Source organism: Siphateles boraxobius, unplaced genomic scaffold (genome assembly GCF_051911475.1).
Source record: "Siphateles boraxobius isolate OS27281-9 unplaced genomic scaffold, OSU_SipBor_1 46, whole genome shotgun sequence".
Lineage (NCBI taxonomy): Eukaryota > Metazoa > Chordata > Actinopteri > Cypriniformes > Leuciscidae > Siphateles > Siphateles boraxobius.
This window is the reverse complement of record NW_027509097.1, coordinates 151239-223327: the sequence shown is the minus strand read 5'-3', so window position 1 is coordinate 223327 and position 72089 is coordinate 151239. Positions and strand designations below refer to the sequence as shown.

Sequence of the window (72089 nt, the reverse complement as noted above, 5' to 3'; positions counted from 1 at the left end):
CGCCGCCCACACCGTTCGTTCCTCCCACACCACCAGAGAGACCTTCCCAGTCAGAGCCCCGTCTTCCAGTTCCAGAACATTATTCTGGTGAGCCAGCCTTTTGCAGAGCGTTTTTGACCCGCTGTACTATGCATTTCGCTTTACAGCCCCGCACGTTCGACACGGAACAGGCTAAAGTGGCGTTCGTCCTCACCCTGCTGACTGGGAAGGCTGCGCTTTGGGGAACGGCGGTGTGGGAGAATCAAGACCCATGCTGCGCCTCGTTCCAGACCCTCGCCGCCGAGATGAGGAAGGTCTTCGACAGGGCTGTCTCTGGGAGAGAGGCAGCCCGAAGACTGGCGGAACTGCAGCAGGGAGAGAGATCAGTTTCCGACTACTCAATTGAATTTCGGACCTTGGCGGCGGAGTGCGGCTGGAACGAGGAGGCGCAGTGGGATATGTTCCTGCATGGGCTGGCTGACCACGTCCAGAGGGAGATCTACGCCCTGGATCTACCCACTACTCTCAACGGGTTGGTCGACTTGGCTCTGCGGGTGGACGCTCGGCTGTCTAGGGTCGAGCGCCGAGTCCCGTCCACCCGTACCTTCGCAGGGACCGACCCTCCACGATCCAGCGGCAGGGACGTGGTCAGCCCCGTCTACGATCTCGAGCCCATGCAGGTGGGTCGAGCTCGGCTTTCCCGGGAGGAGAGGGAGAGGCGGAGATCCCAGGGCCTTTGCCTGTATTGTGGAGGAGCGGGACATTACGCATACAGTTGCCCGGTAAAAGGCCAAGCCCGATAGTAAGATTGAGGCTACTATCGGGTGGGATCTCCGCTAGGAAGACCTCATCATCGATTACATCTACCTCCACACTCCTTCCGGTAAGACTAAGGTGGTCAGTCCAACAGCACGACTGTCAGGCACTTCTGGACTCTGGGGCTGAAGGTAATTTTATGGACCACACTTTTGCACAGAAAATTCAGATTCCCCTCAGACCCCTCACTCACAGAATTGCAGTTCACGCACTCAACGGACAAGAACTCCCCACCATTTCCCTTTGCACTGAAGACATTACCCTCACCACTTCCGGCAACCATTCTGAGACTATTTCATTCTACATCATGGACTCACCTCTTGCACCCGTCGTCCTCTGACATCCCTGGCTCATCCGTCACAACCCCCGAGTGGACTGGCACCATAGATCAGTACTGGAGTGGAGCAAGGAATGTCATAAGTCTTGTCTCGTGTCTGCCTGTTCGTCTGTGCCTGTTTCTGTGTTTCAGGAGGAAGCAGGGGATCTGTCTAACGTGCCCGCGGAGTACTTGGACCTGAAGGACGTGTTCAGTAAGTCTCGTGCTGCTTCTCTCCCTCCGCATCGTCCCTATGACTGTGCTATAGATTTACTGCCAGGTAAGTCTCCGCCTAAAGGCAAGTTATATTCTCTTTCTATTCCAGAAAGGAAGGCTATGGAGAAATATATTTCTGATTCTCTAGCAACCAAGTTCATTCGCCCTTCCTCTTCTCCAGCGGGGGCGGGATTCTTTTTTGTGGGGAAGAAGGACGGTTCTCTGCGACCTTGTATTGATTACCGAGGGCTGAATAACATCACGGTAAAGAATACTTATCCTTTGCCGTTGATGTCTTCAGCCTTCGAGAGGTTGCAGGGAGCGTCCATCCTCACAAAATTGGATTTACGTAACACTTATCATTTGGTTCGCATCAGGGAGGGGGATGAATGGAAAACTGCGTTTAACACCCCCAGGGGCACTTTGAATATTTGGTCATGCCTTTCGGGCTGTCCAACTCCCCGGCAGTTTTCCAGGCACTGGTCAACGACGTGTTGCGAGATATGATCGATCAGTTCATATATGTCTACCTGGATGACATATTGATTTTTTCTTCTTCTCTCCAGGAACACGTGCAACACGTCAGACGAGTGCTTCAGAGGTTGCTAGAGAATGGGCTTTTTGTCAAGGCGGAGAAATGCGATTTTCATGCACAGTCGGTCCCGTTTCTAGGGTACATCGTCTCGTCTGAGGGAGTGCGGATGGACCCTGAGAAGATCAAGGCTGTGGTAGATTGGCCAAGCCCAGATTCCCGCAAGGCCCTGCAGAGGTTTCTGGGATTCGCCAATTTCTACCGGCGTTTTATTCGCAATTTCAGCCAACTAGTCGCACCTCTGACTGCCTTGACCTCCCCCAGAACTACGTTCAGGTGGTCAGACACAGCCGAAGCTGTGTTCTCCAAACTGAAGGGCCGCTTTGTTTCAGCCCCCATCCTTGTCGCCCCTGATTCGTCACGTCAGTTCGTGGTGGAGGTCGACGCACCAGAGGTGGGAGTAGGCGCAGTGTTGTCCCAACGCTCTTCCACAGACGACAGGATGCATCCCTGCGCGTTTTTGTCTCATCGTTTATCTCCAGCCGAACGCAATTACGACATTGGTAACAGAGAGTTGTTGGCAGTTAAGTTAGCGTTGGAGGAATGGCGCCACTGGTTAGAAGGGTCGGGGGTACCTATTATTGTCTGGACTGATCACAAGAACCTAGAATACATCAGAACCGCCAAAAGAGTGAACTCCAGGCAGGCTCGGTGGGCATTGTTTTTCGGTCGTTTCGATTTTTCTCTTTCATACCGTCCGGGTTCCAAAAACATCAAACCCGATTCATTATCCCGCATATTTGATTTTTCTGAACGCCCGTCTACTCCCGAGTACATTTTGCCCGAGACTCTATTCGTTTCCACACTCACATGGGAGGTCGAATCGAGGGTCAAGAAGGCCTTAGAAGGGGTAACGCCTCCGCCCGGTTGCCCACCGAATCGATTGTTTGTGCCGGAGGGATTACGGTCCGACGTTATCCAGTGGGGTCATAACTCCAACGTGGCTTGCCATCCTGGAGTTAATCGCACTAGTTTTTTAGTCAAGCAACGATTCTGGTGGCCACTTATGGCTCGCGACATTCACGATTTTGTTTTGGCTTGCTCGGTCTGTGCCACTGGTAAGACTTCCAATCGACCTCCAGACGGGTTACTTCAGCCGCTGTCGGTTCCTTCGAGACCCTGGTCCCACATCGCGCTAGATTTTATTACCGCCCTCCCGCCCTCTCAGGGTTACACAGTCGTTTTGACTGTAGTGGACCGATTCTCGAAGGCAGCCCATTTTGTTCCCTTACCCAAATTACCCTCAGCTAAGGAGACAGCGGTTACAGTCGTAGATCACGTTTTTCGTTTACATGGCCTTCCGATTGACGTGGTTTCCGACAGGGGACCCCAGTTCGTGTCCAAATTTTGGCGAGAGTTTTGCAAATTACTGGGGCGACTGTCAGTTTGTCCTCAGGGTTTCATCCCCAGAGCAATGGTCAGACCGAGAGAGCCAACCAGGATTTGGAGAGAGTGTTGCGATGTCTGGTTTCCAAGAAACCTTCCTCTTGGAGTCAACAACTCTCCATGGTGGAGTACGCCCACAACACGTTGCCAGTGTCGGGTACGGGCCTATCTCCGTTTGAGTGTAGTGTAGGTTACCAGCCACCAATTTTTCCCAGTCTGGAATCCGAGGTCGCGGTCCCCTCCGTTCACGCCTTTGTTCAGAGGTGTCACCGCACCTGGACTAGAGCCCGTGAGACTCTACTCCAGGTGGGGGCGCGCACTAAGGCTAAGGCCGATCGCCACAGGTCGAAGCCTCCCGTATACGTCGTTGGTCAAAAAGTGTGGCTTTCAACCAAGAACATTCCTCTTCGCTCCGTATCTAATAAACTTGCTCCCAAATTTATTGGACCGTTTACTGTCACCAAGATCATTAGTCCGGTGGCAGTCCGCCTCAAATTGCCTCCCGCGTACAGGAGGATCCATTCCGCCTTCCATGTATCTAAGATTAAACCCGTGTTTCATTCTCATATTAATCCGCCTGTCTCGGTTCATCCCCCACCGCGACTCGTAGATGGGGAGACCACGTATTCGGTTAATCGTATACTGGACTCTAGGCGGAGGGGACGCGGATTTAAACTTGGTGGACTGGGAGGGTTACGGCCCGGAGGAGAGAAGTTGGGTGCCTGCTAGAGACATACTGGATCACTCCCTCATCGATGATTACAATCGACAGGGTAAGGAGTCTGGGAACGCCAGGAGGCGTTCTTAGGAGGAGGGGTACTGTCACGGTAGACACATTCTCTGTTCCTTCTCGTCTCGTGTTTATGTTGTGGTATGAATGCACGTGTGTAGTGGGCGTGAGTCTATGACATCACCTGATCCACTTCAGCTGATCCTCATCCACTTCACCAGCTGCAATCAATCTCACCACTCTACTTATACTTACCGCTGTTCTATCATCCTTGTCAGATCGTTGTTTGATGTCGTTCGTGTTGGTGTTCCGGTGTCCAGTTCCTGCCTTGTGTTCCTGTTCCTGTTCTTCGTTTTCGTCACTGGGTTTCGTCTGCCGTCTCACCGTCACCGCACCATCTTCACTATATCATCGGATCCTGACCACCGAAGTCCCTGTGTCACCTTTTTCCACATCTGCCTGTACTGCTTCACCACCATTCCAATAAACATCTGTTACTTGCATTTGCTTCCCGTCGTTCGTTACACACCATGACACCGGAGGGATGATGAAGCTGGAGAAATTCGTTCATTTAAGCCAGTACAAAAGAGGGAAATCAGTTCACTGTGTGGTATGGGAATGGAAAGTCTGCTGGCAGATCCATTAGGTCTTGTTTTCTGTCACATGCAGGACAGGCAAGAAAGATTGCAGCCAAAAACCAACAGGTCATCCTATAACCAGAAACGTATGCGAATTACAGGGCCAAACCGACACAACAGCAAGGCAACAGCATAAACCATACAGAAAAATAAACTGAACTGAGGACTTTGGAGCTGAGGAAACTAAACTAAAAGTCTATAAAACAGAATGAACACCTATGTTACAAAAATAGATTGAAGATACAGAAAATAAAAAAGATGATAATAAAGTACTGTACTCTGAACAAATAGAACAATAACATTCATTGTTACACGGCTCTGAGTACTTGATTATGATTGGTCGATCGCACCATCCAGCGGTACACTGTAAAAAAAAGTTTCTGCCTTAAAGCAGCACCAAGTGACTTTCCCTCCGCGGTCGCCCTACAGCTTGGAAGCGGAATTGTCCATTACCGCTGTCATAAATAATGTAGCCGCAGCCTACTGTCACACACGCACACGCTCTCTGTTTCCCAGCACCGGCTTTGGAATCAACAATGGCCACAGACAAGGTAGAGTATGATGCATGATTTTATGAAAGTATGATGTATTGCGACATCACAAACGAGCAATTGTAGCAATTGTAACGCTTGCCGTAAAGCAAGCCAAATTAGTATTTTTTCTTATGTCTCATTAGAACTACAGAGACGCGACCCGATCTGGCAATCTTACATAGCGTGGATATATCAGATAAAGGACTGCGAAGCTGTGGCATAAGTGCATTTCACCATGTCACGACTTGAACCACTGAAACGATTTTGGAAACATTATTTTAAGGTAAAACATCTTACTTAGTGCTGCTTTAAATAAAGAACAATCAACTTGACTGAGTCATTTCAACTTAAATTACTTTAAACCGACTTAAAAAATTAGTTGAATCTTGTATAACGTAAAAAATTAGAAAATTGCTTTAATTATTTTGATGAGTTAAAGCAAGGTAAAAACGTATGTTGTCATAACTTATTGATTATATTGTTTTACAGTGTATGTTATTCCCCAGTAAAAACTGATAACACAGGCTCATCCGGGTAACTGCAGTCGGGGATTTATGTCATATGTCGTTGCAACATGTAATTTTTCTCCAACCAGAAACAAGCTAGAGTAATGACACTCACACTGTCATAAAAATAAAACAAGTCATAAAAATAAAGGAGATTCTTGAGCTTCTCCAGGATTTATTGAAGAAAAACTATTTTTTAGAGTATGAAAGTATTTATTTTCTTGAGCTTTGTTTTTGTTAAAGTGTTGTCACTGTTTTTGTGATTCAGCTCAAACTTATATGGTTGAAATGAGTGATATGTTAACATATGCAACAATTGTGATAATATAAATGATAATATAAAATATAGTTTAAAATTTTATTTTTACATGACAATAGGCTAAATAAAAGGTAATTGCCTCACAAATTGTTCCATTCTTCCTATGTCACTAAAAGTCTACTGTATTTTATATAAATTTGAATATTTGACATCTGCACATAAGGCCTACTCATCTAGACAAATCTATAATTGTCATCTAATCAAAGCTGATGAATAAATAACACTGTAATATTATTATAACTTACATTTTTGATAATAATCATTTTGCTAACACTGACATTTATTGTAATATGTTGTATTTTTAACATGTTGCAACCATCCCCAAACAATCTTGCAAGTGTCCCCGGGCCCGAGGTCAGTTGCAACATCTGAGTCCTTACATTCAAATGCAAATTGTCAAGTCAAGTCACCTTTATTTATATAGCGCTTTTACAATACAAATTGTTTTAAAGCAGCTTTACAGAGATAACAGAAAAGTAAAGTTGAAATAGTATTGTTAAATTCAAAATTAAATGTTAAATGTCCCCAACTAAGCAAGCCAAAAGCCAATGGCGAATGAAGGCAAAAAAAAATTGGTTCCTTGCCGACAGTGGCAAGGAACCAAAACTCCATCAGTGACAGAATGGAGAAAAAAACCTTGGGAGAATATATTTATATATTTATCCAATATTTATCCAGTTCATCTGGTTAGGGGTCGGAGACATCACGCCGGTATGGAGATGAGTTTGTTGAGGTGTCCATGAGGCCTTCACAGTGTTGATGAGGCTGGCACTTCAGGACTGCGTTGTCGTCGTGTCCATGTGATGGTCCTTCATCAGATCCGGATACGGCCTGGATCCGGCGGACTGCGGTAAACCTCGGGATAAACAGAGAGACTAATATTAGCGTAGACGCCATCCTTCTTATGATGTACAAAGTACATCAGGATTTATGGGAAGTGTTCCCGGCTGATCTAAACTATGCAGCCTAACATTGAATTATAGACGTCTATAATGTGTTATGTGTATGCTAAGCCAAAGAGATGTGTTTTTAGTCTAGATTTGAACTGACAGACTGTGTCTGCTTCCTGGACAATGTTAGGAAGAAATTTCCAAAGTTTTGGTGCCAAGTAGGAAAAGGAAATTGTGAAAAATGTAGATTCTGTAATTATCTTTAAACGGTTTAAACTATACAATTGGTTTGTCTAATCCAAACGGTTTCTGAGAAACAGAGCCAAATGCACAAAGTGTTATAACTGTCCCCGGTCTCCCCCTACAGTGTGACTGAACTGTATCTCTTAAATGCTTTGTGTTTAAAGAGTTTATAAGATTTCTACTCAGATCAATATTTCATGTCTAATTATTTACTTATGTGGCAAGTAGCCGTTTAATAAGCAGATTAATGTACATCCATATTAATAAACCCTTGATGCAAGACCTGATCACGCTGTCAGGGTTTATTCTGAGATAAAAACCGGCTGGATGTACATTATCCCTTACATGTAAAGCTTAGAACTGGTATTAGTATACTAAATAGTATTAGTAAGCCCTGTATCATATGGTTGCATATATTTCCTCTGCACAAGCTTTTATTCACATTGAGTTTATTGTTGACTGCTGAGACAAACTGCTCCTGATCCTGCATGTGATTCACTGGATGTGAAACACAATTACCCACACTAGGCATGTTTTTGAGAAGCTCTTTCTGACTATTTACTGTTGTCATCATTATCCTTGTCTGAATCAGCTGTTTTATAATCCATCTGCAATCCACAAGGGTTTGTGCAATTGCATTTCTTTTAAATGACTAACATTATGACGATAAAGCAGATTACGCCACCAACAATGCCAGTGATTTCAGATTCAGTCAGCTTTGCTTTACCTTTCTGACAACAAAATACATTTAAAAAAAAATCTGTAATCTTTAAAAGTGAATTCAAACTCTGTTATGACATGGATGAAATCATGATCAGATGCATATTCACTTTATACTGAAGTTCTGCTAATGATTAGATAGAATATGTCTATAAATTATGGACTTTGACTCCTGGAAACATTTACTATTCATGATACACTGTAAAAAAAATCTGTAGAAATTACAGTATTACTCGCAGCTGCTTGCCAGTAACTTACTGTAGATTTAAATTGATGTATATTTACTGGCAACAGTTTGTTCAAAGTTAAATGAACTTAAACATTAACAAGTCTTTATCTTTACAGAATAAAACTAAAATAACAGCCTCATGCAAAGCATTCTGGGAACCAAAATCTGAAGGGAAAAAAAACAGAAAAAGGTTGATGAAAATTTCTGGTTCCCAGAATGCTTTGCATTAGATTGTTATTTTTTTTATTCTGTAAAGACAAAGACTTGTTAATGTTTAATGTTCATTTAACTTTGAACAAACTGTTGCCAGTAAATATACATCAATTTAAATCTACAGTAAGTTACTGGCAAACAGCTGCATAACTACAGCAATTTTTTTACATTGTACATGTTAGGGTTAGGCCAAAAGGCTGAACAAAATGTGCAGTGTTTTTATCTCCAACAGCAGACTGTTCTCTGTAAATTTTATTTTTTTCATGCATAAAGTAGGCACACAATTTATATTTACATTTATATATACAGAGTACGACAGCTGCCTTCTAACAATCCTCAGTAATGCTTTGAACGTCAATGGAGAAAGTAGTTCATCATAACACCAAGTTCACTGCAGTCTTAAGGAGAAAATACTCAGCAATGGTGTTGACTTGTGAATTTGCACATTGTTTGTCCTCTATTGTACGCAATATTACATCAATGAGGAAAAAATGATGTGTGGTGTTTTTCCTGCTTAAAATTGGACACTATAAAAAATATCAATAAATGTTTTCATTAATTTTCTAATTTATTTAATTTTTAGAAGTTTGTTGCCTCAAGGCAACATTGTACCACAACGGACAAATTGAAAGATTTGACATTTTCACATAGAAAAAAGAAATCTATTTATTGAAAACATCAATGTCTTTAACAAGACACTTGAACAAACACATGTATCCAGATTTTTAATGTATTACAAATTTCATATTTAATAAAAAGTACAATTTAATATCCAGCTGTTGCTCTCAGGCAACATGTCACTATGATCTCATCTTCCTCATCACAATATGACCCCTCATCCTCATCAACTGACAGCTGTGTATTATACCTTTTTTAGGTGATATAGAAAATGTGCAGATCATAATTTGTGCAGATAAATTGTGAATTACTAGTCTTATGGAACTCTTTTCCTTACAAATATTCTATATTTGTATTCCAACCTATGCGGTACAACTTTGTGGTACAATGTTGCCTTGAGGCAACACATGTTTTTTTGTTATGTCCCCTAAAACATTTGATGACATATAATGTTCTTGAAAGTACTTCTTTACTTACCAGTGAAGGTGACTCATTTTTTTTTGTGGGGGATTAACTGGACGCAAATTAGTGATGTTCTTTTTATTGGGGAAAATATGGGGCCATGTGACCTGTGCACATGTTCTGAAACAAGACACAAAATGGACTCCTGTGGGTCATGTGACCTCTTTTTTGCACTTTAATTTATTAGTATTTAAGTTATTCTCCCCTGAGATAGGTTTGACCTATAAGTTGATGTCTCATTTTATTTAAAATAAATTAAAATAGACTATGTTGCCTGGAGGCAACAACGTAGCCTACCATAGAGGGTAAAAGCATATTCAAAATTACACATAGACATATAAATATTCAAAACTTGATTTTCACCGCAAGGAGACATTGACATTCCTGACTGTTGAAATAATGTTAAAATAAACTCAAAATGCGGTGCCCGTCTCATTGCGATGCCTCTGGGTACATTAAACATAAAGTTAAGTTCAGTTCAGTTCAGTTCTCTTTATTGTCATTCAAACATGAAGGAAGGAAATTCGATTCCCAGATCCAGCAGCGTAAAGATCAAGACACATTTGTGAAGGGGACACAGCCAAAATTGTACTTGTAAGGATGTTTACCCAGAGTACTTACTACTATTAGTGTAGCATGGAGACCATGCCATTCTTCATTCTTTCTTCTCAATGTTTCTTTCTGGTTCAATGAAAAAGCTGACAAAATTGACTAAAATATTCTTCTTCAAAACCATTAATTTATTGCAATGTTTTTAAAGTTGTTATCGCCGTGTTAATTGCAGTGGGTGACTTACTTTTTTTGTCATGACAAATTTATTAATGATATGGCATTGTCTGTATTAAAGAGAAAATGATCACTTCACACAATGTTTAAAGTGAATAAAATATTCTTGACAGCCGTCTACTGTAGTTCCACAACTGAAGAACTTTGTTCTCTCCCACCAGACTTGTGTTTCTCAGTGACATAATGGAGAAAAGCAGTCAGTGGACCAAAGCACATGTGAGGAAAGGGAGGGGGGACTCAAAATGTTTCTAAACTTAAAGGTCCCACACCTTCCTGAAGTTTTATTTTAGGTTTTGATTTCCTTAAGAATATATATTTGTGGTAGTACCAAAAACCATCTCAATATATTTTTACAGCTCCTTTCTCATGAGCTCTGCCAAGAACAGGTCGATTTTGGTCTTTCTAACTAATATTCATGAACCACAGGTAACTAGGGTCATGTATGCTGTAGCCTGCTGTGGCTCGGTGATACTCACAAGTAAGGTTAAAAAAAAAAACACCTGTAATGATGGTGATAAATTATTTGTTATTGAAGCATACACATTCATAAACCACTGTTAATTTAACACAAAAGCAAGCATAGGCCACTGCGTGCTTGGTTTGGCATGATAGAAATAGCGCAAAGTGCACTCTCTTAATAATTCCCAAAAGGCTGATATCTCAGTTCATCGCCGCCTATGCAAGCATCCAAATATCACAGAGCAACATTGTGCGAAAAACAAAACAAAACAAAAAAACAGAAGAAATGAGAACAAAGCAGCTTAGATAAAATACTTCATGCTGTTTATCCAAGGAAACACACCACAGCTCAGCAAACTGACCCTCTTCATAAACATCCCAAGATATTGAAGATTTGAAACATTTCCAAGAATAATTTTCTTGCCATCATTGATTTCTCAGGTAGAGGTGAAGGTCCAAACCAGTAGGCCTATGATCTTTACAGCATTTACAACATCCATGGTTTTTCGTCTGCAATAAAAGAATGACATTAACTCTTAAACATCTACATTTAAAATAAAAAGCACTGCACTGAATATAATTGAAGTCTAATATTCATTAGAACAGATTACAGAGCATCACAAAACAGCAAAAGTTGCTGAGCTCCTGTTTCTTCCTTGTTTGGTTGAGATGGTTATGTTTTTATTCTTCAAGTTATTTCCGGGGTGTTCTTCTTTGTGCAGTTATTAAAGAGTTATTTGTTTAAGTTCTCCTTCAACCTGGGCTTGACTTCGTCCAGTCTGTGTCCGAATACCAGACCAATATTAATGGATTAAGCATCGATCTCCTCCACCAAGGGAGCAATTCTGTGAGTAGGCCGAATTCTCAAATCTGGTGATAAGTATCTATTGGATCGGTGCACAGGGCCACCAATTAATGGACTTACCAGTGATGAGACCAGTGGAGGGAATAGGTTTATTTATATTTGGAGTCATTCCAACACCCCACTCTTCGCTATATTTCTGTCAGGACCACTATCGTCAAATACGATTGACAGTTAGCATACAGAAGTATTGTTCCGTTCTGGGCATGAACTCCCAGCGCATTCATGCAGCCTAGCATGTATAAGAGCAGCAATAACTCACCTTAGAGTAAACAGAACCGAACCAACATGAATGTATGCAGATATAATTAATTCAAGATTTTAAAGTACAACATAATTCGAGAATTTATACTGATTCAAGGGGAATCATTCATGTGTAGCGGCACGCTCCCGCTGTTGTTTCGTTCAAACATTATTGACCATGGCAAGCAGACTTTGGGCAAAAGGAGAAACAAAATGAGGATCAATATCAGCGTGGCGTTTTCGAGATGCCGAGCTCCACGTCCGCAAGTAACTTCGACTTGACAGAGTTGTTATATTTTTTGCCACTGTTTTTGCCATTTTGCCACTGTTGCATATATTTTATTAGACAGGTGAGCAAATGTACATAAAACAAATTAATGTTATATAGCTCCACATGATGAAATGTTAGAATATGATCAGTATGTTATTCTAATGTTGATCTAGCTTATTGCTATAGCCTCATACAGCCAACAAACTTAACACATAGAATAACATTATAAGTTTCAACACACTCAAATGCAGTTTAGTGTGATCGTGTAGCGTTAGACCAAGTGAAACAGCGCTGCGTTACCTCACAAGTTTCATTCGTCTAATAAACTGACCTGTGTGAGTATTAATTCAGTAGTTCGGTAGACAAAATATTGATTTGACTGAGGTTTAATATTTTAATAGCTCACCAAATGCAAAATTTCCATGAAGAAAAACTGCTCCTAGCAAGAGTATATAGTGCTGTCTTCAATAACCCGGATGAGCCTGTGCTATCTGTTTTCAGCGGTTGTTATCAGCAATTGACCAATCAGAATAAAGTATTCCGCAGAGCCATGTAATCTGAGATAACAATCGGCTGGATGTACATTATCCCTACATAACATTGTTATTTCACAGAAATCAATATGAAAGAGAACATAAAGCTTAGTATTAGTATACTAACTACTATTAGTAGGCCCTGTACCATACAGTTGCATATGTTTCCTCTGTACAAGCTTTAATTCACATTGAGTTTATTGTTGACTGCTGAGACTAACTGCTCCTCAGGCCTAGCTGTTTCAGAAAGGAGGATATGTGAAAACTTAGAGTTTCACATCTCAGTGTAAATCAACTCAGAGTTCAAGTTTTAACTCAGAGTTGGTTGAACCTTATTGAAACACAATTACCACAATCGTCATGTTGTTGAGAGGCTCTTTCTGACTATTTACTGTTGTCATCATTATCCTTGTCTGAATCAGCTGTTTTATAACCCATCTGGAATCCACAAGGGTTTGTGCATTCAGACTCTGTTATTACATGGTTGAAATCACGAAAGCAACATCAGATTCATATATTCACGTTATACTGTTCTGCTAAAGATTAAATGTAACATGTATATGATCTATGGACTTTGATTCCTAAAATCCTTTCTTCAAAGTTACAAATATGCTGCCAAGAGGTTTAAGAGCAGCTTCCTTTGTTTTTGCAAGTAATCTGGAACAGTAAACTAAAGTAAAATGCTGGAATATGTTAAACAATATCTTGCTGAACAAAATCTGCAGTTATTTTATCTCCAACAGCAGGCTGTCTCTGTAAACAGATTTTAAAACTTCATGAGGCCCTGTATAAAGTAGGCATACAATTTATATTTTCATCCAAAACTGTGTCTGATATTTATTGAAATCCTTTGATGCATAGTAAATAAAAAAGTACCTGTTATGATGACAGTGAAGTTTGTTCCACAACTTAAAAAAGAATATAAATGTTGTTGTCATGTTTGGCTTTTAAACACATGTGATGTTGGTTTCTCGTTTACAGGGCTTGTCAAGGAACTCGTTTTTATAGACTGTTGTGCATTTTCATCCTCAGCAGCCTCAAACGTGTTCAATTTAATGCAGCATTGATCAGCTTTTTTAATGCAGTTCCATGCGAAACTGCAAGCGAGAGTTAATTCTTCATGTGTAGTTCTAGTCACTTCAGCAGAGCTTATAATGAAAGCAGGCCCACATTTAATGCAGCACATGTTCCACATGTTCCTGGATCAACATCTTTGTTGATCCTGGAACAACTTTCAGATCAACCAATCAGATTTGAGGGACACTTTTACAGTTTATAGCCCTATTCGCACAGGATTATTGTTATCTGGGGACCTCGTGTGAATTAGAAATTACCCACACACATCTGAATTTCGTGTGGCGCATTCGCACAGGATAAGCAAAGCCTGTGATTTTACTCGAATTACTGACTTATCTCTCGGATGTGATGTCAATAGGCTATTGCTTGGAAATGTCTTGTCGTTATTATAGGTCTAGCTGTATGATATATCATAAACAGAAGAATGTGCCTTACCACATGCTGCTAGCCTACATGTCACCCATCTCTATCTAAACAGTCTTTTGTTTTTGCTCTTCTGATGGCTTTCAGCTTTCTCTTTCTGCAAATTGTATAGTTGTATGTGTATAGCGATATGATCCAGCACACAAAATACTATCAAAACACTCCATTCTTCGCGAAAGATGGATAAAAAAGTGTGGTGGCAATTTTAATGATATTCATTGATCTTTAGTAAAATATAGATGATTCAAATAATGTCACATGTGTGTCTCTCACTTGTAGTGAGAGAAGATTCTGTTTATGTACCTGGGGAGGCAGAAGGGGGAGACACTCCAGAGAACAGACGAACAAGGACCTCTGACCTAGATGTCAGAAGGCCATTTGGTGCAGGGGAGCTTAGTGGGCCAACTAGTGACGTCTATGGAAAACTACTGGGAGGAAGGCTCTGGGGGGAAGAAGGCCTTGAAACTAAGATAAAAGCTAGTTCAGTCTGTCTGGGGGTGTGTCATTCTTCTGCACAGGGTAACAACTGTGTATTAGACTGCTCCTATTCTTGCAAGAATAAATACTTCTATTTTATATAATTTGACTCTGAGTGTCTCTTACGCAGTGATGTTTGTTTAAGATGAATTTTTGCCACAACAATTTTGGTGTCAGAGTGGGATTCCTTGGAAGTGCCTTCTGGACCTGAGAGCGGACGGTGTTTGGCCACCACAACTAAATTGTTGTGGCAAAAATTCATCTTAAACAAACATCACTGCGTAAGAGACACTCAGAGTCAAATTATATAAAATAGAAGTATTTATTCTTGCAAGAATAGGAGCAGTCTAATACACAGTTGTTACCCTGTGCAGAAGAATGACACACCCCCAGACAGACTGAACTAGCTTTTATCTTAGTTTCAAGGCCTTCTTCCCCCCAGAGCCTTCCTCCCAGTAGTTTTCCATAGACGTCACTAGTTGGCCCACTAAGCTCCCCTGCACCAAATGGCCTTCTGACATCTAGGTCAGAGGTCCTTGTTCGTCTGTTCTCTGGAGTGTCTCCCCCTTCTGCCTCCCCAGGTACATAAACAGAATCTTCTCTCACTACAAGTGAGAGACACACATGTGACATTATTTGAATCATCTATATTTTACTAAAGATCAATGAATATCATTAAAATTGCCACCACAACTCCTCACTTTTTATCATTATGATTACCCATAATCACAATAATAAACAATAAGACAAATTTTAAGTCATATCATCACACTTATACTCTTCATCTCTGGTTTTCACTGACCACTCTCTTAAACATTTGTGAAATAACATTTGAAAAAACAAAAAGGTGGTGTGTGAGACATGTGTGTGTGGGGATTGTGCAAACAATCATGTACTGGTTAGATAATGAAGGAACTGGCATGTTTGAGAAAAGAAAGGAGAAGATAATGAAGGAACTGGCATGTTTGAGAAAAGAAAGGAGAAGATAATGAAGGAACTGGCATGTTTGAGAAAAGAAAGGAGAGGATAATGAAGGAACTGGCATGTAGGGAAAAGAAAGGAGAAATATAGTAGAAAACTATATGTGATGAAAATAGACATGGTCTGACAGAATTTATGGAAGTCAAATTAACTGTTTAAATGATATGAAAAGTTTTAGAATAAAATAAGGCATTGTATGATTGACAGGGATTAACATGATATGAAGAATGTTTTAAGCAGAATGGGGAACAATTCTAGATTTTGATAAAATAATGATTGAAATGATGATATATCTGCTTTATTTTATTAATGTTAAGAAAATAAGGGTTGAAGCAAGTAGCTATAATGGTTGTCTGTGTAATTTACGGACTGAGTAATATAATCTGTTTTGGAGAAAAAGTAGAGATAAGACTGAGACAATAATGATAATATTAAGTTGAATCTGCAGACTGACCATGTGATGGAAGGGAAAAGGCTTCAAACCAGTTGTAATGAAAATAATGATGTACAAATTGTTACACTTTATGAAGAGTAACTGAACAAAGGGGGAGAAATGATTGACTGACATTGACCAAGTCTGCACAGCACGACCTCACCTGATAGGGAAAATTGATGACTTTGGAAATGTTTGTAGATGACTGACTTGAGAGACCAAACAACAGGCCTGAAAAGCAGAATACGCTGTGAAACTGAGGGCCGTTGCCTTTCAAATACTTCGATAAGAAGATGAGATTGTGGCTTTAAGTGAAGAATGTAATATTTTTGTTTCAGAGGCAGAGAAAGATGTCTGGAGGAAATTTGTCTGAAGGACAACGTTTGGGTTAGTGTTGATGGCAAACTTTATAAAAAACACTATGTTAAATGTTATGTTAAATTGATGCTCGAGTTGTGTCGTGCATCAAGAGGGAGATGGTATAACAATTGCCAAATATGGTTTATTAAGGGGTTCACATTTGCTGAATAAATGTTGGGAGAACACTAGGGGTAATTTGATAAAAGCCCTGAAAGAAGCCATTTTTTCACTTCCCTCTTCCACCAAGTCTCACTTACAGTTCCCTCTATTTCACACAGACAGCCTTATTGCTTCTTCCTACTTCAATATCTAAAACATACATTTCCCCCCATACTTTCCTAGTTCTACAGAAAACCGGTGTATCAAATTTGGCATGCTTACTCTGAGATTTTCCCATACTGGCTGTTTTCTGTTCCCTGTGGATTTCTCTTCAACGCGCGTTTTCTCTAATCTGTTTAGGCGTCCCCAACAGACCCGATTCTTTCTTTTAACCCAAATCGGTCGGGTTGCACTATTAGTGCCCTCCTAATTAAGGTTTACCAAAAACTGTTCTGGTTCCCCCTAATTAGCCTCAGTACCTAAAAACAATTTGCTCCGTCGTGGAACAACTAATTTTCAGGGTACCTATCTGTTTGAAATCTCTTGATCTGTTACAGTTCTCACTTAATCCCAGATTATTTATCTGCTTGAAATTTCTTGTTCTGTTACAGACCTCAATTAATCTCAGATCATTTTCCCTTGTATCTGTTTGAAATTTCTTGATCTATATAGATCTCAATTAATCTCAGATTACGTACCACAGAAACAGCCTTCAGCCAATATGGTTCAATTTCACTCTTCTCCCCAATTAAACTGAATTTAATTAACTTACCCAAAAGAAAATAAATTGAACTGTCTCTTACCAGAGATGCTTCTGTTGCCACCGGGTTCTTTCAATTGATTCCAGTGGAGTTTCTCCTGGCCCTGATAGCGGTCGGCCCCTCTCTCTGAAATTTACGAGGTAGAGCTGGAACTGCTCAGTCCAGGTGGCCAAACACCGTCCGCTCTCAGGTCCAGAAGGCACTTCCAAGGAATCCCACTTCTGACACCAAAAATTGTTGTGGCAAAAATTCATCTTAAACAAACATCACTGCGTAAGAGACACTCAAAGTCAAATTATATAAAATAGAAGTATTTATTCTTGCAAGAATAGGAGCAGTCTAATACACAGTTGTTACCCTGTGCAGAAGAATGACACACCCCCAGACAGACTGAACTAGCTTTTATCTTAGTTTCAAGGCCTTCTTCCCCCCAGAGCCTTCCTCCCAGTAGTTTTCCATAGACGTCACTAGTTGGCCCACTAAGCTCCCCTGCATCCAATGGCCTTCTGACATCTAGGTCAGAGGTCCTTGTTCGTCTGTTCTCTGGAGTGTCTCCCCCTTCTGCCTCCCCAGGTACATAAACAGAATCTTCTCTCACTACAAGTGAGAGACACACATGTGACATTATTTGAATCATCTATATTTTACTAAAGATCAATGAATATCATTAAAATTGCCACCACAAAAGCGCACAGGAAACAAAAACCTTGAAAAAATTATAAACGACCTCACCAAATCACAGAGATGCCGATTCCCACGAGACTGATATTATCACAGGACCTCGGTGTTCGGCGAAATATGGTAGGTCATTTGCGGGGGAATTTTTACTTTACAAATTACAGACATGGCCGATTCTCACGGGATTAAGATCACAGACAACCTACGCAATTATTACAGATGACTAGAGGTCACCAGGTAAGTGGTGTATTTAAGCTCAATCTTACTGTACCACCCCAGAGAAACATAAAGGCATGATGGAGTGAGGGAGGAGAAACACAAAGAAACCATTTACAGCTGGCATGATGGCGTGAAGGGATAGAGAAATGGGGAACAGAGAAATGTGGAATGAAGACCTCCTCACATGTAGCCTTATTCTTCTATGCCTGTTTCTCTCTGTCTGATATGAAAAAAAAAAGTCTCTTGCCGAAATATTTGGTGTAGTTTCCGTGATTCAACAATTATGGGTAAAAGCATGATTTTCACATCTACAAGCTCCAAGATTCAAACATAACTGACAAGATGACATAACGTATCCAACCTGATCTCACGGCAATTCGTACGAATTTTACGAGGTGGATAATTCGTAGGAATTCATATGATTTTTGTTAATTCATACATTTTTTACGAGTTGCCAAATTCGTATGAATTCATACGAATGACCTACCCCTGACCCGCCCCTAAACCTACCCATCACGTGGGTTTGGACAAATTGTATGAATTCATATAAGTGAGGTCTTGCCATAGACAGTAAAAGAAATGGACACAGCGACCCCCTTGATTTCAACGGAGAAAACTGAAGCCCATTAGAAGCACTCACTTCCTGATGGCTGAGCGACTGCGCAGGCTCAAACTGAGCTTGACGACGTAGATGTGACGTCTGACAGTTGTAAGTCTTCTAGTAGCTGTGCCAAGACAAATCTGAATCACCTAAATATTTCCAATTCCTCAAAAACGTTGTTGAAATATTTTGTCCCATTGCTTTTATGGACTCTCTATCTATGGGCTTCTCCCTTGACTTTATGCCTCCATGTCCCCCCGACTGCCTCATAGACAGTAAAAGATTGCCTGAGAGCATCTCCTCCTGTCTATATGGTAATTTCTCTACGGTGCGACAGAGAGTTGCGTGGTTATGACACAATCGTTAGCCTATTTTTACAAAAACGGCTTCTACGGGGCCATAACGTAAGATACAAAGTAATGGAGTATTTTATCAGTGTTGTGTTTCTTTAGAAATAAATGATTGACAAATGAAGTCTTTGGATGCCTCAGATGTAAAGTTATTCGCTGTCAAAGTGACGTCAAAATGAATGGGAGTCAATGGAATGCTAACAGCAGGTGAAGTTCTGCTACAATGGCGGCTCCCGCGAGGCTTCAGTTTCCGGCTGATGGATTACCCCCTTGGGTCTTGTGAATTTGTATGAATTAGCCACCTTTTAATCACTTTTACAAATTCGTACGAATTGGTCGTGAGATAGCGTTGAATGTATCATATTCTGTTAACCACATTATTACATTGTTACACATTATTATTACAATAAATAAAAACTCCATAAGGCATTGCAACCAGTTCAGTGACAAAATCAAAGTGAGAAAAATTCTTATATATTATAAATACAGTTAATTCAATAATGAAAATAATCGAATAGTGTTTTTTCAAAAGGCAAATAGTATTGAAAAGTACATTTATTTTTATTAGAGTATATTATATCTTGTTTGCTAGGCAAAACCGATAACAATCAATTGACGTGTGAAGTATCTGCAGGGAAGCTCTAACAGTGCCAGAGTTTGTTGAACTAGCAAGTTCATTTTCTTGTCAGAAAGAAACAGCTGACAGAAAGTGCTGATGACAAATATGACAAGAGACCAAAAGAAAACCAAACACATAATGAAAGCAGTGTTTTAAGATAATAATCAGATTTAATTAGAACTACTCTACCCATAAATATAAATTATGAATAACAAATGATGAATTCAGCTGGTTTAATATACTGCATAAAACTAGGTTTTAGCTGTGTGAAGGTTTAACATATGCTCAAAAAATTATAAAACAGTTGTCCTTATTTCACCTCTGTGTATAAAATGACTTGTGACGACATGCCAAAAATTACACAAAACACACTTTGTCTCATATGGAAATGCTGAACTGTGCAAGTCTCCACACATGGTTTTAGTTTATCTGCCTCCTTTTGCTTTACCTGGATAAAATTATTAAACTACAACAGAATACTGCTCTTTTAAATAGTTTTGTTTAAGAAATTCCACATGTCACAATATATTGTGGTTCTACTAATGCTGTCGATTTATAAGTACATAAAAATAAGTTTTTATCCCTTAAGGCATTTTAAATCAAAAGTGTTGAAATCATAGATTAAAAACAAGTTTTTATTTTAAGTGGTTAAAAATTAATGCATTTTAAAGATTATCGTCCTGCCTGTGGTTAATGTTAATATAAGTTATTGTGCGTCTGATTCTTGCATGTTACACAAGGAAATAAACCTCAAAATTATAGAGATATACAAATGAATAAAATGTCATGCCTTACAGGACCACAGTGCTACATAGCCTGTAAACATATCTGAACAAATATAAAACTTATAAAGAAATATAACCTATAACTTTAGACATATGCTTTGATTTACAAAGGTTGGTGGTTCAATCCCCGGTTCCACCTGACCAAGTGTCGAGGTGTCCATGAGCAAGACACCTAACCCCAACTGCTCCCGACGAGCTGGGTGGCGCCTTGCATGGCTGACACCGCCGTCGGTGTATGAATGTGTGTATGAATGGGTGAATGTGAGGCAAATATGTAAAGCGCTTTGGTGGCCATTAGGTCTGTGAAAGCGCTATATAAATGCAGTCCATTTACCATTTACCATTTACACACAAAACAACACATCGTGTGGAAGATAATTCTCTCTTGCCATCTTTGGGTAGAGAGAGCAGATACACACTGCTTTGGGACATGTTTATGCAGCTCTAGCTTGCCTGCCAGGACAAACAGATTAAACAAACTGCATAATACTTCATGCTGTTTATCCATGCCGCAAATGATGGAAACACACACCAGCTCATCAAACTGACCCTCCTTACGAACATTCCCAGATATTAGAGAATTGAAAACATTTCCGAGCATAATTTTCTTGCAACCATTGACTTCTCAGGTGAAAGTCCAATTTGGGTATGAGAGAGCAGAGACACACTGCTGTGGGTTTATGCAGCTCTAGCTTGCCAGGACAAACAGGAAAAACAGACTTCTGCTTTACAAAAAGCTTTTCATGGAAGATGGGCATACAGAAGTGCAAAACTCAAGATCCTGGAAACATTAAATAAACAATTCACTATAAAATATAAAATGCAGTCTAATAATTCTGCTGTTATTACGCTAAAAAGGCTAAAATACAGTTTTGAAGAATCTTAATACAACTACAACTGTACAATAGTGAGTAAAAAATACACAAAGAAAGCACCATAAAGGTCTATCAGATTATGCGATCACCTTCTCAGTTGCCTGAATAAAAAAAATATATATATATATAATACATTTGTACATTATTTCATCTGACTTGGAAAAAAGGTTCAATGGGGCTCTAAAAGGTTTTTGACTCGGTTGTAAAGAACCCTTTATGCCATAAAGGTTCTAGATGAGGAGAAATGTCTAGTGAAAATGATTCCAAAATACTTTTCAAAATGTGATTATGTTTATGAGCTGTTTAATTCATATAGTTTAATTAAAATTAATTAAAAATAAATAAAAAAATATAAAAAATAATCCATAAAATGATCCCCTGATGGGAACATCTAAATGGTTCTATATTTGAAGCACTTGACAGAAACTTTATTCTTAAGAGTGCAATTCAAAAACTTTGTGTATTAATACATGTGATTAATTTGATTCACATATTGTCACGTTTTGAGTTCTGTTCATGTTTGAGTTTCTCAGTTTATCTTCTAATCACTTAATTACTCCAGTTCTCATTTGTTCGCTCCCTGTTAGTTTCTATGGTTACTGATTGTGTTAGTTGAGTTCAGGTGTGACATAGTAAAAAAAAAAAATTTAATTTAATAATTCAATTTTATTTGTCTTATTTCAGTTTCTCTGAAATGTAAACCTCTAAAACTATTTGATATACTGGGATGGAGATGGATCTTTTTTTAGAAAGAAGACCATCTAGTCACAAATTTGGGAGAATTACCTATAAGACGGTTAAGCTAGAAAAATTTTGCTTGGTTATGACTGTGAGGTGGTTGGAATATGGCGAGACTGTAAAAATTATGGCAGAGTAATCTCTAAAATATCCAACACACTGAAGAATCGTTCTCAGGAGACGAGGAAGTGTGACACAAGCGATACTTGATTGACCAGAGCGGTTAAATGTGGCGAGTCTGGAGAGAGAAAAAGGGCAGAATAAACTCTAAAACATTTTAACACGCTGAAGTAATACAAGTATAAAAGGCACGGTTGTAACTAGCTAGGATTGCGGGCATTCTGATTTTGACCGTAAAGCTGTTAAAATATGTGAGGATACTGATCTGAGTAAGCTTAAAGGGGTCATATAATGGTACATGCACTTTTACAAGTTGATTGTACTGAAATGTGTGTTGGCAGTGCCTGTACACAACCATCATAGAATGATAAAAATCCATCCAGTGATTTTGTTTTAATCTCCTTATATGTTTTCCCCTGCCTCAAATTGAGCCGTTCGATCTTGTGACGTCACTAAATCGGACGCCCCTCCCACGATTGATAATTGACAGCAGCGTTTCAACACAGACCCACCCTGAGCGAGCTGTCATTGTAGTCCACCTTTGTTGATACGCTGGAGCAGAATGGCGTCTAAGCGATTGTGGTGTTCAGTTCTTGGGTGTAATAAGGAACACAGCAGTCATTTTAATGTTCCTAAATTCGAACCGCTGAAGACACAGTGGCTGAGTTTTATTTTTGAAGGGAATATTCCCAACGTAATGCTTTTATGTTTGCGCTAATCATTTCTCACCAGACTGCTTTCTAAACGAGAGTCAGTGTAAATCTGGTTTTGCTAAGAAGCTGCTCCTGAAAACAGAATCAGTACCAACTATTCGTGTTCCTGCTGCACCTCCAGAAGAAGTGAGTGTGACGTTTTATTAACCTTTAAATATAAATTTTGGAAAATCGCTTGCACGCTTTATGATGAATGTGGCTAATATTTACACTCAGGGTATATTACGGCATGTTTTCTATGTAACGTTACGACGTTCTCAATATAATTCATAATCCCACGTTTATAATGAACAGCGCGTTATGGTTAATGTGTTATTAAAAACCCTGCCAGTACATACAAAAATAGATCAAAGTGAAATTATGTTAACCAACCATTCAGAAACGTCCTGTTCGAGCCTTAATTGTCGAACTTCTTCAGGGCCGTCATCTTGTTCCGGGTCCGACTCCGGATCAAATTGATATGGTTGCACAGATGTGTCCTCAGAGACTCCCGCTGACATTCTTTCTCCAAAATATATCCTCAACTGTTGTCAAAGCAACACGTGCGTTGTGTCAAAACACCCCACAGAACAGAGGGGCAGAGTGAGCAAAGCTCATTATCATTTAAAGACACATGCACTGAAACGGCGTGCTGAAAACAGAGCTCTTTTTGACCAGGTAAAATTGGTGTTTTCTTACAATACTAATGAGAATTTTTAATAAAAGTATATTACAAAGTTTTCATTTAGACCCTAAAGATTCATATTAACTTGTACAAACATAGCATTGTATGACCCCTTTAAAGAAAAAAAAGAAAAAACAAATAAATTAACCTGAGATAAACTAGGAAAAAAAGAAAAAAAATTATTTGAGTTAAATTAAATAAATCAAAAAGAAAAGAAAAGATAACTGAAGATATTAGGAATAACTTTGTTTAACTTTTCTTTAAAATTTCTTCTCCCTGAGTTCTTATAGTGTTTTGAGAAGAGAGAGAGAGAGAGAGCGAGAGAGAGAGAGAAGCAGTTCATCCCTTTGGAATTCACTCTATAAACACACATATACGCCTACACACATAGCCCTGCTATTCTGAGCGCACAGACTCAGAGCGACAAATACTTTGCAAGATGGGAGAAGATGGGAGAAATCTTGTGAAATCTCAAGATGGGAGAAAGTGACTGTAACAGCAGAACAATATCTGCTTGGTACCTGGAAAGGAAGAGCAATAAACATGCTAAACTTTTGAAAAAAGGACTGGATATCAATGCATCTATGGATGAGCAGTTAAGCTGGTTCGAGTCCCAAAAAGACAAGATAAAATCGAAAGCATTCCCAATACTGACAGCTCATTGATTTGTGAAACAAGGTGGAATTTTTTGCGATATAAATGGTGGTCCAGTTCCACTTGCTGAAGCATTGAAGCCTCAAATTAAAGCAAATAACAAGTTGAACAAAATCATATCTATTAAATGTTCAGATGAAGAAAATATAACCAGTGATGATTTATTTGATCCAGATTGGACACATATAATAGCTGAGGCTGAAAGAAAATATTTACAACCACCAGTGAAATCCGCAACAACTGTAACACCTCCACCTTACAACCCAATTTATCCAACTTTGCCTGGACAATGTACAAGTTCATCTAAACTCTGACACAGCCTCAAGCTTTGAGATCAAATGGAGGTCCAATTGACAAAATGTATATTGCATCTGCACAAGCATCTCCAATAATAACAAGCTCTAAATCAGCCCAGCCAAACAGAGACATGCCGTGATGTGGTGATGAGACAAGAGATGATGACATGATCACAGTTGATAAGATCAGTCCTGAATTTTCTTCACCAGCAATTAAAGGGGAAGAATCTGAAATGATGACAGAAGTGAGACCATTCACACCAGGATAACGTCAAGCCATTCTCACAGCCTTGCCTCCTCTGAATAGACAAGATCCAATCACAGAGTTTTGGCGAGAATTGGACTCATTAGTTGAAGCACATCAAATGACATTAAGAGACATACACACTATTGTGAAAGCTAAAATCCCAAGAGACCGATGGGAACGCTTGCCAGCGTCGATAACAACAGCCCAATGGGTAGACTTGTGGGTTGATGGCCAGGGACCCCTGGGTCTTTGGCAAGCATTAGATGAGTTACGAAAAGTAATGCAAGAAATCTTGGGAAGCGGTAAAATTCTATTCACATTAGGGACATTAATTAAGCAAAATAATGATGAATCTCCAGACAAATATGCCCTGCGTAAGTGGAATGCTTATGAGAGATGGGCCCTCTGTACTAAGATACAACCTGACAGACTTGATGTACAGTTTACTGACACACTTGGATGGCTTTACCTCAAAATTCCAACAAGCCTTATCACTTGGAGTCAATCCAGACGAGACCTTTGACCAAATTATGCAATGGGTTGGCCGTCTAGAGATGGCTACAAGATTAAACAAGGAAGAAGGAAACAAGCCATATCGAAGAAGAGTGGCGACAGCTCAATACAACATGGACACAAAGAATAGGATGATTTTCTGCAGCAACTGTGGAAAGCGTGGCCACTCAAGAAGAGATTGTTGGGCTAAAGGGGGTGGAGAAGAAGGTCAAATTCCATCATTTAGACAGGTCATGATGAAACCTCTCAAGGGAAGACGTGGACTGAAGCACAAGTCCGTCAGCTCATTGAGGGAATTTTGCGTCTGCAATAGGAATCAGCGGCCCCCTGTATTAGTAAGAAAAAAGATAATCGCCTTTTCATCAATGCATTAATAGGGGGCCACCCATGTGACTTTTTGGTTGACACAGGAGCAGCGATTTCGATAACAAATCTGAACCTACCTACAACAGATGAAACTATGGAAGTTGAAGGAGTTGGAGGAGGTATCATTAATTTCGCAGAAGTATACAAGCCACAAGGATTTGAAAGTGGAAATCATCAGAGACACTTCTCTTAACCCTGCAACAATGATGCTGGAACCACATGAGGGAATACCACACGATTGTGAAAAACAAGTTGAAGAGGAAAGTCTTGGTCCTGTTAATCCAATCTCTCTTGAAAAACCAGACATGGAGTTATGGGTCGATGGATCCAGTTACTGGAAAACGTCATACTGGGTGGGCTGTAGTGGAAGCTGACGGAACTGTTGTGAAGAAAGGAGCTCTTTCTGGGCAATTTTCAGCACAAGTAGCTGAACTCCAAGCACTTACGGAAGCTTTTGAACTATCGGAAGGAGATTGAGTCAACATCTATACAGATAGTCGTTATGCTTTTGGTGTGGTCCATGACTACCTTGCCCTGTGGAAAAGACATATCACTATCAGTGGGAGCGAAATACAATATGCTTCCATAATTCGTCGTTTGATTACAGCATGTCACTTACCCAGAGAAGCAGCCGTGATCAAAGTAAAATCACATCAATCTGACAAGTCCAAAGAAAGTCCATGCTGGAGCTAAAGCAATGAAAGCTCAAATCAGCGAGACATGGTGGTGGCCACGAATGATGAGAGACATTGATATTTACTGTTGGAGATGCTTAATTTGCATTAAAGCAAATGTGGGAAAATCTGTAAAAGTGCGAATGTCACATGCACCCAGACCAACAGGTCCATGGACACATCTCCAAATCGATTTCACAGGACCTTTATTTCCCGGTGGAGGGTACCAATACATTCTAGTAATCATGGACAGATTTACTAGGTGGGTGGAAGCATTCCCTACAAAAACTTGCACTGCTGAAGTTTTTCCTCGCTGGGGTCTTCCAAATGAAATTGATTCTGCCAATGGAACTCACTTCACTGGAAAACTGATGAAGGAAGCAATGAAATTGACGGGGATCAAACAGAAATTCCACATTCCATACCATCAAGATGGTTGAGATGAACCGATTGTTGAAAACCGCTCTTACCAAAGCCATTCTGCTAACTGGCAAAGGTTGGCATAAGTTATTACCTGCTATTCTGTGGAACTTGAGAGCAACTCCAAACAGAGTTACAGGACTAACCCCTTTTGAACTGATGACTGGAAGAGCAGTGGTTCTACCTCCTGATGCTCCGCCACCCGCGGGAACAGGAGAAGACTCTATTTTGTTCCAAGAGAACTTACGATGCTATCTCACAATGCTGGACAAAGCTACTAAAGACAATAATAAGAAAGTGCGAGAAGCTCAACAGCAATGGGATGAAAAACATACCACTACTGATATTCCACACATTCCCGAGTAAGGCAGTTTTGCTATGGTCAAACGTATTGCTAGGAAAGGTTTAGAGCCTAGATGGGTATCCATAACATGGGTTGGGGTTAGAGTGCGGATCGGGCCGAATTTTTTTGTCCGAGCCCGGCCCGCGTCCGACATAGCAGTAACCGAACCCGACCCGAGCCCGACAGGCATAAAGATATTTATGTCCGAGACCGACAGTTAAAATACCATTTTTTTTCTCATACTAATGACACATGTGCGTTTGTTTGTGTGGAAAGCCTGCTTTTATTAAGCAACTGTAGGAAGACATTCGGAAATGTCAGCAGGATGAGTGCATCAGCGCGCACGGAGAAACAAGCGCACTTAACGCAGGCGCACATGCACGTGTTTCGTTGTCACGGCTACATAAACAAATTTCCGCACACAGGAAGACAGATGTTATGGTAATATTTTACATGTATTTTAATCACAAAAACGAACGTTTGCATCACGTGAAAGCATCAGGCACATTGTCTACCAACATAATAAGCTGTTTTAAATTTAAAATGTTCAATGCCATATCGCCTGATGTGACCGAGCCCGACCCGAACCCGAACATAATTTCTAAATATCTGTCCGAACCCGGCCCGGCCTGTCGGGTACCGACGGGTCCCGTCGGGCTCGGGTCGGGTATACATCCTCTAGTTGGGGTTCTTTGTTTTGTTTTTGTTTTCCTAATGTTTCCATTGTATCTTTATTTGGTTTATTTTGTTTTTCTATTGTATCTTTCTTTGGTCTGGTTTTCCTTTTCCTCACTATCGTTTCAATAGGGTCACAACCTGGGAATGATGGTGTGGAACTGACTGTCGTAGTTCCAGTGGAGGGATTGAAGACTAAAAATGTACTGTTTTATGCTATTTTTTTAGTTTTATTTTTCTTTATTCATTTTCATAATAATTTCATAATGTATTTTGTGAAGTCAGACTATGTTTGTGTATGTGTACTGAGCAGAGAGTTGGTAGTGTTATAGTTTGCTTAACTGGTAAGTTATGTTGCTTGTGGTTCTCCTCCTCACAAAACTTTTCACATGATCAACACAAAAGACACAACCAATGGATACATTGGCATATTTTTATTTATTCATATACTACACAGTACAACACACAAAAAGTAAAGAGAAAAAGAAAGTACTTATTTTTTCTTTTTTTTTACTGTCTCCTCTAAAAATTGTTTTATATTTCTTACGTAAGATGTGTGTGACCATCATATGACAGTAAAAGACCACACATAAACCTTATTCAAATATGGAATTGTATTGGAATGGTAAAGAGTGTTGGTACGTTACAGGAGGGCCTCCACTCAAGGATACAATATAATTAAGCCTAAGAATGTTCCACGTTGAAATAGCATCATTGGCCTAGAAAGATAACATTCTGGGAGTCAAGTCTATAAAGGAGGAAGGATGCCCTCCATACTGTCACACTCTGGAGCCACTCTGTGACTGTATGACTGCTGACCTTTTCTTGCAAGAAAATAAACTCTTATTCAGTATGTCCTGATGATGGAGGTGACGGTGAAACAACTCAAATTTGTCTGTACTTTGAATGCTAACATAGCCTATATCATAAAACCTGTCATAACTTTTTTTAAATCTAAAATATTGATGCTCTATGGCATTTCTTACAATTAAAAGCTGTTAACACAAAAGCACAATTGTTAAAACAGCATAAATAATGCTTATTGGCTTACTGCCATCGAATCCATCGCCGGAAGTGATTGAAATGAACTGTGCGTGCGCACATGCGTATTATAAACAGACGTATCCAGAGCCATAGAGAGAAAGAGTTGCGACACTCTTTGATGTCGCCGCTATGGCTGTCACGTTGTTCATGTAAGCCCCAATAGTACCAAAACATACGCTGGCTGTCATGTTCTTCTATGGGACAGACAGCAGCGATTGCATTATTGAACGGTAAATATAAAATAAAACACACACCCAAGTACTTTTTAAGCTGTTATTGCATTATTGCATTTTGTTAATGTCAGTTTTGCATTTGGAGAGGCAGGGTGACAACGAAATAGTGTATATTACTTAGATAAGTTTTAGGCTATATTTTTGGAGGGAAAAGCTTAGTGTTCATGTTCGCATGGGTAGTAGCACGTGGCTTTAGCGGCTCTAACTTAACTTTTCCATATCATTCATCTGCTGATGGACGTCTCATGATATTTACTTTAGCACAACTGTGCTGTATTAGGCTATTGATTCCTGTGATTTTGCTTATAAATTCCGATTCAGCCATTAGCCTTCCTTCGTGAGTACAGCCAACACGTCACATAATGAAAATATAGTATATCCGAAAAAAAAAATTAAATAAAAGTTGCTATAAAGGTGGTAGCGATTCGTTATCGAACTCTTACTGTCACAGCTGAAGAAGTCGCGCTAGCTAACTAGATAGCAGGCAGGGCTTGAAAATTGGTTGAAACAACCAACATAAAATATAAATAATTACGCTGTGCATGTACAAATGAAGACCAGTATAAGCATCGCAAAGGGCCTCTGATACAATATACAGTAGACAGTTGACAATTCAAAAGAGGTCGATATTTCAGCAACCTACCTCTGGAACAACTCGACGCGCAGCAATGTAAGTGAATGGAGTCCAGCGCCCAAATGACTGTGTTTGGAACTAATCATATCTTCAAATCCCGGAAGTAGGCGGTTAAAAGTGCCGCCATTTTTTACAACGGAGGTCTATGGGAGTGTCGCAACTCTTTCTCTCTATGGCTCTGGACGTATCGTCTTACTTTGCGCATGCGTGGTAACACAAACGTGTCGTCACCGCGCTACAGTCTGCAGCGAGGGGTGTCTCAACAAAGCTGCCCTGGCACTTCAGTGGGCCTTTAAGCCTGAGTTTAATCTTGTCTAGTTGTCTGTCGATGTCGTTGTAAGCTTGGTTGTTCTGTTCCGTGTATTAGAATTCTGAGTGTTTCTGTTAGTTTGAGTTTGTGATTTATATAAAGACTGCTGCATATTGACCCTGTTTCTTCTCTGCTGCAAACAGGAACAATGACGCGTATGTTCCTCAACCTCACACATCTCAGGCACTAGTCTGTTACCCCTTTTCCACCAAAGCATTTTGAGACCCGGTTCGGAGCCGGTGCCTACTCGCGAACCGGTTCTTTGTGTTTCGACAGCCAAAGAACCGGTTCTCGGCCAGGAAAACTGGTTCCAAAGCGGCACCAACTCTTTGCTGGACTAGAACCAGAGAACCGTTCTTTTACCACCGTGTCATGCTTACGGCGGGGCTGGAGGCCGGTTTAGATGTGTCCTAAACATATTTTATGACCGCAAAGCCAGGAGAAACATTTGCAGAAACACGATGTAGTCCACCATTGTAATTATTATGCTTGAAGTTGGCGCAAGCGTTTCTAGCTTTTTTAAAATTTTATTTTTTTATTTAAAACATTATGTAAGCAAAGAAGAAAACAGTCAAAATATAGAACAAATAAACGGATAGAAAAAAAGACACAAGACAGAGGTACATAACTAATCAGAAATGATTACATATCAAAGGAAAAGATTAAAAGACTTACTTATTTCAATTGTTTTTAAAGCCTTCATGGTACACAAGTTAGAGATAATCCCAAAATAATGTACTTGCTAGCGTTTCTGTATGGCGACGTACAAAGTGACGTAACGACGTCGTTCGCTGGGCGCTCTAGTCAGTGGGAAAACAAACCGGTTCTGAGAAGGTTCGCAAGTTGAACCAACTCCGAACTAACTTTGAACCAGCACCAGTTCCGAACCAGTTCTTTTTTGGTGGAAAAGGGGTATGTCTGAGTCTGGTTCACATGAATGATTGGTGATGAAATGAAGACACTTTCCTGGAGAAAGGGAAACGGGAGCCATGATTCAGAGAAGTGAAAGAAAAGAAAAGCACACACAACGGCTGCAACCACAGTGCGGTCCCCCCATAACAACCCTCTGGATTGAGCGGAGTAGGGAACATCTCTAGGGTCTTCAAGTGGGCACCTTCCGTCCTCAGTGTTTCGTCGACTAGCCCACGACACCTCAAGAGGGCTCGACAGTGACTCTGGCGTCCCAGAGTCACCCCCTCCGTCCCCCACTCAACTCAGCCCAGCTTACTGACCTCTACTTCCCTCTTGCTGCTGAGACCTAACCACAATCTCACAATCTCTCCGCAACCCAACCATACGCGCCAACCCGTTTGACTAAGGCTGTCGAGCCCCACTGGTGCGTTAATATGCAGTTTCAGTGGCAACGGTTCCGTATGGCATACCACCTACCACAAAACACAATATCTGCCCAACCACCCGTCATCCACGCAATATACACAGGAACGTAATGACTGTGAATACTATACAACCTATACAAATAAACCAACAGTTGCTGCTGAGACCTAACCACAATCTCACCGCAACCCAACCATACGCGCCAACCCGTTTGACTAAGGCTGTCGAGCCCCACTGGTGCGTTAATATGCAGTTTCAGTGGCAACGGTTCCGTATGGCATACCACCTACCACAAAACACAATATCTGCCCAACCACTCGTCATTCACGCAATATACACAGGAACGTAATGACTGTAAATACTATACAACCTATACAAATAAACCAACAGACCTTTCAAGTTTTCAAGAATTCTACGAAACCGTAGCATGGCGGCCTGTACACAGCCAGCTAGAATCTTTCCGTCTCAACCACAGCCAGTTGCTGCTCCTTTCTGCTGCTTCAGATAAGTTCTTTACTGTACGACGCAACTCTTGGCCACTGAATCCGACGTCTCTGAGGAACCGGGTTGTAGAGTGTGCCACAAAACCACAACAACCCACTTCCACTGGATAAACCTGGACTCTCCATCCTCGCTGTTCTGCTTCAGTGGCCAGATGAGCATACCGCAGTTTCTTCCTCTCATATGCCTCATCTACAGCATCCTCCCATGGCACTGTTAACTCTATCAGTTGAACAATGCGTGCTGATCCAGACCACAAAACAATATCTGGTCGTAGGTTAGTGGTGGCAATCTCAGGTGGAAAAATAAGCCGTTGATCAAGATCAACCAGCATCTTCCAGTCCCTAGCAGCTTCCAGTTGTCCTGGGCGAGAATTGGTGTTAGCACCTTTTCTTGGTGGTTGCTCGCCTGGGCGGAGGAATATTGTCTTCTGCGTGTAATGTTTTGCTAGAACAGGCGGCAATTTATTGGTCATACTACGCTTGCCTTCCAATGCTAAAGCCAAACATCGCAATACTTGGTCATGGCGCCAAGTAAACCGACCCTGGCTAAGAGCCACCTTACACCCTGTCAAAATGTGCCTTAATGTGGCAGGTGATGAACACAAAGGACAAGATGGATCCTCTCCTACCCAGAGGTTTAGGTTCTGCGGTGATGGGAGAACATCATATGTTGACCTAATAAGGAAACTGATCCTACTCTCTTCCATTGACCAAAGGTCTTGCCAGCCCATTTTGCGTTGTTCCACACTCTCCCATCTCATCCACTCTCCCTGCTTGGCCTGGGAAATGGCCTTTATACGTCTCATCCTCTCCTCCTGCTTTCGCACCTCGTTGACTACCAGCTTCCTCCTTTGGGCTGGGCCTGCCTTGTGCCATTTAGGAGGAGCTAAACTGAGCCCAAAACCCCCTCTTCCATGCTGTACCTGTCCCACGATATCCCCAATTTGAAGGTCAGCCTTTGCCTCTACTACAGATTTCTTTGCTGACCACTTTCTACCAGTTTTTACCACAGGGGCTGTCTCCCTTACACATTTGTCGCGTGACTCTGCTAAAGTCATTTCCAGTCTGACCTTGGCACACTTAAACTCCTCGGTTAAAGCAGAGACTGGCAGCTGCAATACTCCTTTACTATAAAGTCCCACTCTGGGACTAAGAACCTATCACTAACAGTGTCCTGCAATGTATCTACAAAAATCGCTTAAACTTAGTTATAGCGTAAATGTATTTTTATTACATTTTTTGAAGTAGCCTAATTTAAAACCACTGCTTCACTATTGTTTTTCTGATTCGTAACAAACAAATCGGCAGGGAATGTGAGCCATAGAAATATTTAAAATAAACTGTCATGTTGATGGTTCCTGTTTGATGATCATCCAACATCAAACAATGATTACTGAATCAAACCGATGGGTCAGAGGTAAATATATGCAGGTTCTAAAACGTTTTAGTCTTCTCATGTAAGCAGTCTAAACTGTTTTGAACGCGGACTGCTATCTTTGCTCGCCCACTTAAACTTCAGATGCGCATAATCGTGCAAGGATTAATCTCTCACCTCCTCTTCCTTGCGTCTTCGATTAACGTGCAAGAAGACTAGCATTGGTCTGCGAGGCCCCAATCTCCTCCTCCCTTCACTCAGCCTCACACCACAGGAGCTTAATTTCTCCAGGTAAGTTTCTCCACTGCCACCGCAGTGATGTCTCCTCTGCTCCCGCTGGAGCTCTCTTTCTCTGGCTAATTTTCTCCACTGCCACAGCAGGGACGTCTCCTCTGCTCCCACAGGAGCTCTGTTTCTCTGGCTAATTTTCTCCACTGCCACAGCAGTGATGTCTCCTCTGCTCCCACAGGAGCTCAATTTCTCCAGGTAAGTTTCTCCACTGCCACAGCAGTGATGTTTCCTCTGCTCCCGCAGGAGCTCAATTTCTCCAGGTAAGTTTCTCCACTGCCACAGCAGTGATGTCTCCTCTGCTCCCGCAGGAGCTCTGTTTCTCTGGCTAATTTTCTCCACTGCCGCAGCAGTGATGTCTCCTCTGCTCCCGCAGGAGCTCAATTTCTCCAGGTAAGTTTCTCCACTGCCACAGCAGTGATGTCTCCTCTGCTCCCGCAGGAGCTCTGTTTCTCTGGCTAATTTTCTCCACTGCCACAGCAGTGATGTCTCCTCTGCTCCCGCAGGAGCTCTGTTTCTCTGGCTAATGTTCTCCACTGCCACAGCAGTGATGTCTCCTCTGCTCCCGCAGGAGCTCTATTTCTCTGGTTAATTTTCTCCACTGCCACAGCAGTGATGTTTCCTCTGCTCCCGCAGGAGCTCTGTTTCTCTGGCTAATGTTCTCCACTGCCACACCAGTGATGTCTCCTCTGCTCCCGCTGGAGCTCTGTTTCTCTGGCTAATTTTCTCCACTGCCACAGCAGTGATGTCTACTCTGCTCCCGCTGGAGCTCTGTTTCTCTGGCTAATTTTCTCTACTGCCACAGCAGTGGTGTCTCCTCTGCTCCTGCTGGAGCTTTGTTTCTCTGGTTAATTTTTTCCACTGCCACAGCAGTGATGTCTCCTCTGCTCCCGCAGGAGCTTTGTTTCTCTGGCTAATTTTCTCCACTGCCACAGCAATGATGTCTCCTCTGCTCCCGCAGGAGCTTTGTTTCTCTGGTTAATTTTCTCCAATGCCCCAGCAGTGATCTCTTCTCTCCACTACCTCACTATTCAGAATTGATATTCCAGTAAAAAAAAAAAAAAAAAACCTAATTTATGATTTTCTCTGTCCAGCGAGCATTGGTCTCCCAGCGGACGTAGTATGCATCCATTTCCTCTTTCTCCATCCAGCGAGCATTGGTCTCCCAGTGGATGTTGCATGCATCTGTTTCTTCTTTCTCTGTCCAGCGAGCATTGGTCTCCCAGGGGATGTTGCATGCATCTATGTTTCCTCTTTCTCCATCCAGCAGGCATTGGTCTCCCAGCGGATGTTGCATGCATCCATTTCCTCTTTCTCCATCCAGCGAGCATTGGTCTCCCAGTGGATGTTGCATGCATCTGTTTCTTCTTTCTCTGTCCAGCGAGCATTGGTCTCCCAGGGGATGTTGCATGCATCCGTTTCCTCTTTCTCCAGCCAGCGAGCATTGGTCTCCCAGCGGATGTTGCATGCATCCATTTCCTCTTTCTCCATCCAGCGAGCATTGGTCTCCCAGCGGATATTGCATGCATCTATGTTTCCTCTTTCTCCATCCAGCGAGCATTGGTCTCCCAGCGGATGTTAGATGCAACTGTTTCTTCTTTCTCTGTCCAGCGAGCATTGGTGTCCAGCGGACGTAGCATGCATCTATGTTTCCTCTTTCTCCATCCAGCGAGCATTGGTCTCCCAGTGGATGTTGCATGCATCTGTTTCTTCTTTCTCTGTCCAGCGAGCATTGGTCTCCCAGCGGATGTTGCATGCATCAATTTCCTCTTTCTCCATCCAGCGAGCATTGGTCTCCCAGCGGATATTGCATGCATCTATGTTTCCTCTTTCTCCATCCAGCGAGCATTGATCTTCCAGCGGATGTTGCATGCATCTGTTTCTTCTTTCTCTGTCCAGCGAGCATTGGTGTCCAGCGGACGTAGCATGCATCTATGTTTCCTCTTTCTCCATCCAGCGAGCATTGGTCTCCCAGTGGATGTTGCATGCATCTGTTTCTTCTTTCTCTGTCCAGCAAGCATTGGTCTCCCAGCGGACGTAGCATGCATCTATCTCTACTCTTTTCCATCCAGCGAGCATTGGTCTCCCAGTGAATGTACTATGTATTATGTATTTATGCGTGTCGGAGTTCCGACTAGGAAGACAGACGTTGCCTAGCAACACGCCCCCTTTCCTCAGATTTCCCAGCTCAGTAGTCAGACAACCGTGAGGACACGGAGCAAGAATTCCGATACGGAATCCAAGATGGCTGCGCCCTGTGTGACTTGTATGAATTGTTTTCGGACCGCTTTGGTTGTTTAAATTACTATTTTAATCATTCGCATTACTGCGATACCTTACTGCGTCTATCACTGCCTGTGGGTATGGGAATCGGCCTTGTTCTGAGTGCAATATTGAACGAAACCTTGTTTCAAACGGGTGTTACTAACGTGGCTAGCGTTGCTAACAGAAAATAACTAAAACATGAAATAGTGAGAATTTTAGAAGTTCAAATGGCTGCGTTTTAATAAGCGCCTGGTACTCGGCCAGTGCTACCATAGCAACAGCTTTCTGGGTGGCGTCTGTTTTTCTCTGACTCGGATGCACGAAACATACCAGAATTCTTGAAGCCTAGAAGTGACGTCATACAGGTCCTTCTCAAAAAATTAGCATATTGTGATAAAGTAAATTATTTTCCATAATGTAATGATAAAAATTAAACTTTCATATATTTTAGATTCATTGCACACCAACTAAAATATTTCAGGTCTTTTATTGTTTTAATACTGATGATTTTGGCATACAGCTCATGAAAACCCAAAATTCCTATCTCAAAAAATTAGCATATTTCATCCGACCAATAGAATAAGTGTTTTTAATACAAAAAAAGTCAACCTTCAAATAATTGTTCAGTTATGCACTCAATACTTGGTCGGGAATCTTTTTGCAGAAATGACTGCTTCAATGCGGCGTGGCATGGAGGCAATCAGCCTGTGGCACTGCTGAGGTGTTATGGAGGCCCAGGATGATTCGATAGCGGCCTTAAGCTCATCCAGAGTGTTGGGTCTTGCGTCTCTCAACTTTCTCTTCACAAAATCCCACAGATTCTCTATGGGGTTCAGGTCAGGAGAGTTGGCAGGCCAATTGAGCACAGTAATATTGAGCACAGTAATACCATGGTCAGTAAACCATTTACCAGTGGTTTTGGCACTGTGAGCAGGTGCCAGGTCGTGCTGAAAAATGAAATCTTCATCTCCATAAAGCTTTTCAGCAGATGGAAGCATGAAGTTCTCCAAAATCTCCTGATAGCTAGCTGCATTGACCCTGCCCTTGATAAAACACAGTGGACCAACACCAGCAGCTGACATGGCACCCCAGACCATCACTGACTGTGGGTACATGACACTGGACTTCAGGCATTTTGGCATTTCCTTCTCCCCAGTCTTCCTCCAGACTCTGGCACCTTGATTTCCGAATGACATGCAAAATTTGCTTTCATCCGAAAAAATTACTTTGGACCACTGAGCAACAGTCCAGTGCTGCTTCTCTGTAGCCCAGGTCAGGCACTTCTGCCGCTGTTTCTGGTTCAAAAGTGGCTTGACCTGGGGAATGCGGCACCTGTAGCCCATTTCCTGCACACGCCTGTGCACGGTGGCTCTGGATGTTTCTACTCCAGACTTCCGCAGGTCCCCCAAGGGCTGGAATCGGTCCTTCTCCACAATCTTCCTCAGATTTACTTTGTATGAAGTCACTGAAATTGTTCAAACTGTAAAGATGAAAAGTTTGTATTTTCTGTATTGGTGTTTGATGCTAGTGTTTTTACTCTCAGTGTGTTCTGAGTGACAGTGTGTGTTATCTCAGTGTAGTGTTTAGCTGCACTGAGCATGTGTTACAGTTTTCTTCGATTGCTAAACGAAAGTGAGCACAACTGGAGCTACATGTGTAAAACTCTAACTACAGTCTGCACAGCAGCAGTTCATGTGGACCAAACTCTAGTTCGTTTTTCATTGCTTGAACACAAGTTTCAAAACTCTACACACTTATCCCATGACTTTAACCACAACCTGCACAACACTGTGGATTTACAGCACTTTGTTCAAATGCCATCACACAGCTGTCAAAACTGTGAACCACACATTCAAAATAGAATAGATTTCAGCCTTGTGCCTTTCAAACACTGCTGATTGCAATCTCAGCTGAAAGGCTAAGCAGGTCTTGTTTGTTATTTGTTCGAATTACAGTATGCACTTCTACCTTTTTTTTCATTACTGTAATTCCATAAATTACTACAGACTATTGAAGCAAACTGCTAATTTTCATTTACCTTAAAGAATTATGTTCTAAAAATTTAAATAAATCATGTGAAAGAATGTCACTCTTTTCTTTGAAGAAAATATTACTTTGTATGAAGTCACTGACATTGTTCAAACTGTAAATATGAAAAGTTTGTATTTTCTGTATTGGTGTTTGATGCTAGTGTTTTTACTCTCAGTGTGTTTAAGAGTGACAGTGTGTGTTATCTCAGTGAGGGTTGTGTAGTGTTTGGCTGCACTGAGCCTGTTTTGAGTCATGTTAAGAGTTGTGTTGCTTGGAATGAGTTTTGCAGGTGATGTGAACTGTTTAGCTCAGGTGACTGTTGGTAGTGCAGACTGTAGTTAGAGTTTTGCACATGTAGCTCCAGTTGTGCTCACTGTCGTTTAGCAATCGAAAAAAACTGTAATAGAAAAAACACTATACTGTAAACACAGAAAATCATGGCAATTGTGCATACGTTGGCTCATGGATCCCGCCGTCTGTTGGGGTCTGGCCACAGTACCTCATCGATATCGCAAGCAATGTCTTCTCCCACTATGCACCGGGGAAAATATCCCCTTGCATGTCGAAACCATCCATGGATTGCTGTCACCTGAATGTCGCTGCAGGCCTGTTCCATTGCCTGCAGAAGAGGCATGCGGACATGTGGTTGGCGGTCATATACACGCCATCACCAAGCCGAAAATAATTCCTCTATAGGGTTTAAAAATGGTGAGTAAGGGGGCAAGTATACCACTTCTAATTGACCTATGGCTAAGCCACGCCCCCAAACGCGATGAGCCAATCACAGTGCACATAGCTCCCAATACACTCGGACATTCTCTGCTTCCACGTCCATTGAAATGCATTGCAGTTAATCAGTTTTCATTCGTTTTTATATGTTTTTTCTTGTCATTTTAAGTTTAAAATGTTCAAACGGTGTGCATGGAGTACATGCAACTCCGCCACTAGGTATCCCGAGAGGCTGGGCGACAGTGTGTATTTTTTACCCTTTCCAAATTAAGCCACATCTCAACCGAGATAAGTGTCTGCTCTGGATTAAGTTATGCGGTAGACCACAACACCAACTAAATCTGGATAAATTAAACACGGATGTCTACATCTGTTTTAAGGTAAAATTAGGTTAACAACGTATTTGAACGTTATTTTTAACATCTCTAACGTAACGTTAGGCTAACGTTAGCCTAATATTAGAAAATGTTAACGTTAGCTTCTAGCTGCGTTTTATATCATGTTCACTTAGCTTCATTAACGTATCTGTAAATAACCGAGATAACAAATGTTTGCAGTGTTGTGCTGAATGATTCATATAAATACTGTAGCAGCAAACTAACAGAGAGGTACTCTTGGTAAAGATGGTAAAAAGGCTTGTCCTGGAAACGTATGCAACTTAAACCTGTACATATTTAATTTGATCATGAACCATTAATTACATATTAAAGCACAACATTTTAGACAACTTTCTACCAAAACAACTGGGGAACTTTGTGTTTTTTTTTTTTTTTAGCAAAACATGTAGCCTTTTCACTCCTCTTCAACATAACTAAATATAGTGCCGAATGTCACCGAATGTTGACTGTTTGTCCGAGTGAGTGGAGGGGGCGTGGCTTAGCCATAGGTCAAATGATTGTGGTTGGTGAACCAGGCCTGGACCAGAGCAGCCCGATGGAAACTGACATTATCCCATACCATCACAAACCTGGGCTGATCTGGTCTGTTCTGTACAACTATATTATGGAGAGCATCTAGAAATGTGAGTATATGTTGGCTATTGTATGGACCTAGTTTTGCATGATAATGCAGAAGCCCTTATGGCGGCACACAATGTGATATTTCCCCCGCGCTGCCCCTCGGACATGCACAATTGCCCTTTGGCCAATTATATTACGACCCCGTCATCTTGTTTTTCTCAGGTCGAATCCAGCTTCATCAATGAAAATTAATTCATGAGGCTGTGCTGCTCCATCCATGACCAAGATTCTCTGTAACAAAAAAAACAACACATTACTGCACTACAGTGCTACACATACAGAACCCTCACCCCATCACACAGGTACCTGTGTATCTCTCCGAATGGATCCATGTGGTACTGATATGGTATATATTCAGCTGCTACTGGATTTCACCAATACTGTATTGTAAATGTAAAGGACAGTTACACTTACCCGTACATATTCAGCTCGAAGTCCTTTGACCCTGACACTGTTCCTCTCAAATGGGACCCTGTAATGGTGCACCCTTCTTGGTGATGTTGTGTTTTCCCAAGATGCGTCTGATGGTGGTGATGCTCACATGGTTTATGTTGTTGAACACTTGCCTGTCTGCAAGTATTTTCTGTCGTAGCTGGTGGAGACGGATGGCATTGTCTGCCCTCACTAAGTCCACAATGGCAAGTTCCTGCTGTTATGTGAACAGGCGTTTGCGTCCTCCCCCAGAAGGTCTTCTAGTCATTCTAGAGAAATACAACCACAAATTGTCATCGGTTTGCTTCTTTTTCTTACATTACTTTACTGTATATACTGTATCATCCACTGTACTGAAACATCTGTAAGTAATCATGGTATGTTTCACAAAAACTACCACTTTGACTGCAAAAGGAGCATTAGCACCCTGCAATACCCTGTACACGTGATGTGGTAATGTGATATACTGTAGTAAAGTGCTGTACATACCATCTGAGTAGAGTAGAAGGTAGAGAGGTGAAGACATACCTGTTTTCTAGTCGGAATGTTTCTTATTACAGATGCCACTGTGAAGCGGCTTAGATGTGGGTGGACTCTCTGCCCAGCTTCCCTCATAGTCAGGCCATGGTTGATGACATGGTCCACCAAAGTTGCTCTTATATTATCAGAAATAGGGGTCCGTGCATGGCCTCTTCGACCTTGACCTTGTCCTCCTCCTCCTCCTCTTCCTCTTCCTCCTCTTCCTCCTCCTCTTCCTGCTCTTCCTCTTCCTCCTCCTCCTCCTCCTCTTCCTCTTCCTCCTCTTCCTCCTGCTCTTCCTCTTCCTCCTCTTCCTCCTCTTCCTGCTCTTCCTCTTCCTCCTCCTCTTCCTCTTCCTCTACCTCTGCCTCCTCTTCCTCTTCCTCCTCCTGCTCTTCCTCTTCCTCCTCCTCCACCTTCTCCTCCTCTTCCTCTTCCTCCTCTTCCTCCTGCTCTTCCTCTTCCTCCTCCTGCTCTTCCTCCTCCTCCTCCTGCGCTTCCTCTTCCTCCTCCTCCTCCTGCTCTTCCTCTTCCTCCTCTTCCTCCTGCTCTTCCTCTTCCTCCTCTTCTTCCTGCTCTTCCTCTTCCTCCTCCTGCTCTTCCTCCTGCTCTTCCTCTTCCTCCGCTTCCTCCTGCTCTTCCTCTTCCTCCTCCTGCTCTTCCTCCTCCTCCTCCTGCTCTTCCTCTTCCTCTTCCTCCTCCTCCTCCTGCCCTTCCTCTTCCTCCTCTTCCTCCTCCTCCTCCTGCGCTTCCTCTTCCTCCTCCTCCTCCTGCTCTTCCTCCTGCTCTTCCTCTTCCTCCTCTTCTTCCTGTTCTTCCTCTTCCTCCTGCTCTTCCTCCTGCTCTTCCTCTTCCTCCGCTTCCTCCTGCTCTTCCTCTTCCTCCTCCTGCTCTTCCTCCTCCTCCTCTTCCTCTTCCTCTTCCTCCTCCTCCTCCTGCCCTTCCTCTTCCTCCTCTTCCTCCTCCTCCTCCTGCCCTTCCTCTTCCTACTCCTCCTCCTTCTCCTCCTCTTCCTCTTCCTCCTCCTCCTCTTCCTCCTCTTCCTCCTCCTCCTCCTGCTCTTCCTCTTCCTCCTCCTCCTCCTTTTCCTCTTCCTCTACCTCTGCCTCTTGCTATCCCTCCATTCATGTTTGCAAAGTTCTTGAAATGGCTAAACTGAGGGCTTTTTGTAGCTGGCTGATTGGTGTTCAGTTTTGCAAGTAAGTGCCTTCATGTGTGTATTTGAGTGGTTGCAATTACCCGATGTGTTTTGTATTTTGGATACATGTGTTTTCCAAATGGCACCCTGAGATTTAATTTTTGAACGAAGTGTCTTATATGAAATAGAGTGTAGTATGCAGGACCAAGGGCGTGTTGCATAAAGGAGTAAGTGTGTTGCAGAATTGCAACTAGAGTGCAAAGCAGCGCTTTTGTTTAAGGTATGGATACATGTGTTTGAGGTATGGTAACAAAAGCTTCAAGTTGTGTTACTTTAGTCTAAGCATGGGTCTATAGTGTTCAAGCAACGGGCAAAAACTGTAAATGTATTTTTTCATTTTTTTTTATCTAACATTGATATAATTATTGTTTTAAATATTTTGTTTCACCTTGCAGTTCAGATGTTAATCACCAGACAATGAAAAACTCATGTTGATCAGTGAATGCACAATAAACATTTACAATTAAATTAAAATAAAATAAGATGTCATTATTTGTTTTACTTTTGAAATCAGTCCGTTTTTCAATCTGCTCTTATAGACTGGCATGTTGTCAATGTCACACACACACACACACACACACACACACACACACACACACACACACACACACACACACACACACACACACACACACACACACACACACACACACACACACACACACACACACTCTCTCTCTCTCTCTCTCTCTCTCTCTCTCTATGGCCTTTTCATCTGATCCTTTCTCGTTTGTTGTGGACTCAAAGTTACTGATTGATTTCAACAAATGATTTTATCTGATGAATGAGTGATTTGATTCACAACTCTGAATGCTCGACACTTGACAGTTGTTTGCTTTTATCAGCTGTAGGATCTTTAGTTTTCTTTCTCAGAATGATAAATATGTCACTCAAACAGAAGAGTATATGGCGGTAAAGGTTAGACAAGGTCATGGGTTCGATTCTCATGAACTGATCAAATGTAAATCTTGATTATAAGCCGCTTTGGATAAAAACATATTTCAGTAAAATTAATTCTCAAGGTTGATCTTAACTTATAATAAAATCATCTACCTTTAAATCTCTTTTATTCTCTGCAAAAAGAAAAAAAACTGAATATCTAAACATTTACAACACAATAAGTTCATATAAAAGAAATGAATAATTGATGAATTTACTTAAGCTGGACAATGACTCTCTTCTAGATCTGCTGTACAGCCGAAACAAACTTTGTTGCATTCATTATCACTGTAAAGCTGCTATAAAACAATCTGTATCGTAAAAAGCACTATATAAATAAAGGTGACTTGACACGTAACAAATAAATATGGCATCAATTCAGATCATCTGTGTGCAGCGACCCTTCACCCGCTTTACTAGTTTTACTGGTTTACTGTAAATACTGTTCTGTGTACCCATCGCCATGCTGATAAAAAAGTTTCCAGATATTCTTCTTTAGAGAGTATTAAAAGCCTTTATTTATTTATTTGTTTGTTTTAACAATAAGAAAGGACACTGTAAAAAGCCACACTGTTCACAATATTAGAAAATTGCAGGTACAGAGAATATTAAAAGTTACAATTTTATTTCCATTGGAGGGGGGGGGGGGGGGGGGGAGAGCAAAACCAAACACAGTTTGGGATTTGTTGCATTTCCTCTTATGTTCACACACACACACAGACACACACACACACACACACACACATGCTCACACACACACACACACACACACACGCGCACACACAATGATCAAAGAGATCAATAATGTACTATTATTTCACAGAAATCAATATAAAACAGAAACAGAGTTTTAAAACATTCAACCAGAGTTATATAGTTCAGTAGTGTGAGGTATAACAGATAGTAATGTATGTACAGATATAGTTTACTGGAGTTCCTATAAAGCTTTTGTCTTTCATGATCTTCACATTTAAAGTCAAACAAAACTCAATACTTTCATACTTCTGAGTCAGTGATATTATATCACATTTTCTGGATTTTGCTCTTGGAAATTGCTGTTGTTATCATCATGTTTATGGCCCAGAAATATCCTCCTCTGGAATTCAGCTTTGCTGTAGTTTGGTTTCTTTTTGTAAATGATTGTTATGATGATGATGATGAAGATGAAACAGCCCGTAACTGCAGCGATGACAGTGTTCCTAGATCCAAAATCAGGTTCCACAATTTTGAGTGCTGCATCTGGATCTAAAAAAGTGCATTTAAAAGAATTGTTTAAATCATAAACTCAACTTCAGCCTATCAAACATTATTCAGATTCTCCACACAAACTTCACAAAATATTTCTGCTGCTGAGAATCTGATCAAACTGATTTCTTGACACACAGACCAAAACAAAAATATCTCTAAAATCACTCTGACTGAAATATCTAGAGATGCATCAGTTTGGAGACCATGATCATACATCAGTTTCCTTTTTAGACCTTAAACTTTAAAATAATTTATTCACAGGTGACTTTTAAAATTATAAATATTCTGACAAGAGACTAAAGAGCAGTTTTCTGAGTTGCAAAAGTAACTCAATAATCAATGTAATATATTTCTTACCAGGAGCTTCAGTGACAGTTTCAGGTTTACTGCTCTCTGTTAACAGATTTTAAACCACTGTTAGTATTGAAAATAAAATTACAGTTGCAAACATTTATTGAATTATAAACAACAGTATTACATACGGTACCTGTTATGTTCACAGTGAATGCAGTTTGTTTCCTGCTACAGTTTGTTTGGATAAAGAATCTGAATTGTCCCGTCATTACTGTAGTTGAACTGAAGCTGCATGTGAAGCTGTTTCTCTTTTCACAGTCCTGAGGAAACACTTCTCTACAGATTGCAGGGTCATTATTTTTCTCAGGATATTGAAACTTATACAGTGTAATGCAGCATTCAGACTTCTTCAGAGAGACGCTGCAGGTGAAAGTTACTTCTTTCCTCACAGTTCCAGTCACATCAGCACAGCTTACACTGATGTCACCTGAAAAATAACAATGAATGTATATCATATAATACAGCAATTAACTGAATAATTATAAAGATCTGTTTTTTGTTGTTGTTGTTGTTTTTACATCACAATAAACTTTTAACATATCAGACTTTATGTGTCTGTGTCCATGTCAATATAATAAACATACAGTGACTCTTTAACTCGAGACCCTATTCATAATTAAAACGACTGCATCATGTGTTTTTGTACATTAGAGTTTGAACAGAATTTAATCTGGTAATCGGAGGGTCACATATTTTATTATTTAAAATGAATTATAGCTTATATATTCAATAGTAATATATACACGACAGTCTCTGCATGCAACATTCTGACTGTTTCTTTCAATCATGTGCATCAGATAGAGTCAATTGAGAAACATAAGATTTTACCTTTTTTATTATTAATGTCTTAGATTACGCCCTCCTCAAAATTTCTAGGGGAAAGTTTATTCTCTTACCATCAGCTTGACAGACAGCAGTAAAAGTCCAAACCAGAACGAACAGTTGCACTGCATTTACAGCATTCATGGTTTTGATTCTGCAATAATAATAAAAAACAACATAAAGTTGCATAAGAAATGAAACTTAAACAACTAGGACAAATAAGGAAGTGCAACAGATTAGAAGAGATGATTTACTGTAAGCTCAGCAGAGATGTCAGAATTTAATTAAATAATTGTGCGAGGTTTCACACAACATAATGAATCATGCATTATGGAGGGGTTGAAGAGACTCACGAGTAGGCTATAAAATACAACCACAAAACCAGAATTATTTACTACAATACAATAAAGCACAGAGCACACAACGAAACGCATCCATTCATGATAATATTGCTGCTGAATCTACAGAGTCACGACAGAAATTGAACTTGATGATATATAATGTTAAATTGCATTGTCTCCACTGGCTGAACGCAAATACAAATAGAATCAACACTGCAACATTATTCAGACAAAATGATCACAAACACGCAGAAAAACTTCTTTCTATAGGCTAAAAGACTATTACTGTAAAAAGATTTAAAAGACATATTGACAAATCTGCAAAATGTGTAAATCACATAATAGCCTACCATGCATGTGTTGAAGATTTTCCTGTGGCTGGTTATGGATTAGTAAATATAAAGGATATTATTTTCCCGTTGAGACAGAGTTATTGCTCACCTCTGGTCTGTATGTCTTCAGCGTGTGACTTAATTCCCTCTGACTCTTTCTACGTACAGCTCACTCCAGATTTATACAGGACAGCCCAGTAAACTTTCACTTTCAAAATGACTCGGTTGCTCTCAGGAAGGACACATACACAGTCGTTCATTTCGCGGTATTTTTAGCCGGCGTCGCTGCTGTCACTGACTTGCAAATCTCCCCTTCATGACATAATGCTGCAATTTTGCATTTCAATATGTCAAATAATAGTGAAGATACCGACAGGGCTATATAGCCTCTTTGCTTGTTGCAAAGGAACACCAAAAGATTTTAAACATTTCAAGCGGTTTAACAGCACTCGAATGTCAAAATCTAATCAAAGAAGGCGGGGCTTACCGAACATGAATTCTAGCACGACGCCTCGGTTTTAACGATACATGAGATTGGGGAGGGGATGTAGCCAAGGGCGTAGATTTGGTTTGAACATTGGGGGGGTTGAAGTTTGGGTATGCCTCCTGATATTGTGATCATGGTACAAATAATGGGGGGGGTTGTAATGCATAGATTTAAATATTGGGGGGGGGGGGGTTATATCCCCCCCATCCCCCCCACAAATTACGCCCCTGGATGTAGCTAAACGTGTAATATTTTATATATTATTTTATATTAAATAGGCTATTATATGTTATTACGGCAATACCATATATTTTAAAATTAAAATATATTTGCAAATAGTTCAAAGGGATCTTATTGTTTGTTTACCGTTCTAGGATTCCCTTTCTGTTTTGCTACCAAAGTCATCGATGTGTTACACTATTTAAAGGGACTATGTGTAGTTTTTTTGGTATTTTATTATCTAAAATCAATATTTTTATTCGTAAATATTTCCTCAATGGTGTACAAATACCTCTGGCAATTATCTGACTTATCCTCGTAAATGAAGAATTTATTATCTTTATATACATGTGACGGGTAGGTCCACGGAGGCTTCCACGTAGTTCCGCCATCTTGAAAAACTATAATAGCAGAGAGGGTCAAAAAGTACTAGGCCAACGCGTTTCCACAACGCGTTTTCGTTCAGAGCCAGGGTCACGTGACTGAAAGCAGCAGAAACGGAGGAGCAGAGCAGTGAGAGGCGCTTGTCACGGCCCCGGCAAGTTTAAAAGGCTGCATTGCACTGTTATTATTCATACTGTAACATTCGTTTGTTCGTGGTGTCAAGTTGCAGTTTGTTTGAAATAACATCATTTCATAGCTTTTTAGTACATAACAGCTACCGTAGATGCAACACGCATTTGAAAAAGCAAGGCACTGGAGAGCACAATTCGTTTGAATGCAAAATACAATTTCACTGCTAGATGGGAGACATTCCTACACAATGTCCCTTTAATATGCAATGTCAATTTTTTAAATAAATGAATATAGCCTATGTAGCATAAGATGAATATATGGTAGGCTACTTAATTGTTCTACAACTATGCAGAACCGGGACCCCCTAATCAATGAGGTGTTGTTTCTTAATCTGTTTACCTGAACACATTTTTTTCTTTGTAAGGCACATTGTTTAGTAAAGTTGCTTTTGAACAACAAAGTGATATTTAAAACAATTATGTTCATTGAATGAACCCTTATCCACCCATGAGAGAACCTGTCACTGCAAAATTAAAGGTAAACCGGATTTTTAATGGATTGCATCACCGCTACATGCAGTCGTTAAACCACGTGTTAAAATATGAATGCAGTTTGTCTAATATTTTCCATCATTACAAACAATACAAGTCTAAACTTTCCCTCAAGTGAGGTGCTTCCCATGGCCATAATGCTTTAGGGAAACTTTCACTGTAATAATCATGCATTTATAATCACTTTGGAATCCTTTTGTAGTATTGAAGCCTCTCGCCCACATTTTTTTCCATTCATCCTACTGGGCTCAAATTCCTGGCATTGAGACAGGCAATCTATTCTTAAGCTTGGTTTTAGTCCAGTTTGTTTTTGATGATACAATTGTGCCTTTTAAGCAGACAGGGAAAGCAGCCAGAAAAATATTAATGTTCAATTGTCAAGAGCAAGAGCCCAAATAAAGCAAACACTTAACACCATCATGGTGACTACAAATATACATCTTCACCATCTAAACCTCTGTTAATTCTCAAAAACAACTTCTGATTATGACAGAAATAAAGTAACCCTGGTTAGTAATAAGTGAGGCTGGTAATGCTGTTTGTGGAGTTGTTTAAATCCTCCTCCTGCAGAGATTTAATATCTTCTTTAATCTTCAGTTGATTTCATCTAAGATTGTGGCTGCAGTCAGTAGTTTACTGGAAAATCTAAGTCAACTTTATTAAAGAAAATACGTTATTTTCTGTGAATGTATTTATGTGAACTCAATGACTGCTCATGGGAGTAAATTGTCAAAAAATCCCTGTTTAGCGTGCAGCATTAGCCGGACGAGTAAGGTTAGACTCTTCAGTTCAAACTTTAAACAGCAAGCTCTGCTCACTAGCTACGTTTACATGGACACCTTTTGGTTCAATCGGAATGAAATCAATCCGACTGATGAATTCGAACACGATGTTTACATGAACGATAAATAAAGTAATCGGGTTGATGTGCGCGTTTATATGTCACAAGCTTCAAATCGGAATTGATTTTTTGACATGCGCACACTGCACGAATACTGCCGCTGTTCGCGCATAACTATTCTCCTCTATTGGTTCTTTATTTGTTTTAAACAGCAGACTTAATATTTATCCGTCTCTGGTCATGATTTGGAGAAAATTAACATATGAACCGTTTTTCCATGCTGCTAATATTTATCACGCAGTAAAACCCCGCGCCCAAAACCGTCTCTGTGGATGAGAGTTTGAAACGAGGACTGGTGGGATGTCGTCCTGCTCCACTTCACAGACGCTGAGTGAACGGAGAATTGTATAATAACGGGACACTCATTTAGACGACACTTTATTCAACAGGAAGAACAGCTCGTTCCATGCGTCATACGTCATTACGCTATTTCATCGTCATTGCATATGTGCAATCCTTTCAGTTTCGGTTTTTAATCTGATCAAGTGTTAACATGTTCTCTCGATCGGATTACAAAAGGAATAAACCACCCCTTTCAATACGATCGAATTTCCAATCGGATCGAGCTCAATCTGATTGATTAAGGTGTTTACATGAAGGTTTTTTTGTCCGATTGAGCCGTCAATCTGATTATAAGGGTCCATGTAAACGCAACTGTCACCTGTTTAAATAGACAGGGCTAAAATACACAGAACAATCCAATTAATGAAAAGAACAGGTGTACAAATTAATTAAACAATGAAAAACCATGGAAAACCCTGAACAGAAACCAACACTATAACAATTTATTATTTATTTACATTTGTTTATTTATTAATTTAAATGTATTTGTGTTCATTTCTCGTTTGTTGTGGACTCAAAGTTACTGATTGAATTCAACACATGATTTTATCTGATGAATGAGTGATTTGATTCTCAACTCTGAATGCTCGACACTTGACAGTTGTTTGCTTTTATTAGCTGTAGGATCTTTAGTTTTCTTTCTCAGAACGATAAATATGTCACTCAAACAGAAGAGTATATGGCGGTAAAGGTTAGACAAGGTCATGGGTTCGATTCTCATGAACTGATCAAATGTAAATCTTGTTTATAAGGCGCTTTGGATAAAAACATATTTCAGGAAAATTTATCTCAAGGTTGATCTTCACTTATAACAAAATCATCTACCTTTAAATCTCTTCTATTGTCTGCAAAAAACAAAACAAAACCCCTGAATATCTAAACATTTACAACACAATAAGTTCATATAAAAGAAATGAATAATTGATGAATTTACTTAAGCTGGACAGTGACTTTCTTCTAGATCTGCTGTACAGCCGAAACAAACTTTGTTTCATTCATTATCACTGTAAAGCTGCTTTGAAACAATCTGTATCGTAAAAAGCACTATATAAATAAAGGTGACTTGACACGTAACAAATAAATAAGTCATCAATTCAGATCATCTGTGTGCAGCGACCCTTCACCCGCTTTACTAGTTTTACTGGTTTACTGTAAATACTGTTCTGTGTACCCATCGCCATGCTGATAAAAAAGTTTCCAGATATTCTTCTTTAGAGAGTATTAAAAGCCTTTATTTATTTATTTGTTTGTTTTACCAATAAGAAAGGACACTGTACAAAGCCACACTGTTCACAATATTAGAAAATTGCAGGTACAGAGAATATTAAGTTAAAATTTTATTTCCATTCAGGGGAAAAAAAAGTAAAAAAAGAGCAAACACAGTCACAAACACAGTTTGGGATTTGTTGCATTTCCTCTTATGTTCACACACACACACACACACACACACACACACACACACACACACACACACACACACACACACACACACACACACACACACACACACACACACACACACACACACACACACACACACACACACACTGATCACACTGATCACACTGATCAAAGAGATCAATAATGTACTATTATTTCACAGAAATCAATATAAAACAGAAAACGTGTTTTAAAACCTTCAACCAGAAATGAAAGCTTTAGCTTAAGTTCTGTCAGGAAGACTCAATCAGCGCGTCATGTATTACCTCATTCCTATCCAATCAGGTGTTAACAGTCACAGTATAAAAGATTGGTACTTACACTTGTCTGAGTTCGCAGATGCTGACGCTGCCATTCACCTCCATCCTCCCCAACCACCACCAAGATGGTACCTTCCCCTCCATCCTCCCCATCACCACCACCAGGATGGTCCCTTCCTTACCTCCAGGGGGTCGGCTGCGCCCCCGCCTTCATCTCAGGCGGGACATGCAGATTTGGCTAACCTCGCTTTGCTCGCTAAGGACGGGGCCTACGCCAAAGAACTTATAAATGCTTGCTGAGCTGTCAATAAATGTATACAGCTTTTCAATTTATCTCCCGAGTCTTTCTGGTAGAATTATATAGTTCAGTAGTGTGAGGTATAACAGATAGTAATGTATGTACAGATATAGTTTACTGGAGTTCCTATAAAGCTTGTGTCTTTCATGATCTTCACATTTAAAGTCAAACAAAACGATGGGTTACTTAACGTAATCCCGGGTTCTTTGATAACAGAGTGTGGTGTTTCACTATGGGAATCGCTTTGGGCGTGACCAACTACGGAAGCTCCTATGCCACCACGTCTGTCTCTGACAGACAGGTCGACCTGAAATCAGGCTCCGCCCCCACCTATATTACTCAGGTCGACCCCTACGAGGTCATTATAGAGAGATTTCTTCCCGTTCCTGTGCAAGGAGGGAAGTGTTGGTGATACACCTCACTCTGTTATCAAAGAACCCGGGATTACGTTAAGTAACCCATCGTTCTTTTTCTAACTTCGCTCGGTGTTTCACTATGGGAGATATAGACCACTCCCGGATTGCAACGTACGCTATACGTCATCATATGGGACCTGACGTGCTGGCTCCTAACACTGCATTAGCTAAGGATGGCTCAGACACATTCAGTCTATAAAATCGCACAAAAGTGCGCTGCGTGGCCCAGCTTGCTGCAGCACAGATCTCCTGGACCGAAACGCCCCTAAGTAAGGCCCATGATGTAGCCATGCCCCTAGTGGAGTGGGCCCTTAAGCCCTCGGGAGGTTGGGAACCTCTACATTCATATGCTAAAGAAATAGCTTCTACAATCCAATGGGACAGTCGCTGACGTGACAATGGCTTCCCTTTGTGAGGAGTAGCCCATGACACAAACAGCTGGTCATTTTTCCTGAAACCTGCTGTCCTTTCTACGTACACACGAAGCGCCCGTACAGAACACAAGTACCTCAAGTATCAACCTCCTATCCTCCGGAGAAGAGAACGGAGGAGGGTGAAAAGCTGCAAGATCTGTAGTTTGACATCTATACGACGAATCCACTACTTTAGGTACGAATGCAGGGTTAGGGCGAAAGGAAACCCTTGTAAACCCTGTAGAAAACTGCAGACAAGACGGGCTGACCGACAGAGCCTGTAAGTCACTCACCCTCTTAGCTGAGACCAGCGCTAACAGTAGTGTTGTCTTAAGAGAGAGAAACTTTAACCCTATAGCTTCCAACGGCTCAAAAGGGTGTTGAGAAAGGGCCTCTAAAACCGTAGACAAATCCCACAATGGGACCGTCCGCCTGGCCACTGGCCTCTTACGTCGTGCCCCCTTCATAAAGCAACTTATTAAAGGGTGCTGACCTGCTGTCTTGTCACCAAAACCTACATGACAAGCAGATATAGCCGCTAAGTACACCTTTATCGTAGAAAAAGCTTTCCCTTTTTCTAACAGATCCTGGAGGAAACATAATATGTCCCTCACTGAACATTGAAAAGGGACAATATGACTCCGTCCACACCATCCTTCAAAGACTCGCCATTTATTACTATCCACCTTATTCCTGACGAGCTTACTGCGTTTTGAATTATGGGTGGCACTTCCGGTTTGGGGAACTCCCATTCAAAAAGACTGAAACGAATCATTTCAAATCATAAGGTTGCCCTACAAATAAAGCTGATCCGTCAGTTTGACTCAATGAGCTATCAGTTTTCTTTCATGTTTTATCTAAGAATAACATCAGAATAACGTAACACTTGGTATTTTAACTTGACATGTTATAACAAGAATATCTATAGTAAGAGCTCTGCATTCTTTTCCTCATGATTATTTTCTTTTTTACTTTTGAATTTCGCTGTAATAGTATGATAAAGGTCAACATATACTGCACATTTGTGGTCTGTTCTCCCGATTTAATTTACGATGTAGCGGTTACCACCGATTCACTGGAATACTCCCCAAATCCTGCACGTCTCTTTCCAGGTTTGGTTTCACAGGTAAATTTACAATTTATTATCTGTCAAAATGACTGAAATCACTTTAAAATAGTATCACGCAATGCTGAAGTAAAACATTTTTTTATTATTAAGGCAACGTATGTTACATAATACAGATTACCGCTGATGTTGCTGTGGAAAGATACTTTTTCATAGATTATTCATGGTCTGTTGAAAGTACCTTGTTTACGCTTTTACACTTTTAAATGTCCTTTTAATGTTCAATGGTTGAAGGGTAAGTAGAATAATGTCATGTCATCGTACACAGTTTAAAAATATATTATTGCGTCCAGAGCTAGTCTTTCACTGATTGTTTACAGCTTAACGGAAGTTACACCCATAATTCACGCAAAGCGTCATGGGGCGCAGGAATACTGTGGATACAATGAGCGAGTGGAAGAGACTCTTGCACTTTGTATAGTGTGTACGACTGATGGGGGCAGACCTGCTGCGCATAAATTCCACCTCTCACGGGCCAGGCCCAGAGAGCTATCCTGTCTGGGTGAGGATGGTAGATTTCCCCCCCCGCTTGTGACAGGAGGTCCCTCCGGGGAGGGAGGGGCCATGGCTGACCCGACAGTAGTTGAACTATCTCGGCCACCCAATGTCTGGATGGCCACCGTGGAGCTATCAGTATCAGTGACGATCCCATTTCCCTCACCCTGGCCAGAGTGGGTGAAATCAGACTCAGAGGGGGAAATGCATACAGCAGGACATTTGGCCATGGGTGGGCTAAAGCATCCACACCCAATGGTGCATTTCCGTCCGCCAGAGAGAAATAAAGAGGACATTGAGCGTTTTCCTGCGAGGCGAAGAGATCTACGACCGCCTGGCCGTATTTCTGCCATATCTGCTTCACCACCTGGGGATGAAGCTTCCACTCTCCATTCAGGGGATTTCCTCTGGAAAACAAATCTGCTCCCCTGTTCAATATACCTGGAACATGGGTTGCCCTGATGGATAAAAGCCTTATGTTGCACCACACAATCAGCTCTTTTGCCAGCTGGTGCAGTTGAAGAGAGCGTGTGCCTCCCTGTCGGTTGATATAAGCAACCACTGTGGAATTGTCTGTTTTCACTAAAACATGCTGGCCCCTGATGAAGCTCAGAAAATGTTTCAGCGCTAGAAACACCGCCAACAATTCCAAGTAATTTATGTGCTTGTGAATCAGCTGTGGAGGCCACACACCGTTCACAGCTCTGCCCATCAGAGTCGCTCCCCAGCCCTTTGTAGCGACAATGAGTCTTACATTAAATTAGCTCAAATTATATATAGGGAATTTAATAATTAATCATGAATGATTAATATATTGCATATTACAGTTAAATTATCGAAGCTGAAAATAGATCGATTGTATATATGAATGATCACCATAATAGGTTATGGTTCGTCATTAATATATCAATAGTCTTATTACAGATCGATTATATGAGATAACCTTAAATGGAATTAATTTAGTTATCGAACAATCTGTTTGTCCAGCAAACGGCCGTAAGATTAATTTATCAATTTTCAACAAAAATTATCTCTTTCTTATAATTCCAAAAAAAGCTATTTTCTGGCCATGAAAAATCACCTTCTTGTTATTATAAAATTTAGGTTACTGAAATAGTAACGAATTGTAAAGCTTTGTAGCAAAAGGGTCGAACACTTCATTGACTTTGTAAAAATGAGAACTTTAGACAATTAGCAATCAAGAATATAATGGTTTTAATAAAATGAAACTACGGATACAGAATTCTACATTTAAACCCGGGATACATGTATGTACAATAAACAGTAAAACTAACGAGACAAACTAATAACAACGGGAGTGAGAGAGAGAGAGAGATTGAGTGAGAGAGAGAGAGAGTGAAATATATATATATATATATATTGAGAGAGAGAGAGAGATAGAGGATGAGAAAGTGAAACTAACGGTCAGGATGAGAGAGATCACCGGGGTGATCGCAGCATGGCAAAAATCACAGACAATAACCCTTAGAGAGGCAACAAGAAATCACATCAATCAAATCAAATCAATAACCTATACTTGCGTATATGGTTCTCTTTGTGTGAGCTGAAGAACGCAGAGTCGTGTGCGTGTTTGTCCTTCGGCGCCATAGGCTTGTTCTCTCGTGTCTTCCGGGGCGAGCAGACTCGCGGGAAGTTTTAAAGGTTCACCGAACGTGAAGTTACCAAGGAAATAGTTCAGAGTTCATCTCCCTTGGGAGGGATAGGCGAAGAATGAAAATAAAACTTAGTAAAGAAAGGAAAAGAAAAGAAACGAAGGGGTTCACTCCTGCTTCGCGTATGTGAACCAATCATCTTAGAGCATCTCGAGCGGGAAAAGTTCTTCTTTGTCTTGTCAGGATAATTGATGATGCTATAAAATTTTGTCATTTCTAGCCAGAAAGATTGTACACACAGAACAATACATTTTACTGTAATATCCTATGTATGACTGGTTTAGTCAAAACAAGACGGTCAAACAGGTACCAAGAATGGCCGGAAAGAGTAGAAGAAACATAAAGTTACATTCATATGCAGAATTACACACATTTAATGTTCACTCACACGACTATGAAGCCATAATACCGGCTACCATGACCTAGGAAAGATCAAATTCATGTTTATACATTTCTTAAGTGGTTATACTTATAGAAAATATATAATTGCAGAGTCTATTCCTCTTTCTTTATCAGAATTCAAGTGGGAGCTGTGATTCCCTTGGAATTCCTTTTGGGGGTCATAAAGTTTTATGACCTAGCAAGAGGGCGAGTTACAGAAGATGATACTGTTAGGTAATCTTTCTTTAGAAATACACTTAAGATTTGAAGTTACAGACCAGTCTCCAATTACATCTATAGAATAAGACAAAACTAATTAGATATGCATGCATACAGGAAGGTTAGATACAATTCTGTGTTATATACATTAAGGACATTCCTATCCTAAGTTGCACACAAAGGACGTTTGTGTGCGGGTATGTGTGGTGTGTGTGTGTGTATCCTTAGGGCATATTGTCCATCCGTGGTGTGCACCACGTGAGGGTTTCGAGAACAACGGGGACCTGTTTCTTGATTGCGCAATGCGTCATAAATGGAGTTAATCAATGACCGGCTGGCAGACATTGGGGCACCATTTCACATGATTCAAGGTTTTGTGAATTAAACATATGTGTTCATATTTGTTCAGTAGTGAAAGGAAAACAGGATTCGGTCAGTCGCTACACCTTTAATGACGCGTCCGTCGTCATAGTGACTCTCGACGACACTGTCCCCAAGGGAATCCCCGATCTGAGGGTCGCGGGGCTTTTCCAGTGTCTGAGCGCTCTGACGCACGCATAAGTCACTCTCACCGGTCGGTTGAGATGACGCCGAGAACACAGACGCAGATGCGCGACCCAGCGCTGAAAGTCTCTCATTATAAGTAGTCCCAGCCGTACTACAGATATCGCTGAAGCCATTAAACCCAGCATTCGTAGTGAGTCCTAGATATTCTGTGTGCTGAGCTGGCTCTAAGCTGCTCTTTTCCATGTCGATTCTGAATCCCAAGCTGTCGAGATGCAATAACACCATGTCTGCGTCTTTGATTGCTTGCTCTTTCGACGAGGCGCATATCAGATAATCGTCTATGTACGACAGTATTCTTATCCCCTTGTTTCTCAACGGAAAAAGTGCTGCTTCCACACATTTGCTGAATACACTTGGTGCTAAAGACAGGCCAAAGGGCATTGTCTGAAATTCGTAAGCAGTGCCTCGAAATGCAAACCTGAGATACTTCCTGTGAGACGGGTACACATCTATGTGAAAATACGCGTCTGACAGATCGATCGTCACAAACCAGTCGTTCTGGCGGATGGATCGACAAAGTGTTTTGTGTGTCAACATTTTGAATGAATATTTCCTTAGGTGCTTGTTTAACACACGGAGATCTAGAATTGGACGCAGAGATAATCTCCCCTTCTTTGGGATCACAAAATAACGGGAATAAAAACCCTGACAGCTCACCTCCTTTGGCACCACTCTGATGGCTCGTTTGTCTAAAAGAGTGTCTATCTCGGGCGTCAGGACGCGAGCTGATTCTCCCTCGGAGACTATCATACCATTGAATCTGGGTGGTTTCATGGCAAATTGAAGTCTGTATCCCCGTGAAATCGTGTTTACAACCCACGGATGAGCTGCGCATGCGCGCCAACTGAGTATGCGAGCCGAGAGAGGTCCCTTGTATACTTCCCCAACGCAGGTGCGCTTTGATGACGTCATTACCGTCTCTGCGCTGACCCCTTCTGAAGGCGCGCGCGCTCCCTCCGGCGGAGAGGCTAGGGATACACATTTTAATGTTTGGATTTTTTTGCAATCTATCGCCCTCGGCTGTCTGCCTGGCTGCGATAGTGAAACATTTATTGAGTTTATTGAATTCGGGGAGCATATCGCCCTTAGCCTGTGGCCTGGATGCGATAATGCATTCTTTATTAAACATTCCCCTGAACTGATGGGCGTTTGAAAACCCCGTGTGAGTGCTTGGTGACACTGGAGAACATTTTGAACTTGATAGCTTATAGCTGGAGCCCTTACTGAACTGAGAACAACAGGGCTGGACCCCCTCCTTCTCTTTGCGGGCGGAGAGAGAAGTGCCGGGGAACATTCGCGTGTCAGGTCGTACGCTTTTTCTTCCGATCCTCGGGGTGGGGTGGGCGGTTTCTCGCGGCCGCGGCCGCAAACGAATGTTTCCCCCAGGGTCCGGAGCCATCAGGTCTCAGACGATGGCCAGATTGCTGTCCGCTGGGAGCCGGTCTCACGCTCCTAGCCCCCGTCTGTCTCCCTCTCGCCGCAGCAGCTGCTGCAAAACCCTGCCGTGCTGGTTGAGAGGGTGGTCGCGGTGTTTGCTTGCGTGGTAAACAGAGGTTAAAAGCCTCATCCTCCTGTTTCCTGAGGGTGCTGGTTTCTCTCATTTTCTCGGGAGCTGGTCCGAAAAGGCCCTTAGTTGGGTCGAACGCAGCGTCCATCACCTCTGCTTTTTGAGCGTTGCTTAATCCAGATAGGTTCAGCCATAACACTCTCTCACCTGAAACGGCCAAGCCCATAACACGGCCACAGCCCTGAACCGCGCCACGAGAAGAGCGGAGAATTAGGTCGTTTACCACACATATCTCGTCCCAGACTGCTGGGTTCGGCACTCCCATATCTAGTTGTCGCCCCATCTCCTCCAAAATCTCTGCCTGGTACGCTGACAGTGAAGTCACCGCGTTCAGCGAGCACACTGACTGCGCAGCATACTTGTACATCCTCTGATAGACGGACGCGGTCAGAGCTCCATCTTGTTCGGCAGCGAAATTTGGGATGAGGCAGAAATAGATCGGCGATTCGGATGGAGGTGATAGGCCACTGAAGACTCTATCGCTGGGGGTCCGGCCAGCCCCAGCTCTCCCATGCCTTGGATCTCAAGCTTAGAACATCCCTTGGTCAGGAGCTTGCTCTTAAAGGGGCTACCCCAATCGCGGGACATCTCCTTCATGCACGCCGGCACGGCGGGTAGGAGTTGTCTCGTTGTGGTTTGAGCAGGCGGTAGCCTTTTCCCGTCATAAAGGTCCCTCTCTGCTCCTTCTGAATCCTGGGCCGCGGGCCACGCTAGGCCCAGTTTTGCTGCGGCTCGCTTGCACACCTCGTGCAGGTTACCGTCTGCCTGAGAGCCAGTGTCAGTCGCGCTAGGGGGTCTAGACTGCTGGACAGGGAAGAGAGAGTTGTCTTACTCCTCGTCCATGTCCAAGTCGAGGAGGTCAGAGTTAGCATCGCCCTCCGCATCCTCGTCCCCCGGCTCCCCCTCCTCGTGTGCGAGAAGGCCATCGAACAGAGGAGGCATATCCGGGGATTCGGCTTCCATCACATCAGCCCAGCTCGTCGTGGTAGCTCGCTGATGATCGTTAGCCTTAGGTTTTGCGATGGCTCCGTCCAGACATGGGTCCTGCTGGCTAGCCACCGCCACTATCAGCCTCCTCTCCAAAATTTTTACCGGTAATGACGCACAGTGAACGCAGGTTTCTGGGTCTGCAAGCGACGTTTGAGCGTGCTTAGCGCCCATGCACACGATGCACATGGGATGGGGGTCCCTGCCTGAGACGGTTGCTCCACATGACGATGGACACGGGCGGGGTGCAGGTTCCCTGCTTTTCGACTCATTCCCTTTGGCGGGGGTAATGATTGCCGACATAACGGCTGGAGAGAGAAGGAGTGATTCAAAGACTCGTCACAACACGTTAGTCCGATCGATGGATCACAGGGTAGTTAGCCCTTTTCGCGGCTCGCCTGACGCGTAAAGCCTACGGTGGCTTGACACCACTGTAATTCTACCGTCGTGATAACACACGATATTCCTAACCGAAAAGCTCGCCTTGACGCGGACACTATTCGGTGTGACACTCAACACAGTCCCAATCCAATCCACTGATGTCGCGTTCGGTAGCGTAATCCAATGACGGCCCGCCTGTTGAACAGTTAAGCGAAATCAGCGACAGGGTCGGACGTGCTGAGAGAGCTTGTTGTAGTCCCTCACGGGAAGAAAGCGAGAATGACCTCGTAGGGGTCGACCTGAGTAATATAGGTGGGGGCGGAGCCTGATTTCAGGTCGACCTGTCTGTCAGACACAGACGTGGTGGCATAGGAGCTTCCGTAGTTGGTCATGCCCAAAGCGATTCCCATAGTGAAACACCGAGCGAAGTTAGAAAAAGAACTCAATACTTTCATTCTACTGAGTCAGTGATATTAAATCACATTTTCTGGATTTTGCTCTTGGAAATTGCTGTTGTTATCATCATGTTTATGGCCCAGAAATATCCACCTCTGGAATCCACAAGGTTTGCTGTAGTTTGGTTTCTTTTTGTAAATGATTGTAAAGATGATGATGATGAAGATGATGAAACAGCCTGTAACTGCAGCGATGACAGTGTTCCTAGATCCAAAACCATCGTCTGTTTCAGGACTCTTCGTTGTTACAGGACCCGCCACTGCCAGTGCTGTATTTATATCTAAAAAAGTACATTTAAAAGAATTGTTTAAATCATAAACTCAACTTCAGCCTATCAAACATTAGTCAGATTCTCCACACAAACTTCAGAAAACATTTCTGCTGCTGAGAATCTGATCAAACTGATTTCTTGACACACAGACCAAAACAAAAATATCTCTAAAATCACTCTGACTGAAATATCTACAGATGCATCCGTTTGGAGACCATGATCATACATCAGTTTCCTTTTTAGACCTTAAACTTTAAAATAATTTATTCACAGGTGACTTTTAAAATTATAAATATTCTGACAAGAGACTAAAGAGCAGTTTTCTGAGTTGCAAAAGTAACTCCATAATCAATGTAATATATTTCTTACCAGGAGCTTCAGTGACAGTTTCAGGTTTACTGGTCTCTGTTAACAGATTTGAAACCACTGTTAGTAGATTGAAAATAAAAGTTACAGTTGCAAACATTTATTGAATTATAAAAACAGTATTACATACGGTACCTGTTATGTTCACAGTGAATGCAATTAGTTTCTGTCCACCGTTTACTTGCACAAAGAATCTGTATTGTCCCGTCATTACTGTAGTTGAACCGAATCTGCATGTGAAGCTGTTTCTCTGTTCTCAGTCCTGAGGAAACTCTTCTCTACAGATTGCAGAGTCATTATATTTCTCAGGATATAGAAACTTATAGTATGTAATGCAGTGTTCAGACTTCTTCAGAGAGATGCTGCAGGTGAAAGTTACTTCTTTCCTCACAGTTCCAGTCACATCAGCACAGCTTACACTGATGTCATCTGAAAAATAACAGAGTATATCATATAATACAACAACTGAATAATTATAAAGATCTGGGGTTTTTTTACATCTCAGTAAACTTATAACACATCAGACTTTTCTATGTCCATGTGGATATAATGGACATACAGTGACTCTTTCACTCGAGACCCTATTCATAAAATAAAACCACTGCATCATGTGTTTTTGTACATTATAGTTTGAACAGGATTTAATATCTGGTAATTGGAGGGTCACATGTTTTATTATAGCTTATATATTCAATAGTAATATATACACTACAGTTTCTGCATGCAACATTCTGATCAGTTGAGAGTCAGTTGAGAAACATAAGATTTTACCTTTTTTTATTATTAATGTCTTAGATTACGCCCTCCTCAAAATTTCTAGGGGAAAGTTTATTCTCTTACCATCAGCTTGACAGACAGCAGTAAAAGTCCAAACCAGAATGAACAGTTGCACTGCATTTACAGCATTCATGGTTTTGATTCTGCAAAATAATAAAAAAACAACATAAAGTTGTATAAGAAGTGAAACTTAAACAACTAGGACAAATAAGGAAGTGCAAGAGGAGATGATTTACTGTAAGCTCAGCAGAGATGTCCGAATTGAATTAAATAACTGTGCGAGGTTTCACATAACATAATGAATCATGAATTAATTTAGAGGGGTTGAAGAGACTCACGAGTGTAAAATACAACCAGAAAACCACAATGATACTACAATAAAGCAGAGAGCAAACAACAAAACGCATCCATTCATGATAATATTGCTGCTGAATCTACCGAGCCACGACAGAAATTGAACGTGATGATCTTTCACGAGTTCACAGTTACAAATGATGAGAAAATAAATGGTTATGCATATTTGGCGTGCTGTCCGGGGGGAGGGCTCTGAGCTCGGAAATTGGGCCCGAACCCAGAGTACTCCCCCCGTTTCTCTGTTTAGGAAGATAACTAGGCAAGTGTGAGGAGAGGTGGTGGTGGAGGGATGCTGAAAACTGTCGAGGAATATGGGTGAGTTGACTGAGTATATTTATAGGCTTTAATTGTGCTGATTGAGTGGACCTGTTGATTACTGATTGCTGACAGCTGGCTGGAATGACTTGATTGTTTGATCATTAGAACGTGTTCCTCCCGAACCTTGTTAATAAAACATAAATTCACGAGTTCACATTTACAAATGATCAGAAAATAAATGGTTATGCGTATTTGGCGTGCTGTCCGGGGGGAGGGCTCCGAGCTCGGAAATTGGGCCCGAACCCAGAGTACTCCCCATAAAGCAAAGTGAATAAAGGACAGCCGCCTGCTTAAAGACCCCCCGAGGGAGCACAGACATTGGCGGGCTGGCATTTCAAGGAGAGCCTGGTTGTTTGGCTGGGAGAGCTCTCGCGGTGTCCGATGAGAGTTCAATGCTTACGGTGTCGGACGGGTAAGTATGGATGTTCGAACGGGAGGGTTCTTGTGGCAATGGTCATGGCATCGGAAAGGGTAAGCCTCACCAGTCAGGAAAGAGAAAAACATAGATGCTTGACTGGGAGGGTTTGGCTACGTCCGCTGGGAGATCAATACTCGCTAGATGGAGGAGGAGATGAAAATGCTTGACCTGGGGAACTCTCGCTGTGTCCGCTGGGAGATCAATACTCGCTGGACGGAGAAAGAGAAGAAATAAATACTCGACTGGGAAGGCTGTCTCTGGGTCCGCTGGGAGATCAATACTCGCTGGACGGAGAAAGAGAAAATATAAATACTCGACCTGGAAGGCTGTCTCTGGGTCCGCTGGGAGATCAATACTCGCTGGACGGAGAAAGAGAAGACATGGATGCTCGACCGGGAAGGCTCTCGCTGTGTCCGCTGGGAGATCAATACTCGCTGGACGGAGAAAGAGAAGACATAGAAGGTCGACCGGGAAGGCTCTCGCTGTGTCCGCTGGGAGATCAATACTCGCTGGACGGAGAAAGAGAAGACATGGATGCTCGACCTGGAAGGCTCTCGCTGTGTCCGCTGGGAGATCAATACTCGCTGGATGGAGAAAGAGAAGACATGGATACTCAAATTTTATTTATTTATTTATTTATTTTAACCAGTGAGGATTTGGTGGGCTTTTTTGATATGGAAACGATTAGTTCTGATATAGGTTTGGAACGCGTCTGAGGACAATCTTCCAAGCGCTTGGATCTGTTGCTGGGAGAGGCCTTTTTGGGCTGCTGAGGTTGCTGCCCCGATGCGGAAGGAATGGCTGGAGAAATTCTCTGCTAAGATGCCTGATAGTTGGAGAACAGATTTTAGGTGTTTTTGGAACCAAAAGCGTGTCACGGGTTTGTTAGAGTCGTCTATGAACAGGGGTTCGAGATGGGATTTAGCATGAGAGTTTCTCAGTTGGAGGTATGCTAGTATAGTTTGGGAAAGTTGAATTGGTGAAGAGAGGTTGAAAATATATATGAAGTGGCCTTTTTTGGTTTGGTCTGTTTTGCTTTGTTTGATCAGATTAGAGATAGTTTCGCTGTCAAGCACTGAAAGATCTGAGATGTTTGGGTGGATTTTTGGGTCGAATCTGGAAGTGATAGCCAGTTCAGAGCATCTTAGGAAACCAAAAAAAGCTAAAATAAACATGGCGTCGAGTGTGCGAGAGGTATTAAGGGATCGGTAGCCTGTGCGGAGGGTATAAATGCGTTTAGTAAGAATATCTAATGTTATGGGTTGTCTGTTATGGGACCCGACTTGGAGGCTCTTAACGCTGTTAAGGTAAGAGATGAAGGAGGTAATAATCAGGGAATGGCGTGTTATAAGAAAGCTGGAAGGCTTTAAAACATCTCCATGCGGTCACATAGGATTGGAGAGTTCTGGGGGAAACTGCTTGGAGAATAGTGTCGAGCGATATGTTGAGGAGGGATTTTTGCGGGTGGGTTATGGGAATATTAATTCCGAATAATGAGGTACTGGAGTTGGTAGCTTGTCTGCCTCTGGAGCCAGCATCCTGAATTTCTGAAACATAAAGCGAGATAGAGAGTCGGCAATTTGGTTTTTTGACCCGGGGATGTGTTTGGCAATTAAGATAAATTGATCACATGCTGAAATCCAGATTAGACGTCTTAAAAGTGGCATCACTGCGGGTGAATGGGAACGGCCTTTATTAATGCACTGGACTGTAGCTTCGTTGTCACAATGCACTATGATGCTGCTGGCAGTCCATTCTTTCCCCCACAGGAAGGCTGCTACTACAAGAGGGTAGAGCTCGAATAATGCAGAGTACTGTAGCGTGTCCTGTATTTGGGGGGGCCAAGTAGACGCGAACCAGCGTCCTTGGCAGAACCCCCCAAAGCCGACTGAGGGGGCTGCATCTGTGAACAGCTGGATGTCGATGGGGGAGGAAATTAGATCCTTATAGGAAAAGGATAGGCCGTTCCACTGTTTAAGGAAAGTTATCCATAGGCTGAGTTTGTCGCGGCATGCTGGAGTTAGGGAAATGAGATCCTCTAGTGCGTGAACTGAAGACGCGAGAGAGAGGAGATGAGAAATGAAAGGGCGGCCTTGTGGAATAATGCGCATGGCGAAGTTTAAGTGGCCGAGCATGGATAGGAGTTCGCGTTTGGAACACTTTGAACTATCTACGAGGGTAGATGAGATGAGGATTATTCTACGAGGGTAGATGAGATGAGGATTATTCTATCGATTTTCTCCTTGGGCAGGGAGGCCTGGTATTTAACTGAATGTAGATTAATGCCAAGGAACTCAATGGATGTGGCGGGACCCATGGTTTTTTCCTGGGCGATGGGGATTCCGAGCTCGGAAAAGACTTTTTGAACTGTGAGGATCTGGGCTGCTGGAATGGCGCCGGGAGGCGAAATTATTAGAAAATCGGCCAGCAGGTGAATGAGGTGAGGAATTGCATAATTGTTTGACAAGATCCAGCAAACGGCTTCAGATAGCATGTCAAAAATTTTGGGGCTGCTTTTGCATCCAAAAGTTAAGCGTACGGCGAAATAAAACTTCCCATGCCAGCGCACTCCAAATAAGTGCCATGACTCCGGGTGGATGGGCATCACTTTAAAAGCCGAAGTGATGTCAATTTTTGCGAGCCAGGCACCCCGACCCACGATTTTTATCAGGTCGACTGCTTGATCTACGTCGTGGTATTTGAGAGAAAATTCGTAGAGTGGGATCAGGCTGTTAATGCTTGGGAACAGGGATTTATGTGGAGCTGGCAGATCGACTATGAGGCGTTTCTTACCTGAAAACTTTCTCGTAGCCACTCCAATGGGGCTAATGCGAAAAACTTTGAAAGGAGGCTCGTCAAAAGGGCCAATCATGAGGCCTGACTCGACTTCTTTTTTAATCAGGTTGTCTACCACGTCGGGCTCGGCGAGAGCCGATTGGAGATTATCGCAGATGATGTTTTGGGAGAGCGGACAAACCACTCCAGGTTTAAAACCGTGTTGTAGGCCAGACAGCAGATATTCAGTGAAGTCCGGGTGGTGAGCTAGTTCGATAGAAAGGCGAGAAATATTCACGGGAGTCGATAAATAATTTTTAGATTTTTTATTGACATCTTTAAAGACAGGGCATACAGGACGGGCATGAGCACCGCCACAGAAGCTACATATGTGCAAGTACCGACAACGCTGCCTGGTGCACTTGCCGATATTAAAATTGTTGCAAGGCTGTTTGCTGTCCGTAAGTGCTCTGGAGCTGAAATTAGCCTCATGTGGATATGGGTTGCTAGTCGCCGGTCTTGGTGTGTAGCTGGTGGATTTGACTGGTGCTGTTTCCGGGCATGGGGGAACGGAGGGGTTAACTTGAGGGCACAATATTGTGGAATGTGCCACTTACCTGCAGACAGCGCAAGAAATATTCCTGCAGCCAAGGAAAACTCTGCTGTGTAGGTCAGTGTCTAGTGCTCCCCAGTATGGGCATTGGTTCCACTGTGAAACCCTAACAGCGCATTTTGCTGAGAAGAGTTTATGATACGTGTAAAAGTGCCCTCCCCCGTAGGACAACGCGAGCTCGGCTATCAGCGCTAAATAGTCTATGAGGGAAGGCGCCTATGAGGGAAGGCGGAGCAAATGATTTCTGTGAAGTGGCTGAAAGCAATTGAAAACTCCGAAAAAGAAAGTAAACGTGATGAATGTGTATTTTGGTTTTTTAAGGTGACTGAAAAATCCCTGCAGTCTAACTGACGTTTAGAATCGGATACGGGAAGCAGAGAAAGAAAATGTGAAAGGTCTACATCCGCACCTGCCAGAATCTGTGCTCGGATGTTTTGAGTCACTGGGGGAGGCTCCAGAGCGACAGCGTCTGGTGAGACTGGCATCGGGGTAGCTGTGAAAAGAGAAAATTGTGATTTGGCATTTAAGAGAGAGCTGTAAGGGAGAGAAGCCTGGGCTGCGACTATCGGCGGAGGCAGCCTCACGCTTAGGTCGGCCTGTGGGACTTGAGAAGGGAAATTGAGAAAAGCATAAGGGGGAAAAGGAGGAAATGAATGAGAAGCCTGAGCTTGTGTTGCAAGCGGAGGCGGTCTCGCACTTGCTTGAGCTGCAGGCCACTGAAAATGGGAGGGGTTAGCAGTAGTCGCAGGAAGATTGTGGAAAGTTTGAGCCTACACCGCTAGCGGAGGCAGCCTCACGCAAGCGTCTGCTACGGGAGCCGGAGGCCACTGCAGAGGAAAAGAGTTAGAAACAGCAGGAGGAAAAAACTGGGAGGCAGAGGGTGAGCCGGCGGGCCCAGCTGTGTATGGCGCTGCGGCGGGAAGCGCCGTGCTGAATAGCTCAGCTGAAGCGGGAGGCTAGTGAGGTCTCGTGGCGGTGGAATCTGGAGCGCGACCCAGGCTCGCAGAAATCCTGGCGCCGCGGTTTGAAACGCGCGGCAAACCGTATCTTGCATGGAAAGTTGGCGGAGTCGGGCGAGGCGAATTCGGGGCCTCACGAGAATTTCCCAGCCTGCTGGCCGCCTTGGAACCTGGGGTGGATTTGGGAGAGAGATTTGATGACTGCAAGGTAACGTATAAGTTGTATAGTTGCGCTTTAGTCATCCTGCGCAAGGGCTGAATATCAGAGTTTATCAGCACTTGTCTCAGACTCAAGACTGTCCACTTCCCAATAGGCGTAATCGTTGGTACGGCCGAACGATAGGAGGACGCCGGGGAGGAAGCTGGAGTCCTCGCCGGTGGAGGTGAGGGTAAACCTCGGCGTCTTGACGTGCGAGGGGTTTCTTGCGCAGACCGGCGCCCGCGAGATGAAACGTGGGGCTCGGAGGCGGTATCAGGTGGAGAGGTTGTCCTGGGGCCAGCTGATGGCACCGGAGGAACCAGAGCATGGTTAAGCTCGTCATCGGATGGTGAAAGCTGCATTTGGGACATCGTAGCAAAGCGGTAAACCAAATGCTGAAAACTGTCGAGGAATATGGGTGAGTTGACTGAGTATATTTATAGGCTTTAATCGTGCTGATTGAGTGGACCTGTTGATTACTGACAGCTGGCTGGAATGACTTGATTGTTTGATAATTAGAATGTGTTCCTCCCAAACCTTGTTAATAAAACATCAATTAATGTTATATCAATTGCATTGTATTACACTGAAACATTAACCAGACAAAATTATCACAAACATGCAAAAACTGTTTTCTATAGGCTATTTAAAAGACATATGTAATCACATGTGTAAATCACATAATACAAAGTTATCATGCATGTGCTGAAGATTTTCCTGTGGCTGGTTATGAATTAGTAAATATAAAGGAGATTATTTTCCTGTTGAGAGAGAGTTATTGCTCACCTCTGGTCTGTATGTCTTCAGTGTGTGAGTTCATTCACTCTGACTCTCTCAGATTCACTCCAGATTTATAAAGGATAGCCTAGTAAACTTTCACTTTCAAAATGACTCGGTTGCTCTCAGAACAGCCGGCAGTCGTGGCTGTCACTGCTTGCAAATCTCCCTTCATGATTTAATGCTGCAATTTTGCATTTCAATATGTCAAATAAGATACCGACAGATCCATATCCTCTCTGCTTGTTGCAAGGAACACCAAAAGATTCTAAACATTTCAAGCGGTTTAACAGCACTCGTCAATGTCAAAACAATTGAGATGACTAATCTAATCAAAGAAGGTGATTCAATTAGATTAGATCTGGGATTAAGTGTTCACCGTACATGAATTAGGCTACAGCGCGACACTTCAGTTTTAACGATAAATGAGATTGGGGAGGGGATGTAGCTAAACATGTAATATTTTGTATATTATTGTATTTTATATAGGCTATTATATGTTATTACAGCAATATTTTATTTTTTAAATGAAAAGATATTTGCAAATAGTTCAAAAGGATATTATTGTTTGTTTACTGTTCTTGGATTCCCATTTTGTTTTGCTACCAAAGTCATCGATGTGTTACACTATTTAATATGCAATGTCAATATTTCTTTAATAAATAAATATAGCCTATAACAGATGATGAATAGGCCAATATAGTAGGCTACTTAAAGGGGCATTCGGCAACTATTTCAACTTAATAAAACCGTTTAGAAATCATTTGGATGGTTTAATAACCTGTTCTGGTGAGAATGGTGACTTTCCCCGCTCCCCCCAGCGTTCCCAGGCGGAAAACCAACCTTGCAACATGGGGACTTACGTCCAGGTAAGTTGGAAATAGGAAGTCTCGTGAGAAGCGAGAACGAGCGAGAAACAGAAACTGCTTTATGGCAATTCGACATAAACACACACGCCGCCCTCAATGTGTATGATGTATTACCCACCTTGGTAGACATAGCTACACAAAGAAATGATTCAAAGTTCATCTCCCTCGTAGAGGGAGAGGCGAATATGAAAATAACACTTAGTAAAGAAAAGAAAGATCGGGAGTGATGCGGAGGTGCGCGTCCGAGACGGTGGCCGAAGCCTGTTCGAAGCTGGTGTTTCCCGAATTTTGACCGAAGAGAAGAGCGAAGAGAAACGGGCGAGTTCCTCTTTTGAGGGAATCCCATCCCCGCCCCTTTTTGCGGGGAGGGCAAATCATCTTGGAGCATTTTGAACGGGAGAAGTTCTTCTTTGTTTCGTCAGGAGAACTTTTTGCATAGTTTATGATGGTATAACATTTCGTCATTTCTAACTACAGGCTGTATACATAGAATAATACATTTTACTGTAATTTTCCATGTATGACTAGTTCAATCAAAGCACGACGATCATGAGGCTACCAAACAGGAAATATGAAAGTAGAAGAAAACCAAAGTGACATTCATATGCAGAATTACAAGCATTTTAAAGTTTGATTAACACACAATAAAATTGTCAGTAGTTCCCGTGTGGCGTGTGAAGACATCAACGCACAAAAGGAATACATTTAAAAATATTTACAGGCACTTTTTCTCTGAAAAGTGCCATGGCTGCCGGTTGCGTGTTAATGCATGCGCGTGTGTGTATAAGTTCATCCCGTGGTTGGGGGGTGGTGAACTTTGCTCATCCCCTGCGGGGGATTGTTCTGTGTGTGCGTATTTTTGTGAATTGATGAGTTTAACACCAGAATAGTGGTTGACTATCTGGCTAAACAATGTCTTATTTGTGAGGGGCAATCTTCAGGAGGGGGACACTGGGGAGTTTACACACGGGATCTCTAGTCAGAGTGGCGCCTTTTGGTCACATGTCGGTAAAACCGGACACTGCTTTGTGTATTCATTAGTAATTTAATCAAATGGTAGAACTGGCCATCTGCTTGCGGTTACACAATACATGTAACTTTATAACGTTGCACTCTTTCTATAAGTTATAAATAGCTAGTAAGATAACGTTAAAGGATTAGTTCACTTTAAAAAAAACTTTTGCTGATAATTTACTCACCCCCATGTCATCCAAGATGTCCATGTCTTTCTTTCTTCAGTCGAAAAGAAATTAAGGTTTTTGATGAAAACATTCCAGGATTTTTCTCCATATAATGGACTACAATAGGACACAAACGGTTCAAGGACCAAATGACAGTTTCAGTGCAGCTTCAAATGGCTTTAAACGATACCAGACGATGAATAAGGGTCTTATCCAGCGAAATGATCGGCCATTTCAAAAATAAATAAAAAACTTTAAGGTTTATAAGCACAAATTGCCTTGCTCTTGCTTTAAGGTTTATAAGCTTGCCTTGCTCTGTTCTGTGATGCGCATTCGTGACTCTCCTGTTCGAACTCGTTCATCAAAATGAACAAATCTTTTTTCGAGTCATTTCGCTAGTTGAATGAACGAAATGACTCGAAAAAAGACTCGTTCAAAATGAACAAATCTTTTTTCGAGTCATTTCGTTCGTTGAATGAATGAAATGACTCGAAAAAAGATTCGTTCATTTGGATGAATGAGTTCGAACAGGAGAGTCACGAACGACGGTACGCGCACGCGCTGTGCAAGAGAGGGGTGATACAGCAACAGCTGTATCGATACTGTCGTGCTTTTGAATGTAGCCAATTCAGGGCTCGAATTTCAGCACGGGATTGCGAGTATTAGCCTACGCATTATTCTAATCATTCCCGCAGGTCTCCCACTTATAATACGGGAAATTCCCGCAAACATTGATTCACTTTAGCATGTAGATTGTATAAGTAAATTAATCCATACACGTTGTAAAATCGAATAAGTCATTTTAAAACATTCTGCAAGCTGTGCCGCGTCTTCTGTCTCGGGTTACTCAAGGCGTCAAGCGCGCTGAAGGCGGCGTTACTAGGCTACACTCTCGCTTTCAGGAGTCGGGACATGACGGAATATTCACTTGCATATTCGTGCCATCATTGCATTGTCACTTAACTTTACCATTCGCTTGTCTTTTAAAGTCTTACCACGCTAAACATTCAAGCGATTTTAAACTATTCAGTACTCGCATGCTCTCTGAGAGAGGGTTTTCTCTGCACGCATAGAGTAAAGCCGCCTCACAAACAGCCTGTGAGTAACAAAAGTTCTTTTTCACGGATTATTTCACTTTTACAGACAAAAACAAGCAAAATTATGCGTGCTCTACCTGCTGACGAAATTTGACGTACATGACGTGAGTGGTTTTCAAGGAAATCTCAATGTTTCATCCGTTCCGCGTTTCAATCGTCCCGGCTCTCCCCTATTAAAAATTGGCAAAGCTTCAATTCCCCTGGCTGGCCACTGTTTGTTGCCATTTTGTCAGCGTTTGTTGCCCGCCAAGTATCCATGGTAGTTACGTGACTGCAACCGGTCTGGGATAAAATTTTTTTTTTAATGGATTTCATCACCGCTACATGCAGTCGTTAAACCACGTGTTAAGATATGAATGCAGTTTGTTAATATTTTCCATCATTACAAACAATACAAGTCACAACTGTCCCTCAAGAGAGGTGCTTCCCATGGCCATGATGCTTTAGGGAAACTTTCACTGTAATAACCATGCATTTATAATCCCTTTCAAATACTTTTGTAATATAGAACTGTTTCTCGCCCACATTTTTCCATTCATCCTTCTGGGCTCAAATTCCTGGCATCGGGACAGGCAATCTGTTCAAAAGCTTGGTTTTAGCCCAGTTTGTTTTTGTTGAAACAATTGTACCTTTTAAACACACAGGGAGAGCAGCCAGAGAAATATTAATGTTCAATTGTCAAGGGCAAGAGCCCAACTAAAGCCAACACTTAACACCATCATGGTGACTATAAACTAAACAATAAATCATCACCATCTAAACCTCTGTTAATTCTCAAAAAGAACTTCTGATTGTGACAGAAATAAAGTAAACCTGGTTAGTAATATGTGAGGCTGGTAATGCTGTTTGTGGAGTTGTTTAAATCAATTTGTTGTTTAAACAATGCTTTACGCTTTAACCAGCTCAGCCACAGCCCTACAGCAACAGCTCACATTAGCCAGCTAATCTTTGACTACCCTGTTAGAAAAAATATGTAGTTGGATAGTTTCGTGTGGTTCTTCTCCCTCGCTGTATTATGGGTTTGCTATGTGGGGAAATGTGCTGGTTATGTTCATGAGACAATCAGCTGATTACTATTATTATATTATATATTAAGACCCTTGATCCTCATCTGACTATGGCTTTGTAAACTTTATCCATGTGGTTTATGATGGACTGTGGTACAGAAACAGTGACAATGTTACACACTCTTGGCTTACTCTGACTATTCTCTGCTGTCTCAGACGACAATATGTTTGTCCCGTTTCACCAACCATAGCTTCTTCAAAAGGGAGGGGTGAGCAGTGGGCTGAGCCATTAGTGCAACTCACAACCGAACCGCTAAATGCCGCCAAAATCTACACACTGCACCTTTAAATAACCGCGTATCTAAAAAGTAATGAGAGAACAACAAAAAACAAACCTTTCTGAAACATTGTTTAACAGCCGTTCTTGAAAAGGTTCTGCTCGATCATCTTCACTAACGTTTCTCCGGGTCCGATTGGTTTTATTGACGCCATTGTTTATAACACACCAAAGCACAAACTACAGGTAAAGGTAAGGGGCGTGATGTTTCCGGAAAACGTGCACTAGAAGTTTATAAACGTGCGAATCACAACACACTGGGCCAGCTAACCAATCTGAGCCCATTGCGTAGTTTTGAGGGACTGGCTTCATAGAACCAGGAAACCATCAGACCGTTCCCTTACGAAGGGAACTCAACGATGCGTCCATCGACGCCATGGGAACGCCCCCAGCGTGACTGCGTC

The 72089-nt window shown here is 41.8% G+C and overlaps 1 protein-coding gene and 2 long non-coding RNA genes across 3 annotated transcripts; all 3 read right to left on the bottom strand.

Annotated features, from left to right (window-relative positions):
* Positions 1-40004: 40004 nt before the first annotated feature.
* Positions 40005-41731, bottom strand: LOC143710243 (uncharacterized). The gene is made up of 3 exons (XR_013194493.1): positions 41539-41731; positions 40448-40668; positions 40005-40188 (listed from the first exon to the last, which is right to left on the bottom strand). It is a non-coding gene; the product is annotated as an uncharacterized LOC143710243 (long non-coding RNA).
* Positions 41732-43069: 1338 nt separating this feature from the next.
* Positions 43070-60259, bottom strand: LOC143709685 (uncharacterized). Its single transcript, XM_077200286.1, has 4 exons — positions 60140-60259; positions 44311-44604; positions 44181-44216; positions 43070-43820 (listed from the first exon to the last, which is right to left on the bottom strand). The coding sequence occupies exons 1-4, from the start codon at positions 60213-60215 to the stop codon at positions 43594-43596; spliced, it is 633 nt and encodes a 210-aa protein (XP_077056401.1). The 5' UTR covers positions 60216-60259; the 3' UTR covers positions 43070-43593.
* Positions 60260-60292: 33 nt separating this feature from the next.
* On the bottom strand, positions 60293-67254 carry LOC143709688 (uncharacterized). The gene is made up of 3 exons (XR_013194381.1): positions 67204-67254; positions 60845-60924; positions 60293-60433 (listed from the first exon to the last, which is right to left on the bottom strand). It is a non-coding gene; the product is annotated as an uncharacterized LOC143709688 (long non-coding RNA).
* Positions 67255-72089: the final 4835 nt, after the last annotated feature.

Bases quoted from the DNA above. Each gene is read 5' to 3' on its own strand.
- LOC143709685 (XM_077200286.1), bottom strand. From the start codon at position 60,215: ATGACGGGACAATACAGATTCTTTGTGCAAGTAAACGGTGGACAGAAA. The intron at 44,605-60,139 runs GTACCGTATGTA...GTTATTTTTCAG, and splicing joins ATTCACTGTGAACATAACAG to GTGACATCAGTGTAAGCTGT. The intron at 44,217-44,310 runs GTACCGTATGTA...ATCTGTTAACAG, and splicing joins ATTCACTGTGAACATAACAG to AGAGCAGTAAACCTGAAACT.